At 38.2% G+C, this 72,089-nt stretch overlaps 1 protein-coding gene and 1 pseudogene across 7 annotated transcripts; both read left to right on the top strand.

Moving 5' to 3' along the window:
• The first annotated feature begins 18,087 nt into the window (after nucleotides 1-18,087).
• Nucleotides 18,088-43,270, top strand: SLC35B3 (solute carrier family 35 member B3). 7 transcript variants are annotated; one of them, XM_088024119.1, is made up of 12 exons: nucleotides 18,132-18,176; nucleotides 19,916-20,041; nucleotides 21,782-21,917; nucleotides 23,395-23,688; nucleotides 25,949-26,070; nucleotides 29,611-29,765; nucleotides 31,258-31,365; nucleotides 35,697-35,794; nucleotides 37,993-38,085; nucleotides 38,494-38,605; nucleotides 41,297-41,366; nucleotides 42,383-43,270. In XM_088024119.1, the coding sequence occupies exons 4-12, from the start codon at nucleotides 23,488-23,490 to the stop codon at nucleotides 42,531-42,533; spliced, it is 1,110 nt and encodes a 369-aa protein (XP_087880245.1). In that variant the 5' UTR covers nucleotides 18,132-18,176; nucleotides 19,916-20,041; nucleotides 21,782-21,917; nucleotides 23,395-23,487; the 3' UTR covers nucleotides 42,534-43,270. The 7 variants fall into 7 exon arrangements, with proteins under 7 accessions (XP_027978687.1, XP_087880243.1, XP_027978690.1 ...); XM_088024118.1 differs by lacking the exon at nucleotides 18,132-18,176 and adding an exon at nucleotides 18,188-18,557; XM_028122889.2 differs by lacking the exon at nucleotides 19,916-20,041 and having other exon boundaries at nucleotides 18,089-18,176.
• LOC114223881 (protein arginine N-methyltransferase 1 pseudogene) lies at nucleotides 32,057-33,459 on the top strand (annotated as a pseudogene).
• Nucleotides 43,271-72,089: the final 28,819 nt, after the last annotated feature.

Genomic DNA, 72,089 nt, shown 5'->3' with positions numbered 1-72,089 from the left:
CACATCTATAGTTCAGGGATTCCTTGCATAAAAACATCCCAGAAAAAGACCTTTCCAGTCTTTGTTGTGCATTGCATGAGACGTCCCATTTCATTTTGGAAAAGCAACTATGCTTCAAGTCAGGGGAATGAGAAATGATGTATTGTAGATCTCAGTTTAGGTCCGGTACTGCCTTCCAGAGCCACATGAGCCTAACTCCTTTTTATATAACAGACTTTTAATGATTTGAGGATAATAATTAAGGGCCCATTTCTTTCTTCCTTTTTTTTTTAAGATTTTATTTATTTGACAGAGAGAGACACAGCGAGAGAGGGAACACAAGCAGGGGCAGTGGGAGAGGGAGAAGCAGGCTCCCTGCAGAGCAGGGAGGGACTCAATCCCAGAACCCTGGGATCATGACCTGAGCAGAAGGCAGATGCTTAATGACTGAGCCAGTCAAGCGCCCCAGGGCCCATTTATTTCGATGATTCTGCTTTATGTCTCAGTCTCCTCACCTCTGTCCACACAGTAGTCCCTCTCTTCTGCCTAAAAATTTTTGTTTGAAGCCCAAAGTTTAAACTTATGCCCTCAAATGCTTGTCCTTTCCTCCCTTCCCCCACAACCAGTTTGAAAGGAACAGTTAGTTGGTTCTACCAAAAACTTGTCATGATTGAATGAATGAAAATTGTGCATAATATAAATATACATGAAAAAATATAAACATAAGAATGACAGATATGAAAAATAAGTAAATAACTCTTTACCATGTGAGGATACCACAACAAGTCTGTGACCTCAAAGGACCCTTACCCCACCACGCTAACACCCTGATCTTGGGCTTCTGGCCTCCCGAACTGTGAGAAATAAATTTCCATTGTTTATAAGTGAAAAAAATATATAAAACTAAAAAATAAATAAATAAATAAATAAACATGAATAGACCAAAAAAATAAGTTACATGTTTCATATAGCCTGAGCCCGTTTTGGCTGAACCTAATTTTTCAACTAAGAACCTGTAAGGTACCATTAGATGAAAAAAGCCAGAAACTTGTCTGTTTCTGAAAAGCCAAAAAGGTAGAAAATTATGGATTATCCTACCACCTTAAGTTTCATAAAGGAAAAAAATATAAGTGTGTGTTTATACTTCTCATGCATAATATTGCTGGAAACGTATTAAGATACTGGTAACACTGGTTGCCCCAGGAGAGGGAACTAAGTGAATGAGACATGTGGTGTGTGATCAACTATTCATTACGTATGCTTTTGCTACTTTTGAATTTTTAACTATGTGGATATTTTATATAGTCATAAGTAACATTCAAACTTTAAGAAGACAATAAAAATTAAAAATACATAAATATTTAAATAAACAATCGCATGAATGTCAGCATAAAACATGTCTGGGACCTTTTCTCTGACAAGTAGTCTCAAGCTTAGCCTAGTAATTAAGCACGAGAGAAAATGAAATAATCCCAGAGTTGAGTTTAATCCCCAAATTGCTGACTCTCTTTCAAGATTCCCTACAGACACATGAAAAGGAAGGAGTAAAGGAATCCTTTTAGGGGTGCCTGAGTGGCTCAGTCGGATAAGCATCTGCCTTTGGCTCAGGTCATGATCCCAGGGTCCTGGGATCGAGCCCCACATCGGGCTCCCTGCTCGGCAGGAAGCCTGCTTCTCCCTCTCCCACTCCCCCTGCTTGTGTTCCTGCTCTCACTGTCTCTCTCTCTCTCTCTGTCAATTAGATAAATAAATAAAATCTTAAATATATATATATAAAATAAATAAATAAGTAATCCTTTTATTCAACTCTCAAAATCACATTTGTATATTAAATATCATTACCTTGAAATTTTCATGCCTTTATATATGTCAACCATCCAGAATTACATTGTGCATGTATGTCCCGGAGGTTTCAAGAAAATGTAAAACTATGGCATTGCTGCCCATTTCAGCAACATCAGTAACAAATGTGTTCATTAATCTAATAAGATTAAGAATCAGAAATATATTTTTAAAGGTATGGCAAAATAACCTTCAGATTGTACCCTTTCATGAACAGTCATAAAAATAATTTCTTCCATCGTTGAGGTTCAGAATGTGACTGAATGACTATAAAATATTCCAATTATTCTTAATAAGTCACAAACCAATGAATAATGCACTTCAGATGTCCATGACAAACCCAGTCAATTCAGGAATTTGTAATCTGAAATAATTCAATAACAGGTTTGGTAATCATTCACTCAACTACATGTGTTACAGACCAATTGTATCAAAAACTGTGCCAACTACATATCAAGTTATAAACAGAAGCATTAGAGCCATTAAAGATACCTACCCCGTTCCAACCTCCTTACATACAAATCTGTTCATTTAGCACATACTCGTTGAACGCCACTATAAAGCAAGCACTGTATTAAGCAGGGAGAATAAATACACGATATGGTCACTGCCTTCTAAGAAGCTCCCAGCTAAGTAAGGAATAGAGAGAGAAAGCACAAAAACTATAAAACACTGTGATTTCTGCTCTAGTAGAAGCCAACAGATGTGATTCATAAGAATTGCAGGGGCCCAAGACAGGGAATTAATTGTTCATCTATTTGGCAAAGAGAGGAACGGTGAGGGATTTTGAGAGGACGCTACTGCTCACAGGTAGAGAGCATGCCAATGGCAGAGACGTCATTCAAATTCAAATCTCTGGATTTCCAGTAGTATTCATTTCGCTACACCGTCCCTAACAACTTGATCAAAGATCATCAGTACTTATAGCTTTAGGACACAGACACAGCAGTGAGATTTAATTTAAGCAATGTTTTCAAGATGTGTCACGCTAACAATTACTTAGCTCACAGAATAAAAAAATACATATATTTTTAAACAACTCAAAGCTTGTACCAAAAGCATTTAACACTTATACATGTGCACTGTACGATACACATATGTGTGTATGTAGTTTCGCATAAAAGTTAACAGATATGCATAGCTAATGATAAGCGTTATTTCAAAACCACAAGTCCAATTCAGCTTATTTTTAATGACTTTGGTGCCGAAAGCTTATTAACTAACCAGCTGTCAGACTGTGTTGCTACAAAACTCTTATCCCAGCAGGATGCTTAGATTGGAAACAAGGATGAATCTTTTCATTATTGCTGTGTCTCTTATTTAACCGAATGTGTTTCAGAGGGATTATCTGGTTTAATGCAGCTAATTCAATATAAAACTGAAATGGCTACTTAGAATGTCCAAATACCCTATCCTCTTCATATGTGTGCAAAGCAATGAAAACCTCTGATGTTATGTTTGATAAGAAGTGGAGTATCGGAGCATGCCACATGTCAATTCCCAACAGGTAGTAAAAGACCAAGTTTCGCAATGTAATGGGTCACTTTTACACTTTCCAATAACTGGCAGTACGGCAGCAGTGCACTGGCTACAAAGGAGTACTAACGCCATACTGATGTGTCAGAGCCAATAGTACTAATAATGGATAAGGATTGGTGGATATTGCTCCCCATTTTAACGAGAAGAGGCAGCTCGTGTACAACTCGTGGTATTCTCGAAGCTCCTATCAAGAATGCCTTTCATGTAAGACAGAGATGCCACTAACAACAACAACAACAACAACAACAACAACAACAAAATGGGCTTTGAGAACATTTAAGTAGGGTGCCTGGGTGGTTCAGTTGGTTGAGCTTCTGCCTTCGGCTCAGGTCATGATTTCAGAGTCCTGGAATCGAGGCTCACACTGGGTTCCCTGTTTAGTGGGGAGTCTACTTCTCCTTCTCCGCCCTGCTGCTCCCCCTGCTTGTTCTCTCTCTCTTTCTCAAATAAATGAATAAAAATCTTAAAAAAAAAAGAACATTTAAGTATTATCTGTTAAAGAGATGTGCACTAGATCTCTCCAGAATCAGATATTCCTCAGGAGGTTATGTTCAGCAGCATGCCCTTGGAAATAGAGCTTCTGTGTAATGTTTGAGTACATCCTGATGCCAGGAATGGTCATTCCCCAGTCCCTCAGCTTTATATGTTGTCATATATTCAAATGAAACTTCTCCTGTTTTCTCATTTTTTATTCCATTATTTTTAGGAAACTTAAGACAAAAATTGGGGGAACAAAAGTAAGGAAGAACAAATCTTCAATATCATAGCATGCCAAAATGAATTAAACCAAAATGCTACAATTTCTCTCCAAGTTATGTCGGTCCCCAGCCTTTGTGCATGTGTGTGTGGTGAATCCAATTGGCTGTTGTTACAAGAAACTGTCTAACTAAATTTCTCTTTCCATATTAGTTCTATTGCAGATAATACTGAATGTCTAAATGAATGAAAGCTAGCGGTTTTATTTCTAAAAGAATTTATATTGCTAAGACCTAGATGACATTAAAATAATCATATATGGTGTAAGCAGGAAAACAGAAATATATACATAGAAATAGATGTGAAATAAAAATTTATTTCATGAAAAATTGCGATGAAATAAAACTAAAGGCAGCAGAATCATGGTCACATTTGGTTGTGATGAAAATTGATTAAAAGAACTTCAGAAGGAGGGGAGGAGTTGCTAAAAGGATTACTAAAAAAAGAGACTTCAAATAGTTGCTTTAAATTCAATAGTCATGTTAGCAATTTATGGACTTGATTATACCTTCAAAATGAACAATAACCCAGTAACAACTCCCATCGAAGGATACTAAATTTTTATGATATGGTATAATCAGATTGGCAACCATACGTATAATAGACTTGATTCAAAGGAGAAACAATTCATGGTAACAAATTTCTGATAAGAAAAGACAAACTCGCATTTTTAAGACTAATTCAAGTAACTGAGAAAAGCCATCATCACATTAAACCTCACTGTGGTGTTTCACTCTTGTTCTATATAACAAGAATGCATATGAATATCTTAAGCAGATACCTTTGGAGAAATGCATCATAGTGCTTTCAGTACAATAAAGGAAAATAATGAGGCCTCAGTCATTATTAACACAAGTGACGTTAAAAAAGGGAGCTAATACTTTTCTAAGGTTTTAAATTTATCATTATATTTTTGGACTGCTTTATTGATTATTTATCATTATATTTTTTGGACTGCTTTATTGATTATAAAATTTCATTTTAAGGGCTTTAGCTTTTAAGTTGAAAGAAGTTTTTTTGGTTTTTTTTGTTTTTTTGTTTTTAACTGTAAGAAGTACCTGTCCCTCCTCCACCATTTATTCTTTTATTCAGTTAATTAATTATATCAGGATAGGCTCATGGGTATTACTTTTTTTATTTTTTATTATTATTATTTTTAATTTAAACTCTATAAATTAATATATAACGTATTATTTGTTTCAGGGGTAGAGGTCTGTGATTCATCAGTCTTATATAATACACAGTGCTCATTACAACTACCCTCCCCAATGTCTATCACCCATTCCCGCATCCCCCCACCCTTCTCCCCTCCAGCAACCCTCAGTTTATTTCCTAAGATTAAGTCTCTTAAGTGGAAAGAAGTAAATCATTTCTTTAAACCTTATATACAATACCTTAAAAAAATTAAAGAAAATAGCCATGTCACATACCTCTTCAGACTCGTTTAATTATATTTATTTAACTGTAGAAACTTCTTCTCTAGAGTACAGAGAAAATAAAAGTAGGCAGAAACATATCTGTCATGAATTGGTCCAATATTAGTTATAAACTGAAATAGCATAGAATAGAACAAAGATCCCCTAGTTCTTTGATTCTTTGTTTCTTTGAAATGCAAAAGTATTTATGTCAATTAAATATTGTTATTATTTTATATATTATAATATTAAATATACATATATATTATACTATTAGTTTCTTGGCCGACCTTCAGAATGCATTTTGCATGCTGATTTGAGATTTTTACCTACTTTCTAGTATTAAATAGAGCAAATTGCCTCTAACCACAATTACAATTAGCTAAATATTAGTGTGAGTTCCACAAATCAGTCTAGCCTAATAAAACCTTTCAACTTATTTATTACAGAAGGCAGTAAAAAAAATGTAAAATAACAAACTATAATAGATTTTATAGACAAATCAAAGCTTTGATACTACCTATAAACTGTTACTTATTCAATTCTATCAGTGAATCGAAACTTACCATTTCCATGAAGCATCTTGAGAGAAATTTGTTTATAAAGACTTCCTTTGAATAGTTCTCCCCTTGAAATAAGTACAAGACTGATTTGTCCGGCACTAGGTTTTGCTAAGTAACAACTGTTTTATTCCAAAAATGCAGAGCAGCCTTCTACTCCCTGCTGCAATATTGTTTCCTAAAACAGCAACGTGGGAGGCCCTGGAGTTATACAATGGAGTGCCCTGGCTCAAGGCATATTCAAAATTCAAAGTTCTTTATATCTATGAGGACCATTTCTACGGAATCCATTTGAAAATAGAAAGCAATTGCTTTTAGACGGGAATGTAAGTTCAACTTGTTTTAAAATAATGTACTTTCTGTTGTTGGATGATCAAAATCTGCGCCCAGAAAATACAGAGGCAATAAGAGCAAAACTTCACAAGAATAATGTTTACCTTTGGTGTGTGGAATTACAAATTAGATACTTTGTTTGTAACTAATTCATTCCAGCAAGATATCTATGTTGTTCCCACAGTCCCTTCTCAGCCAGACCACCCTGAGGATCCTGTTTTCTCTCTCCTTCCTCCAGGCAGCTTTGATCTGTGCTCATGGATTTTCTCTAGCACTTTCAACTCCGTTTGCCTCCAAATGTACCAACTGGAATTAATTAAAATGTTCTAAAACTGCTGTAATACAATAGCCATGTGCTACCTGCAATGTGGCTAATTGGAATTGAGATGCAATGGAAGTGTAAAAAGTCACACCGGATTTTCAAGACTTTATGTAAAAATAATAACAAAATATCTCATTAATAATTTTTATTTTATTAAAAAAGAAAGCAAAAAAAAAAGGCAAAGCAAAGCAAGCACAGGCCCAAGATGGAGTCACTCACTATGCCAGGCCAAGTCAACAAACTGGGGCTTAATACCTGACCTAATTGCAGTTTCAACCTCCCCAAGAAATATAGTCTTAACTTGTTGGTCAGGAATTTTCTGGTCAGCACCAATGAATGAATCTGGCCAATGGGTTCTCTCCATCCCTCAAAGAAAAAGGAAGTAGTCCACCTAATAAGACTCCCTGCTCTTCCCGCTACGGGAAGGTGACTTTGAACAGATCCTTTCTTTTCTTTTGCTAATAATTTCCTTGCCCCACCCTGCTTCCTATAAAAACCTTTCATTTTTGTATTAACTCCCTTCTAGTTGCTAGATGGTATGCTGCCTGATTCATGAATGTCTTAATAAAGCCAATTAGATCTTCAAATTTGCTAAGTTGAATTTTTGTTCTTTAACAATATTGATTACATGTTGAAATGATAATCTTTCATCTATATTGCGTTAAATGAAACCTTATTAAAATTAATTTCACCTTTTCCATTTTACCTTTTTAACGTAACGAGCAGGAAATTTAAAATTGCAAATGTCATGTACATTATATTTCTATTAGCACTGTTCTAAGAAGTAAAAGGAACCAAATGGTAAAAAGACCAACCCTCCACAGAAAGCTTTTTACAAATAATCTTTTAAGAGGCTTAACAAATTACTTATTACAAAAAAAAAAAAAAAAAAAAATTTGTCCCAAAAGGGATTCTCAAACTAGGTGCTAAACAAGTAAAATTGTCCATCTTTCTTATTACACAAGCGAATTCTTCATGTAGAATTTTGTGTCACACAAATTATTCATGTGGAGAAAGAAGCGGAGTGAGGGCTAGTGTCTGCAGTGGCCCAGGCTCCTTGAACCTCCCTCCGTTTGGGAGAGAGCAGAGCAAAATCTGTAGCCTTGGGAGTCAGTCATCCTCCAGGGGAACTGAATCTATAACCATAGTCTCATTAGCATAGCCCAGAGCTCCCACCACATCCTAGAGCTAATCCTCTTATCTTTAACACTAATCACCTTGTAATTACCTGTGTAGGTAACTCCACCCCACGACTGTGAGCTTTGTGAGGGCAAGAATCCGTGCCCATCTTCCTCGGGGACATGTCTACAATGACCAGCATCATGTATAATTCATAAGTGCTCAATCACTATTTACTAAATGAATGTTCAATAAAAATTGAATTAACTCATTTTTCTATTCAGTGCACCTGGAGCCACACATCTACCAATGAACTGCCTAGCTTGGAAATGTTATTGAAGTTATTCTTTATGACAGAGTTAGAAAGAGTTGACCGATGATAATAATAATATGTAAATGATGATATAGAGTATGCAGTCAGCTAGATATGAGTAGGGACTGGGATTCTGACCATGAGAAAGACAGAAACCGCCAACAACCTCAGATCGCAGCCAAGAAGAACCCCGGGAGAACTTGTGAGCGCTTTTCCCTATAATGGCTGCCCTAAAATAACCCATAGCTTTCTTTATAATACATTTACAATGTGGTTTTGACCCCTACCCCCTTGCAGGGGGTGTGTGCCATGACCATTCCCACAAGGACCATATATAGCCAAAATCAACCCCTCTCCATCTGTACAAAGAGTCCCTTAGATGATTGGAGGCAACCTCAGTCAGAGACTGCCCTGGCTTGGACCCATAACCCCTGAGCTGTTGCCACCTCTGGGTCTGCCTGCTCCCCCAGCTTGAGAGTGTACTTTCGCTCTGACCACTATTAAATGCTTGCTTGCGGAACAGCTTCGTTCTGAATTCTTTCTCAGCCAAACTCAAGAACAAAGGCCAGGGAACAAGATGCCCAGCTAACAATGTATAATGATAGTACGTGATATTAAAAAAAAATCGGTTAAGCCTATGGGACTCTTGGTTTTGGCTCAGGTCATGATCTTAGGGTCTTGAGATCCCACTTGGCACTGGGCGTGGAGCCTGCTTAAGACTCTCTCTTTCTCCCTTTCCCTTTGCCCCTCCCCGCTAAAAATAAAAATAGTGATAATAATAATAGCTAACATTTACTGAGGGCTTACCAGATAATACCCGTTGCGCTAACTATTTAACCACATTTAACCCTTTTTCACTTAGTATTACAACTAACCAGATTAAGTACTGTTATCATCCCCATTTTACACATTGGAGGACAGGAACTTAGAAGATAAGTAATTTACTCAAAGACACCCAACAAGCAAATACTAATGCAAGGATATAAATTTAGTCTGATCCTAGAACCTAAATCTTAACACTATGCCAGATGATTCGTAGGGACATTTGAGAACCTGAGAAGCATAAAGAACACTCCCATAAAGAATTGTCCTGAGTGATAGAATGCAGGAGCATTTATCTGCAGGTGCCCACCCTCCACTAGGGGACCGTTTCCTGGGGATATTAACTTCTCTAAACTTTTTAAGGGAGAGTTGTGTGTGTGTGTGTGTGTGTGTGTGTGTGTGTGTGTGTGTGTGTGTTCATGCACGGGTGCACAGATGCTTGCATGCATATAAAGAAGATTTAATTCTCAAGGGTTAGCAGAATCAACTAGAGAGACTGCTATTTAAACAGATGCTCAGGCTATATTTGATAGCCATCTTCTTCCTCTTCCAACATCCATCCTAGATTTCACCCTTAGCCAGCACCACAGCTGATTGCTTGCCTGGTGGGGTGGCTGAGACATTTGAGCCATAGTTGCTTTGCCCTTATCAGGCCATTGTTGCTGCCATTGCCTTCAGCAATTTTACTGGCCATGGAAACGCGAAGAGACACCCCAGTGAATGCCCTAGCTTTGTAGACGTAGATCCTTCTTGTCCCCACTAAATAGAGCAGCATTCATAACAAACAGGTCCTGCCTGACCAGAAGTAGACACTAATTAAGAGGGAAGAAGCCATTTCCCCCTCCCTACTAGGTGGACAATCAAGTGCTCACAGCTCTGTCCAATGGGGACATTTCACCTAAATGTCTTTCTTTTTTTTTTAAGATTTAATTTATTTATTTCAGAGAGAGAGAGAGAGCACGAGTGGGGAGAGGGGCAAAAGGAGAGGGAGAAGCAGGCTTCCCGCTGAGCAGGGAGCCCGATGTGGGGCTCGATCCCAGGACCCCCCAACCATGACCTGAGCCAAAGGCAGACGCTTAACCAACTGAGCCACCCAGGTGCCCCGACACCCAAATGTCTTCTTAGAGTCATCCCTGTTGAGGACTGCTGTTGAGCAATAATGCATTTTGAGCTCCCATCAAGCTATTCAACCAACCAATCCTTGAAAAAGGTCCGTGTTGTTGCTGAGCCTGTCCTGAGGCCATAGGTGTGAGCTGAGGGAGAGTTACTGGTGTGCCAGAGGTAGGTGATATCTAACTTACTATCTATCTTACTTATCTAACTTACTTCGCCCTTTGGACTTGCTCAGGCCTGAACCTTAATGTATCATTTTCCTCTTACAGAAGATTGCGGCCGTACCTGTCCAACCTTATGGGGACAGGTCTGAATTTGACCACAGCCAGGTCATGATGGGCATCAGCCCTTTCGTGGCCACTTCATGTCCCATGGTTACAACCCAGCCTCTAATGGGCCCCAGGGAGCATCACAGTAGCTTGTCAAAATCAAGCAGTTCTCTGCTACAAAAGGCATGTGCTGCCCTACTAATCTGCCAGTCTGCACTGTGATTCTTCTCTTGTGTTTTCCAGAGTTTCCACCTAACCCTGTTCTCTACAGTTGACGCCTCCAGCCCCAATGAATCTACTGGGTCACACATCTCAAGTGGCAGAGCGGTTGATCCTCCAGTACAGCCTGGATCCGCTACAGAGCAGATCTGGGCCACACTCAGAGCTGAAAGTTTTTTGAGTCACCTCATGAATGGACTGAAACAGTATTCCTAAATGTGGTATATGTGGTCTCCAAAATCAAAGGGCCATCAAGTGCTTCCTCTCTCTTTCTCTCTCTCTTCAATAAGCACTGCAATAGATGTTCTTTCACTTGAAAGGATGTAGCCAATGCTTCTGTGTCCCACATGACTTTCCTTCAGGAAATCTCTGATTTAAGCCACAGCTCTGGGGAACATTTTTGTGGGAGCTCAGATTCACTTTGTACTTGCAGTGTTTCAGCTCAAGCAGACACTGTGAGTCTCTCTGCTTCCTGCCCCAGGATCTCCTAGATACTACAGGTGTCTTTTAGACAACGCTCATGTATGTTCTGGAAAGTTGCAGGGACAGGAGCTGTGGATAAATGATCCAAACTCCAGTCCTGTAGGCTTACGGAGCAAGCACCGCTACGTGAACCCTGGTATTGCCTTTGCTCATACTCCCTCCTCTTCTTCTTGTTTACCTTCTACTTCCTGAGATGATTTTCCAAACAAATTACCTGCACATCAGTTCTTGTCTCAAGGTCTCGTGTCAGGTGAAACCAAATTAAGAGAGGATGCTGCCAACTCATAAATCATTAGATGCCCCTAAATGAGGCAGATTCTGAACCCTCATACGTTTTATCTCCCACTCTGTGGCACTCTTCCTAGACTATCCTCCCAGAATATCCAGCACTTGCCTCTTGTCCCCTTGGTCCAATGAGCATGATGTCAATGACATAGAGGACTTCATGACAATCAAGTTTCCTGCAGGGTTCAATGTTGACAGTGAGTGGGAAGGTCATCTAGCCCTAGAGAAAGACAGTGAATGTGTACTGAGGTCATTTTCACAAAGGAGCAAAGGGCTTTTGTTGTGCTTTATGGATGGGACATTTGCCAGCTCAATAACCTTACGACAAGTATGAGAAGCTGTTTTATCTATTTTAATAAAAATTGGAGCTACCACTTGTTTAAATTTACAAAATCTACCAAAATACACCATGATACTCCTAATTTTTTCAAAGACTAGAAAGATGAATTAAATAGGTTATGATGGAGGTCATCATCTGTACATTTTTTAAGTGTTTGTTGGCGCAATCTCTGCAATCCTCTTGGGTACAATAAGCTTCTGATTTTTTTATTCTGGTCCAGGGAGGCGAGATGATTCCGGGAGCTTTCACTTGGCCCTTCCTAGCACAAGAACTCGTAACGATAGGTCAGAGAGGGATCTATCAGCTGCTAAGCATGTCAGTACCAATTACACCCGGGGGAGTCCATAGGCGCACTGGACACACGATGACACAGATTTCGGTGTCAGTTTCATCCCTGTGTAATTCACTTTCCACAACGCACTCCTCCTTGGGTAAATGGCTTTCGGTCCCTTGGGGAATGTTTTGAGAACATTTATTGTAGGTAATTTGCAGAGGCATTGCAGGGTGCTTCCTCAAGGGACCTGGCTTCCCCCTCAGCTGATGAGTCTGGGCATGAGGTTACTTGTATTAAGGCAGTTAATGTCAGCCTTTTGCTCACTACTTTTTCTGTTTGTTTTTATGGCTGTTCAAGGCAAACACCACGCTTAGGGTACACATCTGCCTCATTGTTAGGAACACTTTGATTGTGAGCCTGCAGGCCAAGGCAACCTGGTTGCCACTCTGGCTTTGCTACTAGTTTTAGTAATTACATCCACCTTGCTTCTGTTAACAAAATGCTGCCACAGGGTTTCTGCTCTTCTGGAATCCAATCACCCCTGTTGTCCCCACTGTTTACTAGGGGTCTTAGTTCCATGGAAGTATCTCCTACTTCAGCCTTGGCTTACAGAGGAAAACAAGCTTCTCAAAGATACCAATGCCCTTCTCCACCAGTGTATTCCTTATTGCTTTTTGGAAGGAAGTGCCCACCCAGCCTTCCCAGGAAAAAACAGTCAGGTGTTGGGTTCTTCGATCTCACATAATAAATTCATTCCAAAAATACTCATCTCCCTGATTCCTTCCCCGATATTCTGTCAAGGCCATTTTGCCAAGCCTATTTCATTTACTGTGGGCTTTCAATGCATTTAAGTTTCAACAAACCATCTGGGCAGGGCATTGGGACTGCCTCTCGGTGACCTTGCCTAGCTACTAAATTGTCATGGACATGGCTCCTGTCATCAAATCTTCCATTATCCAGCCTGATATTTTGTGCCCCCTCCCCCCCCCGAGTCCAATACCTGCAATACCTACTCCCGGATTCTGACATGTGTCCTCCCAGTTGCTGCCAGTTCTTATTAGCTAAATCTAGTGATTCTTTGGATGACACAACTATTTCCTCCCAGAGAAGGGACTGTACCTCCCCACTTAGGCTATACCAAGAGCTCATTCTAATTTTTAGTCTGGAGACAATGAGGGGAGGTTGGAGCAGATCTTGAGGACAAGCATGACCTTGTCAGGTACCTGTCTCTGATGAGGTCTTTTCATTCTTCAGGTGGGAGTAGGAGTGGGTCTCCCTGCACAAAGGGGGATGGGGTATTTCTACAAGCCCAAAGGGCCCAAGGGAATTTCGAGGTGTAAGTTTCCTCAGATCATCAACACAATTTCCCCCCTTCCTAAGTCCTTCTCCTCCCCTATCAAGGCCCTGACTCTAGCATCAGAGATCCGCCAAGGGTACATTCTATTACCAATCAGCTCGCCACCCGTATAACTAAATCTTGAATGGGAGTTTTAGCACTCTGTCCTGTGGCTGCAAGAGATGAGGATCTCTTTAGATGCTGATGTGAAGATTTCCTACCTCTCATGATGAGCCCTGAGGCAATAGCTGGCTGACCATGAAAGTTAAAAAAAAAAAACAAAAACAAAAGCAAAACAGCAAATTCTGCCATCCTTCTAAGTGCCCTTGTTTCTTCCCATTCAAGTGCTAGAGCTACCATGCAGACGAGTTTCATCTTCATCTTCTATCCAGCACCTAAGAAGAGCTTTAGTGATTGTGATATCCCAGTGCACCAGGAGGTATTCCTCTTGACATCTGACTAGTGAATGACCCAGACACTTGAGGGGCTACATTTGACGCTTTCTTCCTACACCAATTTCTTAGGTTGATTTCCCTCAAAAGCATAACCTAAGACAGGTATTTGTGTGTGGCCAGGTCATTTGGAAGGTGATCCTACTGAGAAGCGGTGAGGGGATGAAGAGAAAGTTATTCAAGATGATACAAGAAGGCAGTTTTGAAATTGCTGCAGCAGACAACTCAATTTCCCCAGGACCTCTTGAGAAGCACACAGAATGGCTCTACAGAACTGCCTCACTAAAAGGTAAGAGGCAAGAGGCTTTGTCCATCGGATACTGTCACCTGTTGGTTAAAGGCTGACCCCGGACTGTTAACTGACCATCACTTCAAAGGTGTGCAAGGTGTGAGCTACTGTTGCCATCAGAGTCAGCAAAGTCAGAGGAGTCTCAGGGTAGAAAGCATAGAATGGTAGAGAAAGGAAGATGTCAGGGAAAGGTGACAAGTTTGCATAAACTGTCCCCACAACCAAGTCTGAAATCGGAGGCAATGCTCAGAATATGAGTCAGGACCCTGTAGGCTTTTGATGCAACAGGACTATGAATTTCTTAGGAGTTGATAATCAGTTCATAGCTGCACCTCTTTAGTCTCCACTGGGGTCTCACCGTGATGTAATGGAGTCAGTATCTATAAACACCTACTCTGTAATAAGTACTACTCAGTCCATCATATACCTCACATTTGACACGTAAAAATATGGCACTGATTGTATTACTTTGCTAGGGTTGTCATAACAAAATCCCACAGACTGGTGGCTTAAGCCACAGAAATTTATTTTCTCACAGTTCTGGAGACTGGAAGTCCGAGATCAAAGTGTTGGTAGGGCTGGTGTCTTCTGAGGCCCCTCTCCCTGACTGTCTCCATGTGGCCTTCCTCCTGTACATGTCTGTCTCCAAATTCCCTCTTTTTTTCTTTTTCTTTTTCTTTTTTTTTTTTTTTTGACAACTGCTACACCTCACCTTTTTCTCCTCTTTTCTGCTTTCTGTTAAATGATTACTGTTCTTTGTTTGAGTGTGTTTAAATAATTCCCTAGAGAGACATCCAGGTAGATGATGTGCAAACCCCAGCTTGTCCTGGAAAAAAAGCTCAGACATTTCCAGCTGCTTCCATAGCCCCTTGGATGCAGACATTTCCCAATTCCTTTTTTTTTTTTTTGAGGATGCTCATCAGATTGGATTAGGGCCCACCCTCATCACCTCATTCTACCTTAGTTGCCTCTTGAAAGATCCTGTCTCCAGGTACAATCATACCCTTGAGGTACTAGCTGCTAAGATGTCAACATATGAATTTTGGGTGAAAACAATTTAGCGTATAATATTGACCTTTACATTAAAAAATATTTATAATATTAGGTTAAAGTATTGCTTATTTGAATTAATATAAAAGTTACTCTGAATTCCTAAAGATCCTTTCCTATTTACAGCTGATTTTTTAATGTTTTATTATTTTATTTGTGTTTCAGACACATGAGAAATCTTTATGTGTGTAACTTCATGCTTTATTTAAACATTAAATTCTGTGTTATTTTCAGTATTTTCTTTTTCATAGTTTAAAACAAATTCCAACTATTCTCTAAATATATTTGCCAGTCAGTCTGAATTAGTAATAGCTAAAAGATACAATGTAGGAAGAATGGGATTTGCTAGGAAAGGGGGACATGGTAAGTTAGCCCTCTGTGAGGCAAGGCTGAATTTTCACAGATGAGCTATTAGGAGTTTTCCTGTAGTTTTGTTTTTGGAGATCAGCATATTAGCATTACTGTAGCCCTGATTACTGCCTTGTCTAATGTCTCCATTTATTTTGGATGACTCTGCTTGGAACTGCCCTTCCTCCCCTCTTTCCCCCATTCCAAAACCAATGGAATCCTCATCATAATCTAGGTTCTGCCTTTTAGAGGAAGCTTTCATAAACCATGCCAGCCAATATTTTACTTTTTCCAGATTCCCATGCTACTGTCCTAACACTCATTTGGCAGTTCATCTTAGTCATTCATTTACCAAATATTTACTGAGCGCAGACTGTGTACCAAGCACTCTGTTCTAGATGATGGCACTACAGCTGTGAACGAGACAAAAATCTCTGGCCTCATAAAACAAACGTTCAAGTAGGGAAAAATAGGTGGGGAGGCACAAATAACATATGGGAGTCTATCATAACTGTTATGAAGACAAGAAATGCAGGGTAAGGACGGTGTCTGGGTGTAGAGGGGTTGGCGCTCCTAGATAGGATAGTGAGGAAAAAACTGCCTGACCAGGTTACATTTGAGCAGTGACCTGAAGTAAGTTAAGAAGCACATCCTGTGGATATCTGAGAGAGTAATGGTCTGTGCAGATGGAACGGTAAGTCCAGAGCACTAGCACTTGGTGTTCTTGGAGAGGGGTAGATGGGCTCTGAAGAGTAGCCATAGAAAGCTGTAGCCTTTGGGGCACCTGGGTGGCTCAGTCGTTAAGCATCTGCCTTTGGCTCAGGTCATGATCCCAGGGTCTTGGGATCAAGCCCTGCATTGGGCTCCCTGCTCCATGGGAAGCCTGCTTCTCCCTCTCCCACTCCCCCTGCTTGTGTTCCCTCTCTCACTGTGTCTCTGTCAAATAAATAAATAAAATCTTAAAAAAAAAAGAAGCTGTAGCCTTTCAGATCAAGTTCTTACTTAGAAGCCATGGCAAGGGTTTTGAACTTTAATCAGAGTAAAACAGTAAGCCATTAAAAGCATTCTGAGCAGAGGAATGGTATATTCTGTCACAAGCTCTAAAAGGATCATTCTGGCTGCTGAATAGAAATTGGAAGCAGAGAAATAAAGGGGAGATAGAAAGACGTGTCAGAAGCCAAACTGTGGCACATTTACATTATGGAATATAGCTTCGTAATAAAAAAAAAAGAAGAAGAAGAAGACAAAGCCTACCGTAATTGTCCAGGCAAGAGTAGATGGTTCCTTATGACACCTCTTGTATAGTAAGTTGTTTTATATTGACATTTACCTTTACTTGTGTATCCCTAATTCCTTGAGGGCAAGGAGCCCATACTTGTAATTTATGGATTACGTATATGACCCATGCGTATGCCTATTTGATAGGTGCTCAATTAATGTTGCCTAAATGCTTTTAAATCCACGTTATTCAGGTAACAGCATGGCATCATTAAAGGCTTTGTCCTTTACTGTTTCTTTAGGAAATTAAAATTCTAAGTCTTAATTAAAATGCTGGTAACACTGACCTTGTACAAGGTTGGTAAGGATTAAATAAAAAAGCCTAGCCAGACTCACCACTATTAATAGGCGTTAAGTGCTCCTCTTTTATATAAACCCTCACACCCAATACAAAATACAAGTGCTGCCCTTTCTGCACAATGCCTGTGAAATTTTAAAAGCTATACATAACTTACTGGATTCTAACATCTATATTAATCCAGTTCATCCCTTTCTGGGTTATCTAAAACATGCACTCAAAAATGTCCCGGCTTCCATACAGAAATCTTTGCCTTACATGTCATTTTATAGTTACCTAAAAATATCGCAGCTATCCCATCTTGGTGTTTACGTCAATACATCTCAGCGAGTGTAGATGCAGCCCTAAATGCAGGATTAAGTGTTTAGTTTTGATAGCTGGTAGAGCTATGGGATTTACATTCTGAGCAGTAAGTAGCACTGTCAAAACAATGCGGGCAACATTCGTGTCACGTTGCAAGGCTTGGGATTGCTGAGCTACAAGGTGAATTATAACGTCAGAAGCAACCCAAGTGAGCCTTCAGTCCACCTTCACCAAAAAGCAGGCACGAGTCAGTCAGAAGCATAAAACCGGAGACAGGTAGGGTGACTATGCCCAACTCATTTGGATCAAGAAGAGGGAAGAGGGAACCCTAGGGTTTCTTAAATCCAGGTTCAACATTCTCCACTAGGCTTCCTTCTCAAATTTCAGCGCAGGCCCATTGCAGTGTAAGTGGTCTCCTGCGTGGGGGCCCAAGGGGTGCAGGGGCCCGGGGAGTACCAGGCCACAGCAACCCTGGAGGTTGCAGAGGCCCGGATACCAGCAACAAGCGAACATGGATCGGTGGGTGAAAACTCTCGACCGGGTGGGCGCTCGCCACTCCTACGCCATTTGTAGTGGGTGCAGAAAGGCAGCCCTCGCACCGCCAAGCTCACTTTGCGCTCTTCCAGCGTTCGGGAGAGGAGAGAGCATGCGCGAGAGGTAACCGCGCCCTCGCTGCCTGATGGCCCCGGGCCGGCGAGGGGCCGGGACCGCGCAACTGCGCCCGCGCGCGGAGACACGTAGGCGGAAGTGGCGCGCGGGCGCCGGCGATGCGAGCACCTTGCGAGGAGGCGGCGACCGCTGTGGAAAGTGCAGGAGTAGGCGGAGAGGAGAAGAAGGAGGTGATGGCGACGGACCTGGGGAGGGGGAGACGCTCTGTCTGGCTGGCGCCACTCGGGCTGGGGTCACCCCTTCAGGTGGCATACCGGCTCTGAAGTGGACGTGTCCCCCCGGCCCTTCGCCGTGCTTGGGACCCAGACCTCCCTCTCCCCGGAGAATCTTGACAGTTTATTTTCATCCATAACGAGCGAGCAGGGTCGGGATGGAGGGCACGGGTGACTTCCTTGTTTCAAGAACGGAAACCTGCTGGCACGGTTTCTAGGGAGGAGTATCTGCTCCCCCTCGCCCCCTTTCCGCCCTGCGGCTGGCTAGAACTCCCTCACGTCCCCGTCTGTGGACTCTGAGACATGAGGCCACTTCCAGGAGGGCCTTTTAGGCTTATGGTAAGGGGCCTCCGGAGAACTGTCAGTCGCCTGGCTTCCCAAGACTGCGTCTTAGTTAAGAGCTATTTCCGGGTTCTGTGTTGGGGTACTTAAGGTACTCTGCTGTCCATTTAATTTGTAGTGCAAAGTGATTGTTCTTGCCAGGTTATTAAATTTATGTGATAAACTTCCACTAGAAGTTATGCAGATTCTCCAGTCTTTGCAGCTTAATTTTCTCCACCTTATTTCTCTTTTAAAGAATTACTGAAAGAAGGTGGAATGCTTTGGTGTGCTAACGGAGAGTTTTTTAGCGTTGGGTTTATGCGTTTCTTCTATGGTAGGACCTCAGATGTTGAGAATTGGTTTTTGGATTAACGCTTTCCTGAGTGAATTGGGATAGTGTGGGACGTGGAAGAGAGAGATACAGCAGCATTTGAGAATAATTTAGATAAGTGTTATTTGTACTTAATTTCTAAATATATATCAAATCCTAAGTTTAGATTTATCCCTTGGAAAAAATAGAGTAACCATCAAAAATTAGCGCACTGTTTCTTGAACTTTGTGTAATGAAGTGTGTACAAAGAAATGAGACAGAATATTTTTTTTTGGTTTTATAATCATAACCCAGAGGTCACTTAGAGTCCACTTAATTTATATATAGTGGCAAGATTATTTTATTTGTCACATTGAGTGTGACAAAACCAGAATCAAGTTTGTACTGATTATTTACACTGTAATGACATAATTTCCTCATATTCTACCCTTTTCTATGGGAGACGTTTCTTCTAAGGGTTGGAAAAAACTAGATTAAGACATTAACTGAAATAATTTTGACTTAAGTAGGTCATTGTAAATCAGTGTTATCACCAGTTATTTGTAATTTTTAAATATCAGTATGCTCAAGAAATGCTACCTTTTTATTCCGCTTTAACAGTTTTTTGTACCCCCAAGTAATATCACATATCTGTGTTGACTTCAGGAAGAGGCCTTAGGCAGTTATTCACACCTGTGGGTTTTTTGTTCTTAGTTTCAAGGGTTACTGTGAATTTCTAAAGCAAAGCAAAATGTTGATCATTTAATTTCAAAACAGTTTTTATGCTTGATTTTATTTTTCCTGCACCAAAAGGACATTGACCTAGTTTCTTTAGATGATGATTAATATCCATCATTAATGTCTGAAATGGAAGGCGTATGGCAAACATTAAGGATCACAGTTACTGGGTATCAGAGTTTACAGTACCTTCATGAGTCACATGATCTGACCAGTGATGTTATGATTAATGAAAGTGCATTCTAAATGCAAGGCTTTGAGGGCAGATTTTTGGGTGCTGTACCTCAAGTAAGCAAAGGAAGTGAATTTATTTCCATGTTCATTTCAGATGCTTTGTGGGAAATTTCAGTGGAGATGTCAATATTTTGGCACAGATGTCCAAGAAGTGACAGTGCTGGAGGGATTTAACTCTACTTGTCTGGCACAGATCTGCGGCTCCTAAGATTGCCAATAGGTGTGTTAAAAGCAGCAAATTGTCGGAAAGGAGCAGATTCTATTGACTAAATGGTGCTTACTAAAGTACAATGGAGTCCTTCATTTTAAGGAAAAGTCCACTTTTGCTATGTGCGAAAATATAATGAAGATGGTATTGTCTCTTCCCTTAAAGGGTATCATAAGCTTGTGAGAGAAGGAGACACAAGAACAAAAAGTTAGGCCGTTATGATTTAGGTATTTGTAAAAATATAAAGTGCTATGAGAGTCCAGAGAATCAACCAGCTCGTAATTTATAGGACCCTAATCAGAGGTGCAGCATAATGAGCATTCATATTGAGTAGTGTGAAAAAGGGATCAGAAAGGGAAGAAGAGATTATTAAACAGGCTAATCTAGTAATCTAGGCAAGAGAAAACAGCTGCTAATGGTAGGGTCAGAAACAGATTCTTGGTGCATTTATGGATGTAGAGTCAACAGGAACCTTGGCAAAATATGGAATGTGAGGAAAAGGAAAGAGTGTAATAAATACCAGATTTTTTGCTTCATACCAGTAAGTGAGATTGGGAATATAGGAAGAGCAGGTTTGTTTGGAGGGGAACATAATGAGTTCAGCTCTGGACGCTTAAAATGAGGTACCAGTGGAACTCATGAGTAGAAATGCTTACAAAAAAGCATTTGGAAATAGAGATCTGGATTCCAGAAGAGAAGTCTGGGTTGGAAATCCAGATTCATATTTCTAGCTGCACGTCAGAAGGGTGAGCAGACCGTATCATACTAGCAGTAGTTTTAAAGAGTTGAATGACAGCCAACATTTGTGATCTGTTTTACTATATGCTAGGCACTTTTACATTTATTTCATTTAGTCCTAACAAAAATTCTACCACAGGCAGATTTTGTTTACCCCCCTTTTAAAGGTGTACAACCTAAAGTTCAGAAAGATTAAGTAATTTGCTCAAGGCTTTTCAGCTAATCAGTATCAAAGCTGGATCTTGAACTCAGATCTGTCAAAATCCAAAGCCTGGGGAAAGGCTTCTCATAATGGTAGCTATAATTTTATTGATTCGGTACAGTATGCCAGCCATTTTGCTAAGTTACAAACACCTCCAGCAGAAGGTGGGTGGGGGAGAAATTTTTGATACTAATAAAAGCAGGAGAGAGGTCTTCTAGAAGTTTTATTTATTCTCTCTGTGTAAATATATAAACATTATTTGCACATTTCCCCTAACCTCTGTTTTCTATACATTTTTAGTTTTGCTCACAAAGTTTGCCAACACCACAGCACATTTGAAAAATTGTGTTCAGGTAGACAGTAAGTGATTGCAAGATGGGGTTTTGAGGGCATCCAGGGGAAGGGCCCGTTTATTTGGTTCATCTGAGTATTTGGGTGCAGAGTATGCCAGATATCAAGGATGCAGAGACAAGATTTGAGTCTTGCCTTTCCAGTTCTCTTCTCTCCCAACTGAGGGAATTAGGGAGGGTATCCCAAAGGAAGGAACACTAAAGCTTATTTCAAATCCTGACCTAGAGAAAAAAGACATTGGGCTGAAAGGACATCATGAACATAAGGCAAAGGTGTTTGAAAGTCCATGGTATATTTCAGGAATGAAATAATAGTTCCTTGTGGGCAGTTCAGGGCTTGATTAAAAGAGGTGAAGGGAGGAGAAGCTTACGTGGGGCCAGATATATTTGAATGGTACTCTGTATCCATGCCGACACACATGGAAAGTAGTTACTCAGGTTTTTGTTTCTTCTACATTCAAGATCATTTAAAGCATGGTTTATAAAGAAAGTCAAATCTCAAGGGTATCCTGCAAGATGACTTAAAAAGTCTTACCTCAGAGATGACTGATTGAAACAGTGTGGGAAGGAAGAACAATATATAAAGAAGAAGAAACAGGTAAAGGAAGAGAAATACAGTAAAACTTTTCAAAATTATGCTTTTTCTATTTAGAAATTTGGCAGGTTCCCTGTAAAAGTTATTTGATGCCTGAGTATTGTTAGTTACAAGTTGTATTCCAAACCTTGATCCCAATTTAAATTACTGAAGATGACCTCCTATCTCTGTAATTAGCAGAAGAGAAGTGATCATGAAGAAGTGACTCTAATTCTTGCCATTTTAAACCATCATGACAGTTTCTTTTAAAGAGATTTCCAGATCTGTCAGAGTTATCCTTATCTATCCTCTTTCCTCAGCTATTCTAAATTTTAGTTCCCATTGGATTGTGACAGTGAGTTTTTTCTAGGAAGATAATTTTTTCATCATCAGGTTGTTCTTTAATTGTCATAATTCTTCACTCTCTCTTCAACCTCTACATGGAACTCATTCTTTAGTTTATATAAATCCAAAGGGAAATTGACAGTCATCTATAGAGCCCTCATGATTTTTTTTCACAGACTAACAAAAAATTATGTTTTCCAACTTTTTATAGTCCCAGAAGCATCTTTATTTCTTTTTTATAAAACAGCTATGTTGAGGTATAATTGTTACACACAAAAAAAACTGCACATTTAACATACACAATTTAATGAGTCTGGACACATGCATATACCTGTAATACCATCAGCATAACGATCGAGGTAATACACATTTGTCACCTCCAGAAGCTTCCATGTTTGCCCCTTTGTGTGTATGTATGTGTGGTGAAGAATGTTTACCATGGCATCTACCCTCTTAACAGATTTTTAAGTGCACACCACTGTGTTGTTAACTGTAGGCACTATGTCCTATAGCAGATCTCTAGAACTTACTCATCTTATATAACTGTAACTTAATATTCATTGAATGACAACTCCCCAAAGACTTTGTAAATTAAAATGATTTTCTCCAAAGGAAGAAAACATTTTCTTTTAACCTAACCTAAGAAATGCTTTTGCTAAGGCATATTATCCTTTCTGTTGTCTCTGATAAATCTAGCTTTTTTAAATAACGTAAAGTTATTTGAGTTTACTTTTAAAACATCATTAACAAATACATTTTACAGTTGACTTAGTACTTAAAGGAGCATCAGCTCTTTTCTGCAATCAAAGACTAACTTTAATGTTAAGATGTCACTCATAAACTATCGTGGGCTTTACAAATTATTTCCTTAATACATACAAAACCATAATAAAAGCATATTTTCTTCTTTGATGAAATAAACACTTAAGTTAAAAAAAGAAAATTTAGCAATGTATGGTCTTTATCAGAAGAAGATAAATTGGAGAGTAGACATTGTTTCTGGTTGCTTGGAAGCTTGTATAGAGGAATTAATATATTAATACCCAGAGAGAATGAGATTTACCTGTATAATTTTTAAAGCGTGATGTGAAATATTTGGAGCATTGTATCTTATGATCCAAATGTTTTTGCTTTAATTGCTTATTTCCTTCTTTAGGACTTGCCTCAGCAAGCAAAAGAAACACTGAACAAGGGAGAGGAAACCAACAAAGATAATTTTAGAAGCACTGAATGCAGCAAAACAAGAACAATGGATCTCAAATGCAACCACTCCAGGAAATATATATCTATCACTGTCCCTCCCAAAACGCAGACAATGTCACCACACATTAAGTCAATAGATGACATCGTAGTACTTGGCATAAATCTCAGCAGATTTAACAAACTTACTCAGTTTTTCATATGTGTTGCTGGAGTTTTTGTATTTTACCTAATTTATGGATATTTACAGGTAAAAAATAGTTACTTATTTACAAGATGCTAATTATAACAGTTGAGGTCAATATGGGCATTTCTAATAGTTTTGTCCAAGATATTTTTCTTTATAGAATACCACTTTATTCACATTTTTGAGTTTTTTAATATAGAAAAGGGTTCTTAAAAGTTAGTCTGCTACTTTTAGCAGGGATCAAAATTTCACAGTTAAATATTTCAGATGGGGGGAAGGGAGCAAGACAAACTTAAAAAATTAAAATTATGAAAAAATTTGAAATATGTTAAAGTAATTGCACCCAGGTGTTTTCTAAAAGAGAGTGATTCAAATATTCAGTGGTATTTTGGAACATAATTCTCCAATAAAATTGAATGATAATGCAAAGGCCATAATCTAGTCCATTGTTGATTCTTGGAGCTCAATAATAAAAGGTCATTTTTGCAAAGTATATGAGGATGCTTTATAGTTTTTCCAGGAGTTTCTCTTTAATCCTGTACTATCTGAATTGTTCTTTTTATGAAGCATCTGTTGTGTTCTCATTCTTTTTGGCTTCCTCTTCAAATCTAATTTTGTCAGAACCTTATTTTTCTGTGATTTTTGCTGGTGCAAAACATTTCTGACATTGCCACAAATTGCCTTGTGTTTGTATTATGTTCTGGGATTGTTGTATTACCTTTGACTAGCAGCAGATTCCTGACCTTCTGGGGACATGGGCTTGATGGGTGAGGAGCCAGGCTAGTGTAAACAATGTTTGAATGGGGACTACTATTCTTAATTGTCAGTTCCTTAGTATTTTCAGCCATTATCAACTTTCCTTTTTTATGCAGCTTTCTAATGTGAGAAAACCTTTTATAATTCAAGAAATGGAAATGGATGTGTTTTGTTGAAACAGTTAATATTTCTGGTATTTAGTATTAATCAATTAGAATGATCTTAAAAATTATTGTAGTCTTTCCCATTGTCCTATAGAGATGAAATATAAAAGGAAGTATAAGTGAAGAAAATGGTAGAATTGGCTATTCCTTAGCTTGTAAAAATGCTATGAGGAGTATTAGTGTAAAACAAAAACATGAATTAAAAATCTTAATATTTATAAAAACTAATTTCCCCACTAGAGGATGATACAGAAACTCAAATATCACAATGAAGAATGATGAAAACAGTAAATTTTATCAAATACAGGTTTCAGTTTCTTGTTGAGAAACATTTTTTTTTTCTTTTTCAAAACACCACTGTTAAATAATTTGGGAGCAGAGTTAGCCATTGCAAAAAAGGAAAATGAGTTAGAAATTTACAGATTTTATTTATCTTTTTCTGTTTGATTAATCATCAGAGATTTTAATTTATAACATATGCAAAGCTTTTAAAATTAATAAACATTACTTTCACTTTGTGAAAACTGACATTGCTACTAACTCTTACATATAATAGCTATTAAAATAGTTTAAAGAAAATGGGGTTTTGTAATGACGTTAGCTGTATAGATACAGTATAGTGAAATCTATCTGAATGCTAACATACTTAATAAAGCTATTTTCGTATTTTATAATTCATATGCCAGGAAAATACTAAATATCTTTCAGACTTACTTGAACATGAAACCTAAATTTGGGGAATTAACACAGTATCCTAAATGTACTAAATCTAGTTCAGAGTCCATGGTTGAGGGAGGGGAGTGATTAATCAATTAAGCCAGGTATTGGAATACCTCTTCCTGACTTGTTAATGGCTTATTAACAATTAATGTAGATATTACTTCATAAGATAACATTATGTTTCTACAAAGTAACCATTTCCTTTACAAGGAGAAATTTTATATAATCTGTGGCACAAATATTCCAAAAAATCACATTACTGGTTTGAACTGATTAAATTCCTATAGAAAAACAAGCCTGAGATAATAGACTTCTAATGAAATATATTTGTTATACGGTAAATGAGTCCTTGACCCAACTATCTTGCTCATTGTTGGGGCAGTTCTTAATTTTGGCAGTCTTTTTTATAAAAAAAGAAAAGCCTAGGATAACATTGCTTCATAGTTATCCCTCCCTCCCTTTGCTTTTCTCACCTGAATGTCTAGAGTCCTTTGGAATGGCCTTCTGAACTTCTCTAATTTGACCTCTGTGAAGCCTTGTGATTTGGGTGTTTATTTTGCTTTTTATTTTTTGTTGCTGGGGGTGAGGCTTGGGTTCTTTTTAAAATGTTGTGTTTATAGGAATTTATTATGAGGAAATTGGTCTGCCCCAGAAGTTAACAGTATTCATGTATCTTTTGACAGGAATTAATATTTTCAATGGAGGGTTTTAAGTCCTATGGCTGGTACCTTACTTTAGTACAGTTTGCATTTTACTCCATATTTGGCCTAATAGAACTTCAGCTTATTCAGGACAAAAGGAGAAGGTATGTGGTTTGTTTTTATTTTTTTGACAGTTAAGTTCATTAGTAGTAGTTAAATTTGTTTTGTTCTTTGGGAATATGGAGTATATTATACATGAAATATATACATTTGCAATTACTAAAGCATATCTAATACCCAAGAACTTTTATCAGTATAACCAACTTACAAAAAAATATTAAATTTAGTTCAGTTGTACACTGAAGAAAGTGGTCTCTCTTTTAGTGTAATGTTATCAGAAAAATGTAGTTTGGGCTCAATTTACAGTAAATGTATCTTGAAACAGGAGAAAGTATTCAGATGTACATATGTGTTTTTATAAATCGAACTGAAATGGGTATGATTACTGGAAGATTTACAGTGCTAAGAAAGAGCAAAGTGGTGAACAGTCAATGCCACTTTTTTAGTGGTTTTTAAAATGTACAGTTAATGGTTTGTGGGATATATTCTATTTAACATTGTCTTTCTAACATGCAGTCACTGAGACTGCATGTTTAAAAATTAGAGAAATTTCGTAGCATGCCTTTTCATCAGAATCAGAGGCGTTTGTTTGACATAACATTTTTCATTGACCATCTAGATTTGAGAAATATCTCAAAATATTTTTAATGGTATACAGAACAGTATGCAGTAAAAACCTGATTATAAACAGGAGAAGGTTAGGAAATTGTAACTTCTTGGTAAATGTAAGTGTGGTTATCCTGTCATATCAGACTCTAAGATGTGAATATTTCATGTATACACTGGGCAGTTTAAATGCAGAAAGGAACTATAATACTGATAGCCTGTCTTCAATGATAGAAATGTTTAGTCTTTCAGTAAAAATAAATATTCACAGCTACTATTTTTCTTACAAAAAATGTTTTTGATATTTGTCTGAAGGTAACTATAAAATTTTAAATATTTAAGTCTATCATACCAGTATTCCTTCATAGTTCCAATTTTGCTTCTCAACCTCTCTTTATTGCCAATAAATTATTATAGCAGTGATAGTAAAAAAACGTTTGAATCTGAGGTTAGCGTCTGTATTATTTTCATATAGGTGCAGTACTCAGCCATATAGGTGATAAAATAGAAAGTAAATATATCTCTGAAGACTAATGTATAAGAAAGCATGATGATTCATTACCAGTTGCAAACTGCTGGATGTCTATTTCCAAAGTAAAAGAATCTAATGCTATCTTTATAAAATGGAAAGTGACACAAAGATACACCTCCTTTAAAAAAGATACACCTCCGGGGTGCCTTGGTGCCTGAGTCAGTTAAGCGTCTGACTCTTGATCTCGGCTCAGGTCTTGATCTCAGGGTCCTGAGTTCAAGCTCCGCATTGGGTTCCACACTGGGCATGGAACCTATTTAAAAAAAAAAAAGATATACCTCTCTCTCATCTACCCAAATGAAATAGGGAATGAGCCTCCAGCCATGTTTATCCCAACCCTTAAACCAAATGACTGTAACACTTTTAAAGATAAAATAATTTGTGTTTGATTTAAACATTAATGAAGGCATATAGAAGAATTTACAGATGTATAGTAAATATAGTTATGAATTAAAACCTTTTCACTTCCAAGGCACATTAAAAACATTTTTAGAAGAAGCCTTTAAAGGTATGTTACAATGAAAATATGCTCAATCACATATTTCTGATTTATTTAAGTGGTGCTGCTCTTCAGACCTTTAGGTAGCCAAACTCTTTGCTTAGTTGGTTTTTTTTTTTTCTTTCTTCCTGTGTTTATATGAATACTACGTACCTGAAAGAGTAAAGGATTTGGAGTCAGAAAACATGTATTTGAGTCTTGGCATGGCCTCTAATTAGCTCTCTTAAGACCTCAAGGGAGTTGCTTAAATTCTCTGACATTTGAAGATCAAATGTGGTAATGTGCGGGGAGCATATTGTAAGCTGTAACACCCTAAATACACTACTTGTTATTTTTCATCAAAGTTACCTTGTAACTTTATTATTACTTTGCATGAGGTTTTAATAAAGGAGATCTGTCAGATTGGTTTCGAAGGGACCATTGAAAGTTACAGTGCACCCCCCACCCCTCCACCCCCGCCTAAAGAAGTAAGAAATTGGGATATTAAATAAAACAGCCACAGCGGCACCCAGGAGAAAGATGATGAATCTAACCTCCTGGTCTCACCAGTGGGCAAACACACCTCGAGGAGGGCTGGGGTTTTTGTTGGTCTGTACAGCAAGTAGCTCTCAGAGTTGTGACCCTCTGAATACAGGCCTCCTGAGTTTTAGGCTGCTATCTACCTATGTTATGTTACTTCTGTAATCACCATCCTTGTGATTTTTTTCTGACTCGAGGCAGAAAAATTATTTTCTGGCCACTAATTGCAATTTATGTCTGAGGAAATTTGACCACTGTGACTTCTGTCGTTACTTGGAGGAGTAGTGCTGTCCTTCCCTGATGATAACTCACTGAGGATTAAACCCCACAGACAGCATACAAATCAGTGTCTGCGTGCACTGATGCATACATACATGCCGAGTTATTTCCACATGGACTTTAAATGTTGACTGCTGTATTAGTAGTTAAGTAGGAAAGGCCTTGAAATTGAAATATAAGTGGAAAAGATAGATTTTAATTGAATTTTCCAGTAAATTATTTTGCCTTATATCTAGCCAAATAAAAAATGTGGAGGAATTTTGTTGTCTTGATTTAAACGGAACATAAAACCCAAAATGGAAGCTACTTCTAAGTATGCAGCATAATCTGATTATGTGAATAGTACTTCATGTGTTAGTCACACCAGTGTACAAGATTATTTTAGACCATTAAATATCTAGTCAAAGCGAGCATATGCTCGCAATAATAGTGCAAAATTCTAAAGATGCCAAATTAAAAACCCCTTTAGGAAATTCAGATAGAACCCACAGTAGTGATTTGGGATCCCAAGGAGAGAATCAGGTTCTTCATCTTGAAGTTGATTATTGTAACATCTTATGGAATACAGAGTTAGAGTGGACATTGTGGAAATAAAAATCATGTTTAGAGTTTTAAGCCACCACTCCAGAATATCTGGAGATATTCTACTCAGGTTATTTTAGCAGAAGGGCTGAATGTATTTTTCCTAATGCTAGATGGGAACATTAGGAAACAGAACAACAATTTAGAAGTTGAAAATTAGGGGCCGTTTACCGTTGTGGAGGTCAATATTGTTTAAAACTCAACTCTTTTTTTCTAAATTTAGTCGAGATAGTTTATATATATATATATATATATATATATAGAACAGCTGTTAAACCTCTTACCAACATTTTTTTTTAATACCATCAGGACGAATCTGTGTAACTCTGGTACACCATTTTTTCACACAGAGTTCTCACTTGTGATTGATTAAATAAGGGTAAATTGTTGTTTTTACCAACATTGTTTTATACAAGTAAAGTGTGATAACTTTTAAAATACTGCTATTTCACCAATATTGCTAGAAATATTCAACAGAAATTAGACATTTACACATTGTAAACACATTATCTTACAGTAGTATGAATTGGGTCCCGAAATGAAGATTTTAAAAATTGTCTTTTACAGAATACCAGGAAAAACCTACATGATAATAGCTTTTCTAACTGTGGGTACTATGGGGTTATCAAATACTTCCTTGGGCTACCTGAATTATCCTACCCAAGTCATCTTCAAGTGCTGCAAATTGATTCCTGTTATGCTAGGAGGAGTTTTTATTCAAGGTATAGTAATGATATATTTTCATACTGTTTGAAACTAATAGGATATGTTATGGCATCTAGCATTAGGAAAAACATTAAACTCCAATTAATATTTTCAATGAACATTCTCAATATTGGAACAATTCTGAGTGACATCTTATAAAAATAAGGTATTATAGGGGCGCCTGGGTGGCTCAGTCGTTAGGCATCTGCCTTCAGCTTGGGTCGTGGTCCCAGGGTCCTGGGATCGAGCCCCACATGGGGTTCCCTGCTCCGTGGGAAGCCTGCTTCTCCCTCTCCCACTCCCCCTGCTTGTGTTCCCTCTCGCTGTCTCTCTGTCAAAAAATAAATAAAATCTTTAAAAAAAAAATAAGGTGTTATAAAAACACTGATACTTCTGTGATATCCCCTAGTATTCGAAATCAGTAATTCGGACTCAAGAAAAATAAAAATAGTATTTTGTTTTATTATTTTTTTCTTTTAATCTGGAATCTACCACGTTTCCGGAAATACTGCATTCAAGTATTGAAGGCATAGCTCAGAAATACCTGGAAACTCCCTTTTTCAATTCTTTCATTCTTCTGCTCCTCAGGGCTCCTCCCTCTACCTCCATTATACAAATGGACAATTCTCTCAACGAAGTAAGCTTAACCTGAGCAGAACTGCTTTTTTACCAACTCTGCTGGCTTATTGGCTTCCTAGAGCCCCAACTAAGTTACAAGCTATGTGGAAGTAGGAGTAAAGAGGAAACTAATAGCAAGTAGACCAAGTTTTTGTTGTTCATGTCACTGTCATGAGAAATATTTGTTTTGATAATCAAGGGCCCTGTATCACTAAAGTTCTTAAACAGCCTAACTTCATTTTTTTACATTGGATGCCTTCCCACAGAGGCCCTCTGTAATGAAAGTGTCTGTTGGCTATATCACATATAATACCAGTGGTAGCTGTTCATGCAGGAAAAAGCATTGACACCAATCCTTATTAAAAACCACATGCATGTATAATATTTCCTTAGTGATCCTTATGAAAAAGTTACACTACATAATTTTTAAATAAAATTTAAATAATGTGGATATACTATAACAGGTTAATTCTCACCAACCTAGAAGTTATCTGATTATGGTAGTTGTAAAGTTAAACAGTTATATAACCTGAATAATTGCTCTGGTTACTTTTAAATGTATAAGCTATAAGAAAATTCATACCTTCTATTATATATGAAGTAAAGGAGGCACTCGTGTCCACAAACTTTAAATGTTCATATTTACTCACTACCATAACATATAAAGTAGGATCTCATATCTGACTTATGAGGACATGTTGGTGCTCATGGTCATTTAATTCTCAGAAGTCCTTCTGTGACTATATCAGGCATTGATCTAAACATTCTTCATATATTTTTGACTTTGGATATAAAAAGCAGATCCTGCTCTACTTGGTTAGACACATAGATCTAAAACGGTGCCAAGTGGGCATTTGCATAATGAGGTTGGCTTACATTTATTTTACACAGGGAAGCGTTATAACATTGCAGATGTGTCAGCTGCAGTATGTATGAGCCTTGGTCTGATATGGTTCACCCTAGCTGACAGCACGATTGCACCAAATTTCAACCTGACAGGTAAGGAAATTATTTGTACTCCTGGATTTTGCAGGCATTTTGGTTTAAGAGTAAGAACTTTTACAATTTCATAAGGATTTCAAATGATGGTGTGACATCTGTGATTTTCATATCTAACATAAAGCTTTCAGACTTTCCATGTAAGATATAGTAAAAATATTACAGTCCTGGAAATGTAACAGTTATTTTTTAGTGCTCTTGTATTTTGACCTAACGGGGCTGTTTGGCCAGTCAAAATCTTCTGTGATCGAGTACATGATATAGCAATTTCTCATGGGCTGAGTTGGAAGTTTACACATGAGTTATAGAAGAATCACATTAGTAACTGTTTTTATTCTTTTTTTTAAATTGAAATTGTACATTTACTTGTCATTGTTTTAGCTAAAGAGGGAAAGTTACACTGTATGTTAATATTGAACTGTGTGCTCTAAGTATGGTTAGAACCTTAAAGTGCTTGAACTTTCCACCATGAAGTTACTTCATAGTGTGCCAGGTGGAATTTTATAAAATTTAGATTTTTCACAGGCAGAATAGGTATTATAGTATATTTAGAACTAAATAGCATAAAGGTGTTAGAATATTGTTTTTATTCTAAAGACCTTGAAGAAAAATTATTATATATACAGTATTACCATTCTTATACTACTGAGTTTTATTCATAAGCTTATTATCATCCCATCTCCTAGCCTGACAGAAATGGTATTTAAAATACTTAGGTATTAAAAACAATAATAATAAAAAATTAAAAAATAAAATACTTAGGTATTGGGAGGGACCTCTTTGTGGCAAGAGGAGGGGTAGGTACAGATGAAGATGGTGGCACCCAAGGCCGCAGACTGCATCATGGAGGTCTCCTGTAGCCAGGCAGAAAGCAGCGAGGAACCCAATGCTGAGGACATGACGTCCAGAGATTACAACTTTGATTCCTGTGCTCACTTCGGCATTCAGGGAGAGATATTGAAAGATGAGGGACACACCCTCATGTACCAAAACTCTGTTTCACAACTGGCACCTCTTTAAAGACAAAGTGGTGCTGGATGTAGGCTCAGGCACAGGGATCCTCTAAGCTTGCTCCCAAGGCTGGAGCCCACAAGGTCATTGGGATCAAGTGTTCCAGTATCTCTGATTATGTGGTGAAGATTGTCAAAGCCAACAAGTTAGACCACATGGTGACCGTCATCAAGGGGAAGGTGGAGGAAATAGCGCTTCGGTGGAGAAGGTGGACGTTGTTATCAGTGTGGATGGGCCATTGCCTCTTCTATGGATCAGTGCTCAATGTGGTGCTCTATGCCCCAGACAAGTGGCTGGCACCTGATGGCCTAATCTTCCCAGATTGAGCCACACTACACGTGACAGCCATTGAAGACCAGCAATACAAAGACAAGAGCCACTGGTGGGAGAATGTATATGGCTCTGACATGTCTTGCATCAAAGATGTGGCCATCAAGGAGCCCCTGGTAGATGTGGTGGACCCCACGCAGCTGGTCACCAAGGCCTCAAAAAGAGGTGGACATCTACACTGTCAAGCTAGAAGACCTGACTTTCACCTCTCCCTTCTGCCTGCAAGTGAAGTGGAATGCCCTGTGGCTTACGTCAACATCGAGTTCTCTCGCCGCTGCAAGAGGTTGGGCTTCACCAGCCCCGAGTCCTCATATGTACGCTGCAAGCAGGTAGTGTTCTATGTGGAAGACTACCTGACAGTGAAGACTGGTGAGGAGATCTTTGGCACCATTGGCATGCGGCCCAGTGCCAAGAGTAATCGTGACCTGGACTTCACCATTGACCTGGACTCCACGGGCCAGCTGTGTGAGCTTTCCACTGACTACTATTGGCACCCAATTTCTCCCACCCCAGCCAGACCAGCCCTGCATGGTTCCAGGGGCTGTAGCATTCTTAGGCAGTTTTGGGGCTCTCCCTTCCTCCCTTTCCTCTCTCAGAGGGGGTTTTAAGGGTCTGGGCTGGGGAGGTCGCACCATGACTGTTTTTCATAACTTATGCTTTTATATGGTTGCATTTATACCAGTAAATCCTCAGCGGGGGAAAATAAATAAAAAGGTGTTCAGAGGAACTCTGAAAAATGGGAAAAAAATTTAATTATTCATGAGAAAAAAAGTGTTGCATAAAGAAGAAAATCATATATATCAGCTTTGTTCTAAGAATCAAAATTTTTCTTACTGGCAATGAGTCAACCTTCTTTACTAACTTTGTTAAACAGGCTAAGTTAATGGATTTAAATGTAACCAGTACAGCCTCTTGGAGCAACCCTTTTAACAACCAAAAGATTCTGGTGGAACCTATTATATCTCTTTCAATTTTGATTGTTCAGAGTACAAGTGATCATTACTTCAATGAGTTTTACTCTGAGAAAGCTTATAGTTATAGATGTGTCTAACATGGCTTAGATTTTTCAGGAACACTTCATGTCAGCAACACTAAAAGGAAAACTATATATGAAAACTGAGATAATTGACTCTTTTACTTATGAAAAAGCAGTTGTAGAGAAGGCACAGAATTGGCAGTCAAAGAGATGGCTTCCAGTTCTGTTCAGATCACTTAATATTATAACCATGGATAAATTGTCAGACCCCTTTATGCTTCCCTTTTAAAACAGATAATGATGATAGCTCGCCTCATACAAGGGCAGTGGGAGGGTTGACTGAGGTGATGGAATAATGGGTATGAAAGCGCATGAGAGTGCTGGGGCGGGGGGGCGATAATGATGGAATGAGGTGGTGTCAGTAGTCCTGCAACTTCTCGTGGTGCTGTAGTGTCAACCTATTCTGACTCCCGTGGAAATATTTGGTAAGAGAATTAGAACCTAATAATACTTCATCGTTAAGAAAACTGATGAGCAGTTATCACAGTCCCTGATCTGTAACAGTTTATTATCTAAAGGAGATTAGATTCACTATTAAGATAGTTACTTAACGTAGACATAAATAAAACTTTGAACGTATAAAGCGAATACATCAGAATTTACTTATTCAAATAAATGTCTGCCTTTAAATATTCCCCTCAGCGTACAATTCAGGTATTTTCATGCCGTTGCCATTGTTCAGAACATTTTTGGAATGTCTTCGAATAGCCTGTTAGGAGCTAGGATATTGTATTCAGGGTCTTCAACAGCAGCTTGTCTTTTGTTTTAAGGACAGATTTGGCATTTGAAATAAGTAAAAGAGCATTCAGAATCAAGTTTGGTGGATAAAAATGTATGATTAGGTAATAAATACCACAAAGCTAGATGATCAGAAGGCAAATTGAAGAATAAGCATGAAAACTTGAAAGTTCTCAAGTGCACACACATGTACATATATTTTTCTGCTCCCTGCGATTGCTAATACATTGTTAAAAAATAATGCAAAAGGGAAACTTCCTTAAATCCCAGCAGACTCACAGACTAACCAAGGCTGCCTTTTGTTCTTTCTGTAAAGCACCATGGCTAGTGACCAGTGTCCCAAACACTTGGCAGTTAACAGCCTGCTTCTCAGGTAGATATGCTCATTTGCATGAGTGTTGATTTCCAGGTTCGTTTATGCCAATTGTACCTGTTACTATAACCATGTAATAATATTACTTAAATTGTTCAAAAATAATTTGAAGAGAGACAGAATTGTTTCTGTTAAGTTAATTGAAACAATTTGGTTGACTAGTCAATAAAATCACCATTGAATTAAGTATGAAGGAAACAACTGTAAAAAGAGCAGGATATCATACAACTGTGAAAGGGTTCTGCACCCCAACTATTTGAGAAGTTCCTGCGTTTCCCATGTGCTTTTTAACAAAACAACTGGGAAAGCATTAACAATGTGTGTTACGAGTATGGTTTATATAGAAGAGAAGGTGCAGAATTTTAGTTAGGACACATACTCAGAGAAAATACCTTGGCAATTGCATGCATGTTTATGTGTTCTAAATGAAGTGTTTTAATAATGTAGGTAACATCTTTTATGATTTCTCTTCTCGTCTGTTTTTTTCAATTAACCGACTAACCACCAGTCCTGACAGAGCTCCTAAGAATTTCTTCTGTATTTGCTTAATACAGTGTTCCTTTCTAACATTTCATCTAATTTAAAAGCAGAACTATTATTTGATCTAATAGGGAAACACAATAAGCTTGAATGTAGTTTATTAGTGTCAGTTACTTGTGTTTTTAACGTTATCACATATGTGCCTATTACAGCTGGTAGTTGATAAAAATCATCAATTTTTATTGAAACAGTGTGATTTAAGATCTGCTTTTGTTTTTTAACCCAATTAAATCTCTGATAAATCTTGATTATTGTTCACCTATTTAAATAAGGAGGTTGTGTTTCTCTTATGCTTTCTTGAAGGTGTGATCCTTATTTCCCTGGCATTGTGTGCAGATGCTGTCATTGGAAATGTTCAAGAGAAAGCTATGAAACTGCATAATGCTTCTAATTCAGAAATGGTAAGGACTCCAGTGCTGCTTCTTCACAGCAGACAGACTCAAAAGTGGTGATGTGCTTAACTTTATGAAATAGTTACGATATTAAAGACTCGCATGGCATTTTTAAACTAGTTTGTCATCATCATTTTCGTAAAAGTAGTACATTCAAACATTATGGGAACTAAAAAAGATACCATGACCCCTGTTAAGAGCTTATTGTATAATATTTGATAAATTTTTTCCTTATTGATAGGGTTTTTTTACATATTAAAAAGATCCTGTGTTACATCCCTTTTCTCCCCCTTTGTATTTGGTATTATTTTCCATTTAGAAGTTTGTAATTTTGATGTGGTTTATCTTTTCCTTCATGGGTTCTGGCTACCTATTATGATTGAAAAGGACTTTCCCAACTTTTAAGAATTTTACCCATGCTGCCTACTCGTTTTATGATTGCCTTTTTAATTAAATCTTTTTTTTTTTTTAAGAGCAAGATGGAGGGTGGCAAAGGGAGAGAGGGAGAGAGAATTTTAAGCAGGCTCCACTCCCAGCACAGAACCCGACTTGGGGCTCAGTCTCACAGTCCTGACATCATGACCTGAGCCAAAATCAAGAGGCAGACATTTAATCGACTGAGCCACCCAGACAACCCTAATTAAATCTTTGATCCAACCAAAACTTTAAAAAAATTTCTTCTTCATCTCTCCACTTGTCCCAGTATCATTTGTTGAAAAATCCACTTTTCCAGCTTAAGTGCCTTCTTTATCATATAATATTCTAATGTAGGATTCAGAATTGTGTTCTTTTGAATTTACTTCTGCACCAAAACCATATGATGACAGCAGCTTTATCATACATTTACCATCTGTTAGAACTAGCCAGCAATATTCCTTTTGTTTTTCAGAATATTACTACCATTAGTTATTCTTGGATGTTCATATCTCCAAATAAACTAAGAAATTCCATTGTTAATTGTGATTGGTATGGAATTGAATTATAAGTTAATTTAGAGAGAATGGCATCTATATACTTGAGTCTTTCAGTCATGATTTTCCTTTTATTCAAGTGGCTTTTTTTAAATGTCCCTTAGATTTTTTTCAGTTTTTTTCATATAAATCCAACATGTTTCTTATTGAAGTTATTGTTAGGGGTTTCATCTTTTTGCTGCTGTTACTGCAAATAATGTCCTTTCTTTCCTTATATCTTCTCCCTGGTTGGTATTTGTATATAGGAAAGTTACCGTGTGTATGTTTACATTAATTTCATAGCTAACCCCTTGCTAGACAAAGAGAGCATACCACATTAAGGGTATACAGGAATGGTCTTTCCTGTTACTTTGTCGGCAGAGTGGGCATCTTTAAGGAGTCTTTAATCTTGGTCAGAAGTTTTCTTGATCATTATCACCACTCTTCCTAGATAAGGTAAAGAGCAGAGAATTAAGGAAATGTAAGTAGCTAGAAAGTTACTATAATACAGTGGTTAAGAGCTTAGACTCTGGGCTAAGATCTCTTTTATATCCTAGCTTTACAAGTTCTCTTATTGGGGCAAAATGACTTACTATCTCTAAGTTTTAGTTTCTTTATCTGCAGATTGAGGAGTGATCATTAAGAGTGTCTAACTCATAGGCTGGTTGTGAGAAGTGGAATAATCCATGTAGAGCATTATTAGCACATGATTAGCCTTATTAGTACCCGACATATCACAGGTGCACAAGTGTGATGATGCCCCTGCTGATTGTGCTTATAAGGAACTGGGATAGAAAGATTGGTAGGAAAACTGGGAAATCAAGCAATAGATATGCCCCTGTTTATTTTCATTATCTGTTAATATATTTACAAACTTAACATTTGGGTTTTCTGATGTTGAATAAGTAGCTTTAAAGGGTTTTTTTGTTTTGTTTATGTGTGGTTTTGGAACCCCAAAATTCAAATGTGGTTTGAATCAGTAATCAAGCCAGGCAAAAAAATGAATATTATGTAACTGTATACATGGAAGAATCAGTACTGCTATGTTACGATGTCTGTAAAATAAGCCATAAACTTATAAAGAGGATCAATCATCATCTCCAGAAAGCTAGGCCATATTGAAACAATGATGTCACTTAAAAATAGTGGTTCTTCAGGTTTAATTGAGTAGATTAATTGAGCCATATATTGAAAATCCTTCATTTTCTGCTTTTGGTTTGATAGCATTTTTTTCCACTTTATTTTTATCTACCATAGGTTTTATATTCGTATTCAATCGGTTTTGTGTACATTTTATTGGGATTGACATGCACTAGTGGATTAGGCCCTGCAGTAACATTTTGTTCAAAGGTAAACACTAATCACATTTTTAAAAATAAACATCTTCCATTAAATAGTTCCCTCTGTATTTCTTGTTCAAAAAGATTGTTTTTTTATGTAATTTGATAACTCCTTTAGTATAATATATGCAGATCAGAAATTATTTCAGAAATGAAATGATTTATATTTAAATTTATTGTATCCTTGCTCTATCCTATAAGTTAATTTTTAAGCAATTCATAATGTGAAAGTTGGGGATTTTTAATTTCGTCATTGTTTTTCCATTAAATCGGAACTAAATAAGAATCTTTGCTTGACTGCGTTGTTGAATGGCTTATTATTGCTCAGGAAGTTGATTAAAATCTGTAGTTTTATTTCATTTGTAATACCTCAGGGTTTGTTTTGCATTTTCCTAACAGGCTTTTTTATATGTTGCAGAATCCAATCCAGACTTACGGTTATGCTTTCCTTTTTTCCCTCACTGGGTATTTTGGAATCTCCTTTGTTCTGGCTCTGATTAAAATTTTCGGTGCACTTCTTGCTGTAACAGGTAGGAATGATACACCTGCTTAGATTATGAAGTAAGCATTTAAATTTTCTCTGATGCTGCTTTTCAAAAGATACAGGCAGCATCTACTCTGCATTAAAAAGAAAATTGTTGTAGTTCATCAATTTATTTTTTGGCTTATGGTATTTCTTTAAAATTCTAAAGAAAATGATGTTTGCTCATAATTTTTTATTTGAAGGGTTTATTTTAAAATCAAATATATACATTTATCTAAATAGTAACTTTTAAATACATTAAAAGGACTTTTTATTAGAAAGTATGACACGCTGAATACCCTTAGAGAAAAATCCAGCTTTTATATGCACTTTTAATTTATAACCGAAAACTCCCATTTTGATGCACTTAAAGTATGGCAGGTATATTTTAAACAAAGCTTTTTGGAGCTTTCATTTGTACACTTTCTAGGGTATTAACCAGATTATCCTTTCTTGTCCCTAATAATTATCATGTATCTGCTTTATGCAGGAACTTTGCTTGGCACTTTAGAGGAATGGAAGTTGTATTGGTTTTGCTTTGAGGGAGTCAGGAAAACAGATGAGGGGCAACAAGTGAGACCCAGTGAGGAGGACAGATGACTTCATGTGCTAACCTTGTATCATTTGCCCAATGAATGGTCCAGATGACAAATGCTCTGAGCCTCTCCTGTGTGGAGAGAGCCCTGAGTGAAGCCCAGGATTGGAAACAGTGTGGCATTGTCATGAAGGGCGCTGGATTGAGATGTCGGAGAAGGAGAGCCCAATCACAGCTCTGATGTCTAATGACATCACCTGGAGAGTAACTCTCTCCTCCTCCCTGGGCTTCATTTCTCTCTTGTGAAGAGACTGGGTTGGACTTGACCATTTCTATCAGAGATACATAGGATTTACATCATAATGCAAACATGCATTAGTTATTTACCTGATTTTAATATTTCATAGTTTTAGGGGAATACTCACTCTAATACTAGAATCAATTAAGCAAAGGAATAAATACCTCTCTCTTTGTAAAAGTTTATTTGCTTCGTAACATTTCTCTTTATTTGCTCACATAGGACTCCCCTTTTTACTTATTTTATAACTTCCCTTTTTCAAGTTTACATTGCTAATGGTAAACAGAGGGCATGTAATTGTAGATCAGGCCATAGCCGTAATCTGTCAAGTCATCTCACGCTACCAAGAAAGATTGCAAATTCATATATTTGCTCAGGTTCAGTTTTGCTCGGAAGATAATAACTGTTCAAAAAGGGTTTGATATTAATCAATATGTATTGATTAAACCCTGTGGTTGGTATAAAAAATGTGAGATGCTGTCCTTGTCTTAAAGGTGCAGACAGGTTTATTTCTGTCTTGTGTAAAAGAAATTCAGTAATAGTAGCCAGCATGCATATCCGTTATTATGTACCAGGAGCCATTTTACATACATTATTCATTTTGACCTTGCAATAATCCCATAAAAAAGTGAGCACTGTTATTGTTCCATTTTACAAAGGGTAAACTAAGGCACAGGGAGGTGAAGTGACTTGCCCCGTGGTCAACCAGCTAGTAAGTTGCAGAATCAGGATTCCAAGTGAGGCAGTCTGGGTCCCGACCTGTGCTCTTAGCCCACATGTTACACTCCTCCTGAGCTGTTGTGGTAGCATCACACTCATTAGGAAACCAGGCTCCTTCTGTCTTCTCTGCCATCTTCTTCCTCATTCCAGGCAGTGGGATGGGAGAAGATGAAGGACACATCTTTCTCTTTATGGAATCTTCCTAGAAAGTACACTTCCTAGAAACAGCGCTTCTGCTCACTTTTCTTTGGCCCAAACCTCATCACATGACAACACCTAACCGTAGGAAAGGCTGGAAGGTATGCCCATAATAGGGGTCCGTTTACTAACACAGACAGAAGTAGGGGTTAAAACAGGGGTCTGTTTAGTAACACAGAAGGAAAAATAGATTTGGGGAATCAGGCTCTGACACATTTCCAAAACAGAGTCTTCATTTGGCGTTCATTTATATATACCTTGGATAGTAAGTGCCAGGAGCTGTCGAGTCCGGGGATATAGGATGAATAAGACAAGAAACTAAGTAAAGCTCACCATCTAGAGGAGGACAGCAACTGAAAATGCAAAGTTGGACGGAAGGCTATGATGGAGACATATGCCAAGGTCCTACCTCTACGTGGGTGGGACAGGGAGGAGGGTTTCAAACCTGACAACAGACTTCAAGGTCGTACTTGAAAGACAGGTAAAAGTTAATACAGACATGTAAAGAAGACTGTAAAGATTATTCATTGTCTTACTCAGAGATGACCACAATAGGATATTAGTGTGTGCTTTAGCTTACTTCTTTTAAAGACTAACCCCTGCTCTACCTAATCCTACCTTCCTTGGGAAAGCCTATTTTTCCTGCCAGACTGAGTGTTTCTAAGGGATGACCTGCCTCCCTAGTGTCATGGCCTTTATCAAGTACTTATTACAGTTATACTTTAACATTTAACTATATGGTTTAATGTCTGTACCCCTCCTAGACTGTAAACGCCATAGCAGCGGCAACAGTGACTTTCTGTTTGGTTTTTGCTTTCCATCGTTTTCTTGGCATGTCACGTAGATCTTGGCACATAGTAGGCTCTGTAAATATTTGTTGAAAATGACCTCCAAAATATTACCAAGATTGTAGGTACATTATAAACCAACCTTTTTTCTCCCTACAGTGACAACAGGAAGAAAAGCCATGACCATCGTACTTTCATTTATGTTCTTTGCTAAACCATTCACGTTTCAGTAAGTACTTTTTAATTCAACAGGTTTCTCTACTTGTACATGCCTGGTTTCACATTTCCTCCTAAGCAGCCTTAATTTATTTATAAAAAATCAGTTTCATCTGGAGCCCTAGTTTATTGATATGTCTTCTGCTATTTAATTATTTTGAAGAAATCATATTGTACACTTAAATTGCCTAACCAGAGTCCCAATGCAATTTTGATCCCATTTCCAATATAAATGAACATGAGTGATGTCTTGAGATTAAGGGATTCCACCTGCCTTGATATATACACACATACATATGAAACCATATATATGGTTTTTAAAGTTGTTATTTGTCCCCCTCTCCCACAAAGGATTTGAGGTAGAAAATTAATGCTGTTAAGTTTATTTAGTTTATGGCTTCTTGTAAAGCATTTACTGTTTTCTCGACCGTCTAGTATGCATTTGAAATCATTATCATTTAAATTTATGCTACTTAGTGATTGAGAAGATTCAAACTTAGAAATTATCAATGTGTAAGCTTAAAGATAACCACAAGATAGATTTCAGTCGGTGTCTTGTTTTCTATAAATTAGTTTCTCTTTCCCCGTATGCTAGGTATATATTACAGCAATCTATGCCAGTTCCCCAGCTTTCTCAGGCTGTGCTTCTTTTTATCTCATTATGTGCTACCCAACTGGGATAAACGTCGGACTGCCAAACTGAATTCCCAGGATGGCCATTGGCAGAATGTACTCCGTGCTTTAAGTACATTCTTAGACTGTTGATTAGGACGTGGACTTGAATTTGCTGTTATCTTCAAATGAACTACAGTTAGTATTTTATAAAGTCTCTCTGAATATACTTAATGTAAATGAGATGGAATTCTATCTAAATTGATCTAAAAATACTGTTTTTTATTTTAATGCTATTGTAGGCCTCCAATAGCAAAATTTTATTGCGGAATTATTGTGAACTTATCACCAAGTTCTGTGATTAACAATAAATTGTTACCTTGATATTAATATTTTTTTCCTTCTTTCTCTTCTTAGGTACGTGTGGTCTGGTTTGTTAGTTGTCCTTGGTATATTTCTCAATGTTTACAGCAAAAATATGGATAAAATAAGACTACCATCACTATATGATCTGATAAACAAAACAGTGGAAATGAGAAAGTCAACGACGTTGGCACAAACTGTATAGGCAGTGATTCATCCTGCTTAAAATAGAATTCTAAGGGAACAATCATCAAATAATTAATTTTCCAAAGGGATTACTATAAAAACCAAAGGATCTGAAAGGCATGCTATCCATTTGTGGATGGGTCACCTATGAAGTCAGCCTCTTCCGCAGATCACTTGTTTAACTGTTTGACTTCTGAAGCAATTAAGAGAGCCACATCTGCCACACCTTAGAATACACTGTCAGTAAAGGACTAATTCTTAGCAGTCTGTTGAGAATTTCACTGGAAAATGGACCATGTTGCAAAACTAATTGGATATCATTACGATTTTTCAAAGAAATTGATATAATAATATCAATCGATTGTTTGGTCTTCATTCATTTTGGTGGTGTTATTTAAATGATTCTCTGTTATAAGAGTGAACATATGATTTAAAGTCTAGAAAGAATAACTTCATTATAAATAAAAATTATTCTGTGATTTTTTTAATAAATGCGTTGTTAGAATTTTGTTACGAAGAGGGAAGTGAAGGTTACAGTAAGGCTTTACATAAACTTCAAACCTTGGGCTTTTCTCTGATCATTTAAAAGTATTCTTTAGAGAAAACACGCCTTAAGTTTTCTGTGGACTATAGACAGTATAACAGAAGGAGTCATCACCCTGCGTCCTATAAGTATGTATCACAAGAAAAACTTGCTACTATCCATCAAAGAAGTGCTACAAGATTTAATGATTTGGATTTTTTAAATAAAGAGAAAATAATTCATGTCTTAAATTAATAAAATTATCATAGTTTTTCTCATAAAAAATTTTAATTTGACAGCTTGAAGATTAAATAGGGTAAATGTAAGAAACACAGTGGATTTATACAGTATGTTGTTTGCACAGTTTTGAGTCGAAACTCAAAACTTTTAGCCCTTAACGTTTTTAGCCGTGAGTTTTGGAATTGCTTCCAGTGTATTAAAAAAATTCTATCTGCATTTTCAGTATAAGTAATGCTAGTTAAAACAGCTTAGTTTCTGCGTTGTTGGTGATATCACTTATATTTTGTGAGTATAATATACTTGGAATATTTAATCTCATTCTTAAAATTCCATTGTTTTCTGATGGTGACCTTAATTAGTAGGTGCATATGTGGGTACAACAGAGCCTATAATAATTTAAGGGTCTAGCATAAGGAATTCTGACTGATTTTCATTTGTCATGTATTAAAATACTGTGGGGGTATTTTTCCCCAAGTGGTGATCATTTTTAAGTTTTCGTATTTTAAAATGAAAGGGATCTTAGTTGGTACTTCATTATGCCTTCTTAAACTCTTAAGACGGCAAGGATTTGTGCTTTGAAAACAATTTTCCCAAGTTCTTGATAAAAGATTGTAATTTTAACTTTTCAAGGCATCCTTTTATGCCCACACTTTTCTAATTTTTTGCCTTTGCCTGTTAAGATTTCTTCCTCCCACCCCCCACTTTTAAACAGTTTTGCATTGCTCAAAAATTGGTTTGCCCACGTAACCCTTTATACTCCCATTTCCTTTTTTTTTTTTTAACCTGCCATCAAATGAGGGCAAACCTCATCTCACTTATTTGTGTCCATGGAGTACTCTTCTTAATGAATAGTGTGAAACCCAGTAATTTCTATGGTAAAGGAAATCAACATTTGATTGTGTGCTTTGTGTCACATTTTATAATAGCATTCATAAATACTATCGTGATCGCAACAAGAGAAATATAAGTAATAAATAAAATTAATAAGGTAATTAAAAATAGTAATCACTAAAAATCACTAAAATTTAAGTGCTTATCAGGTGCCAGGCACTATTATAAGTGAAATATTTAATAATTTATTTAATCCTCACAACATCTCTATGAGGGCAAGGATTGTCCTCATTTTACAGATGAGGAAGCTGTGGCCAGTGAGATTAGGTGACATGGCTAACCTTACATGGCTAGAAAGAACCAGAGCTGTCTGTCAAGCAGCCTAGTCCCAGAGTCAGGCTCTTAACCAACTCTTTTGCCTCTCTAAGTTGATGTGATTATGTTCACGGTTTTGCAGATACAGAGGTTGAGGACCAGAGTAAATACTTACTAGCTCATGATCAACTGGATTTCAAACCCAGTTCCATCATACCCCAAAGTGTATTTTCTGTCTACCATACCCCACTATGAGCACAGAAGTAACCCAAAGTAACATAATAAATGATGAAATATTTTTTGTAAAGTGTTTGTGAGACATACTTTAATGAATAGGCAAGGATCACTTGATTGGAACATTGGTGAAATGCAGATACATGTATTTGTTTAAGCCGTATGTAGATATAAATTGTTTCTTCAGCGGTGTTCATATTAGGTGCCTATCACATAGTATGCACTCAGTATAATATCTGTCATACAAGACTAGAGATCAAAGAATACCATTAGGCCAAAAACTACACTGGATGATATATGTTCTGAATTCTGTCTTCTGTCCCTTTTTTTTGGTATAATTAGTGCAACAACAAAATAACAGCAGAAGAACCTGACCGTCTCCGGTGGATCACTGTATTAGATTTGACCTGGAAGTAAGCCAGCCTAGCCAGAATCCTCAGGAAGGCTAACTTGTATAATAAAGAATTTAGCTGGCCTTTTTCCTTGGTTCCTGAGAAGGAGCTTTCGCAAGTGATGGGCATGTCTTTGATATTCATGGTGGGTCCTAGATTGTGCCAAAGTAGGGGCTGGCCATGCGGGAATGACTAACCCTGTGACCAACTATGGAGTTGGGGTTTTGAGCCTCAGGATATCAGTCCAACCTCCAGAGAAGAAACAGGGATTTGTGTAGTCAGTGATTCAGCAATCATGGCTCTGTAGTGAGGGTTAGTAAAAACGACACAGGAAGGCTCAGGAGAGCTTCTCGGGTTGGAGATGCACACTGCTGTGCCTGGAGGGTGATGTGTCCTGAGGATGTGGAAGCTTAGTGTTAGTAACCCACCCAGACCCTGCCCCATGGGGTTCTTCCCGTGTCTGGTCCTGATACCGAAACTTTATAACAAAAGGAGGGGAAAGTACAGCACTTCCCTGAGTTCTGTGAATTCTTCTGGCACCCTAGAACCTGAACTTGGGGTAGTGGGGACTGCCCAATTTGTACCCCATTGGTAACAAGTACAAGTGGCCTGGGATCCTCAGAGGTTGCAGCCGGTGTTGAAAGTGAGGGGGCAGTTTCTCGGAGACTCTGCCTGCGAAACTGGACCGAATCTGGGTTGTCAGAATTGCACTGCCGGCTTTATGCTGAACAAATGTTTTAAAATAACTGAGTATTCTCTGGGATATCCTCTTAGTCTCTTAATTTTCTCAACTGATTTTTATCTTAAATCCACTTTACATTCTAGATTCTTCCTTGCTCAAAGAGCACAGAATTCTAGCAAAATTTGACCAGGATAATGGGCCAATAATAGGGCTTACCATAATGAAAATATTTTTTCATTCCAATATCACATTTGCCCTTTAAAGTTATCAAATTATCAAGTTATGCATATGATGCCCAGTAACTTTGTGTGCTTTCTTCCTAATTTAAGCACATGACAGTCTTTTTTTTCCATTATGTGTTTGAGCGAAATTTTTTTCCTATTTTCACTTAACCCTGCTTTTCATGGGTCCCTATTAAATGTCCTTGTACTTGCCCATTAAGCCAACAATCTTAATGTTTCTAACAAATAGTGTAGCATCACTGACGACTGCTCCATTTTTACTTTAACATAATTTACTCATCCATTCTCACTCTCCATCTATGAGCTAGGCATTATACTAGATGCTGAAGATGCAAAAGAAAAACAAAAAAAAAACAACAAAAAAACAACAAAATACAACCCTCACTCTTTAAGGAACACCCATTCTGAAGATTTATTGTGATTGCTATATAAAAATACATAGAACTATGTTGTTTCCTTCCAGTCACGGGGTATCTTATTAGCCTTAAGTTTCCAAAATAATTCCCCATAGTGGTAGTGTTTCCAAAACTTATATATGCACGAGTCACCTGAGGATCTTCTTTAAAAAGATTTTAATTTAATAAGATTGTATTGGAGCTGAGACTTCGCTCTAAGGAAATACCCCCACTGCTGGTCTGTGGACCACACTTGAGTATCAGTCTTGGAGTACCAGATCGGTGTCCTGTTTCCAGTGTCAGGACATCTTAAACTATCTGAATAACTTCCACCTGATTCCCTTCCATCTGCTTTTCTTTCTATTTTTTTTTTAATTTTATTTTATTTGCTTTTCAAATTCCCCATTCTGTACAACCTGACACTAATTAACATCTGAGTCTCTTTGTTCAAACAGGTCAAAAATCTCACCATGTTGCAGAGTTGCTAGCATGAAAAGAGTTCTTTAATCATTGTAGGTGTATGAAAGATTTAATATTCATTACTTTCTCCATAAATGTTACTTTTTTTTAAATCTTCACGAAACTAAGATAAACCCATAATTTCCTACCAGTCATGGTCTGTTGTTTTAATTTCATGGCATGTAGTTAGAATACTTTTTATGCTATTTTGTAGTGACATTATGAAGAAAATGTTCACTTCAGTGATTTACTCCTGCTTCAGAATGAACTGTATATTACAAGGGGTTCAGGAAATAGGACTTAACACTTAAGGGATTCTTCTGAGACTTTAATCACAAAAATGTGTTTTATTAAATATCTTAATCCTATGATACCCCCCAAATTTCTAAAACATAATTAATTAGTCCATTTGAATCAGTTTAACACAATTGATAAGATTTAAATAGATGAAATAAGTAAAATGTGGATAATTATTCACAATAGATAATGATAGAAATGAGACCTTGGAGTCTGATTATTATAGATTTCCTTGCAGGACTCATCTCCCATTTTTTTTCTCCTAATGCCAGTCACAATGAAAGGAATAAAAAGCAGATCAGTTCAAGTGTATATTGTGCTTTATTTCCGACTCAAGAGAATATAAACATTTGGGAATTAATTTTTTTGTGTGTTCTGAGAAAAACCCATTTATATATCTTAATTGCGTAGGATTTTTTTGTGTATATATATATATATATACCCAGAGATGACTCATAAAGGCAGGTAATCAAAAAAATAAAATAAAAATAAAGGCAGGTAATCATCTTTTCTCTAGTTTCTAACCACATTTTAATTGATATAATGTTAGTCTGCAATATACGTGCCAATCTTAGTGATGTAGGAAAGATGTTAGTGTCGAAGCCAAGGGCCAAGAAAGAATTCTTGAGACATCTTTGGTGCGAAAATGTGGTTTTATTAAAACACGGGGACAGGCCCCGTGGGCAGAAAGAGCTGCATGGGGTCATGAGGAGGGACCCATTATATACTTTCAAGTTGGAGGGGGTTAGGGAGAGCTTAAGTCTCTAAGGAATTTTGGAAGCAAGGTTTCCAGGACCTTGAGGGGGCTAGCTATCCTTTATTACTGTCCGATAAAACCTTAGTCATGAGACCTTCAGATGTATATTGGTGAGTCATATGCTTGGGGGTGATGGCCAACATATTTCTTGGGGGATAGAGATAAAGGAAGTTTCCAAAGGAATTTTTATATGTTAAAGTAGACTTACAGGATCATGGAGATCGGGCTAAGATTGCCTTTTGCCCTTAGCAAAATATTAACATTGAAGCAGCTGAGTTCCTAGAGGAATGTCACTCTGCCTGTTTCAAGGACTTGTAAATGGGCTTCAAGTAGTAAGGAAATTTAATTTTTCTTTTGCCTTTGTTTTCCACATCAGGACTGTTTTGATATTTGAAGACCTCTCATGAAATCAAAGAAATTGATTGAAATGTCTGCTCTTAAGGTTTGATCTAATAGGATGGGGTGGGGCTGGGGGTAATTTATTGTAAAATGCCTACAAACATCCACAGCCAGTTCAAGCCTATCTTTATTTTTTTTTAAGATTTTATTTATTTATTTGAAAGAGGGAGAAAGGGATAGAGGCAGAGAGAGAAGCAGACTCCTCGCTGAGCAAGGAGCCTGATGCGGGGCTCTATCCCAGGACCCTGGGACCTTGACCTGAGCTGAAGGCAGGCACTTAAGTGACTGAGCCACCCAGGCAGCCATCAAGCCTATCTTTAAACCACTAGGAATTGTTTCAGGATTCAGGAGACACTTGCACCAGAGGAGTGCGGTGTCACTGTGGACACGGGGTGGCTCATGGAGCTAGTGCACAGTTATGGGACTAGTTCAAGTGGTGCCATACACAAGCTGACAGTCATATGCTGAATAAAAAAACTCATTCTTTAGTGTCCCTGCTAGCTCATGAATTCTCAAAGTTAATCTTACTGGCATATATTTAATTATTCACTCCATTCTTAGCAGTTTGCCATTCTCATAAAATGGAGGCATGGGCAGTTTTTTGGGTTTTTGTTTTGTTTTTGTTTAATTTTATTTTATTATGTTACATTAATCACCATACATTACATCATTAGTTTTTGATGTAGTGTTCCATGATTCATTGTTTGTGCATAACACCCAGTGCTCCACGCAGAATGTGCCCTCTTTAATACCCATCACCAGGCTAACCCATCCCCCCACCCCCTCCCCTCTAGAACCTTCAGTTTGTTTCTCAGAGTCCATCGTCTCTCATGGTTCGTCTCCCCCTCTGATATCCCACCCTTCATTTTTCCCTTCCTACTATCTTCTTTTTTTTCTTTTTAACATATAATGTATTATTTGTTTCAGAGGAACAGGTCTGTGATTCAACATTCCTCTGGCTATTCAGGGTCTTTTCTGATTCCATAAAAATTTTAGGATTATTTGTTCCATTTCTTTGAAAAAAAGTGGGTGGTATTTTGATGGGGATTGCATTGAATGTGTAGACTGCTCTAGGTAGCATTGACATCTTCACAATATTTGTTCTTCCAATCCATGAGCATGGAACGTTTTTCCATTTCTTTGTGTCTTCCTCAATTTATTTCATGAGTATTTTATAGTTTTCTGAGTACAGATCCTTTGCCTCTTTCGTTAGATTTATTCCTAGGTATCTTATGGTTTTGGGTGCAATTGTAAATGGGATCGACTCAATATTTCTCTTTCTTCTGTCTTGTTGTTGGTGTACAGGAATGCCACTGATTTCTGTGCATTGATTTTATATCCTGCCACTTTACTGAATTCCTGTATGAGTTCTAGCAGTTTTGGGGTGGAGTCTTTGGGTTTTCCACATAAAGTGTCATATCATCTGCAAAGAGTGAGAGTTTGACTCTTCGACAAAGCAGGAAAGAATGTCCAGTGGAAAGAAGACAGTCTCTTCAACAAATGGTGTTGGGAAATTGGACAGCCACATGCAGAAGAATGAAACTGGGTTTTTGTTTTGTTTTGTTTTTTTCCCCTTAATTCTGAGGGCCTGTCTATTTACAAAGTTTCTAAGAAAGTCGAATTGTTTATTTTTTCCTTCCCTCTAGGACTCTTTAAAGTGATGTCGACTCTATTTGCTTCATAAATCCCTGAGCTGTTCTTTCATGGTTTCCATCTCTTTACTGTATTCCTTCTTGCTGGCTCGGAAATTTTCTCAATCTGATCTTTCTACTTGTTCTTCATCTATTCAACCTACAATTTACCCCATGCAGTATAGTGTGTTTTATATATATATATACATATATATATATATATACACATTCCAACTATTACATTTTCATACCTAATATTTCCACTTGGATTTTTCTAATGATTTCTTATTTTTGCTTGATGTTAGCAGTATTTTCCCTTATTATATTTATCATGCTTATTTTATTTTTTTTAATTTTTCTCCTAACCTTTTTTTATTTTTTTATTGTTATGTTAATCACCATACATTACATCATTAGTTCTTGATGTAGTGTTCCATGATTCATTGTTTGCGTATAACACCCAGTGCTCCATTCAGTACATGCCCTCTTTAATACCCATCACCAGGCTAACCCATCCACCCACCCTCCTCCCCTCCAGAACCCTCAGTTTGTTTTTCAGAGTCCATCGTCTCTCATGGTTCGTCTCCCCCTCCAACTTACTCCCCTTCATTCTTCCCCTCCTGCTATCTTCTTCTTTTTCTTTTTTCTTAAAATATATTGCATTATTTGTTTCAGAAGTACAGATCTGTGATTCAACAGTCTTGCACAATTCACAGCGCTCACCATAGCACATACCCTCCCCAATGTCTATCACCCAGCCACCCCATCCCTCCCACCCCCCACCACTCAGCAACACTCAGTTTGTTTCCTGAGATTAAGAATTCCTCATATCAGTGAGGTCATATGATACATGTCTTTCTCTGATTGACTTATTTCACTCAGCATAACACTCTCCAGTTCTATCCACGTCGTTGCAAATGGCAAGATCTCATTCCTTTTGATGGCTGCATAATATTCCATTGTGTGTATATACCACATCTTCTTTATCCATTCATCTGTTGATGGACATCTTGGCTCTTTCCACAGTTTGGCTATTGTGGACATTGTTGCTATAAACATTGGGGTGCATGTACCCCTTCGGATCCCTACATTTGTATCTTTGGGGTAAATAACCAGTAGTGCAATTGCTGGATCGTATGGTAGCTCTATTTTCAACTGTTTGAGGAATTTCCATACTGTTTTCCAGAGGGGTTGCACCAGCTTGCATTCCCACCAACAGTGTAGGAGGGTTCCCCTTTCTCCACATCCCCGTCAACATCTGTCATTTCCTGACTTGTTAATTTTAGCCATTCTGACGGGTGTGAGGTGGTATCTCACTGAGGTTTTGATTTGGATTTCCCTGATGCCGAGCGATGTTGAGCACTTTTTCATGTGTCTGTTGGCCATTTGGATGTCTTCTTTGGAAAAATGTCTGTTCATGTCTTCTGCCCATTTCTTGATTGGATTATTTGTTCTTTCGGTGTTGAGTTTGATAAGTTCTTTATAGATTTTGGATACTAGCCGTTTATCTGATATGTCCTTTGCAAATATTTTCTCCCATTCTGTTGGTTGTCTTTTGGTTTTGTGGACTGTTTCTTTTGTTGTGCAAAAGCTTTTTATCTTGAGGAAATCCCAATAGTTCATTTTTGCCCTTGCTTCCCTTGCTTTTGGCGATGTTTCTAGGAAGAAGTTGCTGCGGCTGAGGTCAAAGAGGTTGCTACCTGTGTTCTCCTTTAGGATGTTGATGGACTCCTGTCTCACATTTAGGTCTTTCAACCATTTGGAGTCTATTTTTGTGTGTGGTGTAAGGAAATGGTCCAGTTTCATTCTTCTGCATGTGGCTGTCCAATTTTCCCAACACCATTTGTTGAAGAGACTGTCTTTTTTACATTGGACATTCTTTCCTGCTTTGTCAAAGATGAGTTGACCATAGAGTTGAGGGTGCATTTCTGGGCTCTCGATTCTGTTCCTATCATGGTTATTTTAAATTCCTGTGTTCTCTGTTCGAATCATCACTTCTGATGTTTCTTTTACAGTTATTACACACCTTTCTATAGGCATTAACCTGCAGCTTCCTGTTTCCCCCCCACCCCGGCCTTCTCACTGCCTGCTACACCGCACTTGCCACCATACTGTGCTCCCCCACACACTGCACCCCACCCTCCCTCCCACACCGTGCTGCACATACCCCCACCCCTTTTCTACTTCTTCATATTGAAAGATTTAAGACAGTCTTAGTGACCCCAGGACATCTCACTTTTTGTTTCTGTTTTTTCCTAGAATCCATATGTTTATCTATCTGCCTTTCTGTCTCTTCTATAATTCCTCCAGGGTTGTTTTAGCCGCCTATGCTATAGCGTTCACCATCTTGATAGGAGCCAAAATTAATTAAAAAGAAAGTTCTCTCTCTTGCCATTTGCAACAACGTGGATGGAACTGGAGGGTGTTATGCTGAGCGAAATAAGTCAATCAGAGAAAGACATGTATCATATGAACTCACTGATATGAGGAATTCTTAATCTCAGGAAACAAACTGAGGGTTGCTGGAGTGTGGGGGGAGGGATGGGGTGGCTGGATGATAGACATTGGGGAGGGTATGTGCTATGGTGAGCACTGTGAATTGTGCAAAACTGTTGAATCACAGATCTGTGCCTCTGAAACAAATAATGCAATATATGTTAAGAAAAAAAAAAGATAGCAGGAGGGGAAGAATGAAGCGGGGAAATCGGAGGGGGAGACAAACCATGAGAGACGATGGACTCTGAAAAACAAACTGAGGTTTCTAGAAGGGAGGGAGTGGGAGAATGGGTTAGCCTGGTGATGGGTATTGGGGAGGGCACGTTCTGCATGGAGCACTGGGTGTTATGCACAAACAATGAATCATGGAACACTACATCAAAAACTAATGATGTAATGTATGGTGATTAACATAACAATAAAAATTTTTTTAAGAAGTTCTCTCATTCTTACTTGTCTTACTGATTCTCTCATTTGCCATTGCAACCCATATGAATAACAGTGTGTTGGCAGCTATTTTGACTCAATTTATTTTAGAAATACTGGTTCATTTACCAATTTAAATTGGTAAAAATTCAAATGTAGACAGTAAGATTTGTAATGTTTAAGAATTTAATGATTTTAAATATTTTGGAAGGAAAACTAAGTAGTGGAAATACAAAATAGAAATCAGGTGTTAACAATAATCTTAAATTTTATATTATGGTTAATTAGATAAGATAGTTTTAATACACATGGATAATTGTTTGAAATTGGAAAATTTTACTACACCTAAAGCCTTGATTATTTGAGATGATACTGATTCATATTCCTTATAAAATTCTCCAATTGTGCTGTTGTCTAATGCATAGGGAAGGACTCATCACTTGTACAAAATCCTGGGAAACAGGAAAGGCAGAGATTATTTGTGTTATACAGACATGGAAATAGGCCTCCTCAAGATAAAGGTACCTAAAGTTCACATGTAGTAAGAAACAGAATAGACCTGAATCCAAGTGTCTTTCACTCTGGATCCTCATGCCTGTCTGATAACCCATTCCTGAGCCTCCACTCTTTCTAGCCACCGCACCACCAGATGAGGCTTGGTATCCTCTCCATTGTTTTTCTGTCCTCCCAAAGGACTTAATGCTACCTTCTTTCTCTGGCCCACTTTCACTGAGCAAGACTTTTTCCAAGGAGGGATTTTATGGACAATTCTGCTGGTTTACGTATTAACCCATCTCAGGAGCCTGGCCACCTCAACCAGACTTCAGAGGGATGCCCAGACAGTGGTGGAAAAAGGGATTTTCTTCCTGATGTCCCTGGTTAGGTAAATCTACCTACCCATCAGTGAGAATGGCTGATGTTACATGTAGGCACTTCGAGTAGGCTACCAGCAGATAATGGGACTCAACCACAGGGAGAAGTTTTAGGGACAAGAGGAGGTGGGGGACAGACTCAAAGGACTAGTCAGAATGTGAGTTTCATTAGAAATGCTGAGCACACCAAAGGAAGTATGGTCAGGGTTGAGAAGACATCACTGGGATAGAACACATGACAGAAGCTGAATCACAAGGGAAAGAAATAGAGAATGTAGTTGCCAGGATCAGAGGAAAATTGAAATGGAATCTGACTTGCTGTGAACTCCAAGTCCATTTGTCTCCCCTCAGTAGGAGATCCTGAAGGGACTAAACCTAAAGCTTGGTTTAGTAGGGATTAAAAGTCATCAACAGTGGGAATTTCAAAATATGACATGTAAGAGCCAGATCAGAAGTTATGCTTAATGATTTTATGTGACTCTTCTATGTTAGCTTGAGACAATGTCACCACCATAAGAAAGGGAAGAATCTAGAATTCAGAATTAATATTCCTGAATTATTGTCAGGAATGTTATGAGATTTAACATCAATTGCTTGATTCTACTATATTTCATCTGCCACATTGAAAAAGGGATAATTCAAAACCTGTTCATCACAGAATTTAAATTTCTTTCTTATGATAGTTTTGTTAGTAAGTAGTATATAATTTAAAATTATAATATTCAAAATTCAAATTACATTATCTAAGCTTTTCTAAGCATACAACTTCAATAGTATTATGATTTGACTATTATCTTCCAAATAGACATGAATATTCAAATGAGGTGCCTATAATGTCAGAAGGCTTCATTAGAACCACATGAACAGACTTTTGCTGGAGAGCAGAGATGGTCATGAATGGTTCATGTTCTACTTTAAAGTGACTTTGACTCATATTAATAGTGCCATCTGAACTAACTGACTTTTAAGAAAGGTTAATAAATAACAATCCATGGACCCACATGTCCCCTCCACTGAAAAGTATGAATTATCAGCAATTGTAATAAGCAATGAGAAAATAGTAAACTTTTTTCTTTTTTTTTATGAGATCTATTGACCCAAATGTCACATTGCTTCATCCATTTAACAAATGTGTATTGAGCAATTTGAAAGACTCCTAGAATATATATTAGGATATATATAAATGCCATAGCTCCTCCACTCAGTTATCCCACAGGAGAGAGGCAGGCCTAGAGTTATGGTATAATAATTTCTATAATGTGACAATAATTTCTATGATGTAAATACATGTGAAATATTCAGAAAGACTTTCTAAGAGGTAGTATTTAGGCAAGTCCAAGTACGAAATTATGAGGACTAAATAAGCACTCGGAAATTGGTGCTGGAGAGAAAGGAACCAATATCAGAAATATTTAGGAGGTGATTAATATGGGGTTGGAAAGGAAAGGAAGAATTCTAGGATAATTTTTGGAGTTCACTCCACAAAATAACTGACCAGTCCTCTTTAGAAGTGCAAAAGTCATGAGGAACAATGAAAGAGAGAAATTGCCACAGACTGGGGGAAGGCAAGGAGACGGGACATGCATGATGGTATCCTGGCTTGGATCCCTGAACAGAAAAAGGACAATAAGGGGAAAAACTCATGAAATCTGAAAGAACTCTGTAGTTTAGTCAATAATGTCATACCAGTGCTAATTTCTGAGTTTGTTAAGTGTTTCGTCTGATAAATATGTTTATACTAGAAGCTGGATGGAGCACATATGAGATTTGCCTGTACTCTAACTCATCCAGTAAATCTGAAATTAATTCAAAATAAAATTGAAAAATAGAAAGTTCTTATCAAAAGATACCACTAAGCGAGGAAAAATACAGGCCATGGAGTGGGAGAATAAATTTACCACACACACATATGACCAAAAATAACTTGTATCTAGAATATGAATACAGTCTTTTTTAAGATTTATTTATTTATTTGAGAGGGGGCGGAGCAAGATGGCGGAGGAGTAGGAGACCCGGATTTTGTCTGGTCTCAGGAATTCAGCTGGATAGGGATCAAACCATTCTGAACACCTACGAACTCAACAGGAGACTGAAGAAGAGAGTAGCAACAACTCTCTGAACAGAGAAGCGACCACTTACTGGAAGGTAGGACGTGCGGAGAAGTGAATCCGAGGCGATATTCCGGGGGGATAGATGGCGGGGGAGGGGGCCTCCGCTGGCCGCTTCTGGCAAGTGATAGAGCCGCGGAGCACAAAATCGGAACTTTTAGAAGTCGGCTCCGCGGAGGGACGTCGCTCCAGTGGCTAAGCGGGAGGTGGAACCCTCGCGGGACAGTGTGGTCTCAGGACCCTCGGGGTCACAGAAAGACCGGGGGTGCCTGAGTGCGCCAGAGCTCCCAGGTATCGGAGCGGGGAAGCCGGCTGCACAGACGGAGCCGAGGCGCGGGCTCTCAGCTTGGGGCGGCCATAAACTGTGATCCGCGGCCCAGTCGGGCCACTGCTCCTCCAGCAGGGACACAACAGGCGGCAGATCTGGGGAGACTCCCCTTCCTCCCCCGAGAGGAGCGGCGCGGGAGCACACTGCAGGGATCTGCTGGGTTTGGAGGCTCCACACGGGGTCGGGAGCCAGAGATAGAAATGCTCGGTCACAGGCCGGGTGAGCACGGAGTGCGGCCGGAGACCGGGGACAAGGGAGTGACTGCTTTTCTCTGGGGGCGCGCTGAGGAGCAGGGCCCCGAGTTCTCGGCTCCTCCAGGGCAGAGATTAGGAGGCCACCATTTTCATTCTGGTCCTCCAAAGCTGTACCGAGAGCTTGCAGGGAACAAAAGCTCCTGAGACCAAACCTGAGCAGAGTGCTTAGCCTGGACCGACAAGGGCGGGGGAATTCCGCCTCTGGCAAAGACATTTGGGAACCACGGCAACAGCCCCTCCCCCAGAAGATCAGCACGAACAGCCAGCAAGCCAAGACCAAGTTTATCCATCAAGGAGAACAGGAGAATTCCGGCGCTAGGGGAATACTAAACATAGAATTCATGGCTTTTTTACCATGATTCATTAGTTTTTCAAAGTTAATTTTTTTAACTTTTTTTTTAATTTTTCTTTTTCCCTTATTCAACCAACATCTTATCAATCCCTTTTTTGAAAAAACATTTTTTATTTTTCATTTTTAGAGTCATATTTTATCCCTTCATAGTAGTTACCCTTATTTTAGGCATATATATATAAGTTGTTCTCTCTTTAAAATTATGAGATACAGTTTCTTCTAACAGATCAAAATATACCCTAAATCACTAGTGTATGGCTTTGTTCTAGTCTCCTGCCTGCTCACATTCTCTCCCCTTTTTTTCCTTTCTCTTTTTTTTTAATCTTCTTTCTTTGTTCAAACAACTTCTTATCAATTCCTTTTATAAAATCTTTTATACTTTTCATCTTTACAGTCATCTTCCATCCCTTCATTGTATCAGCCCTTATTTTTACATATATAAATCTTTCTTCCTTTAAAATTTTAGAAGGTACTTTCTTCTAACAGACCAAAATACGCCCAAATCTAGTGTGTGGCACTGATCTATGCACTAGCCTAATCATATTTGATCATATTCTGGTTTTTATTCTTTTGTTCTGTTTCTGTTTGTTTTTATCTTTTTCTTTTTTTTTTCTCTTTCTTTTTTCCTTCTTTCCCTTTCTTTTCCCCTGCTTTCAGGTCTTTTCTGATTTGTATAGAGTATATTTGCTGGGGACATTGTTAACCTATTAGCATTTTGTTCTCTCATTCATCTATTCTCCTCTGGATAAAATGACAAGACGAAAAAAATCACGTCAGCAAAAAGAACAAGAGGTAGTACCGTCTGCCAGAGATTTTCTCAATACGGACATTAGTACGATGTCGGACCTAGAGTTCAGAATCATGACTTTAAAAATACTAGCTGGGCTTGAAAAAAGCGTGGAAGTTATTAGAGAAACCCTTTCTGGAGAAATAAAAAATCTAAAATCTAACCAAGTCGAAATCAAAATAGCTATTAATGAGGTGCAATAAAAAATGGGGGCACTAACTGCTAGGATAAATGAGGCAGAACAGAATCAGCGATATAGAAGACCAAATGATGGAAAATAAAGAGGCTGAGAAAAAGAGAGAGAAACAACTACAGGGTCACGAGGGCAGAATTCGAAAGATAAGCGATACAATAAGATGAAACAAAATTAGAATAATTGGGATCCCAGAAGAAGAAGAAAGAGAGAGAGGGGCAGAAGGTATATTGGAGCAAATAATAGCAGAGAACTTCCCTAATGTGGGGAAGGAAACAGGCATCAAAATCCAGGAGGCACAGAGAACCCCTCTCAAAATCAACAAAAATAGGTCAACACCCTGACATCTAATAGTAAAACTTACGAGTCTCAGAGACAAAGAGAAAATCCTGAAAGCAGCTCAGGAGAAGAGATATGTAACCTACAATGGTAGAAATATTAGATTGGCAACAGACCTATCCACAGAGACCTGGCAGGCCAGAAAGGACTGGCATGATATCTTCAGAGCACTAAAGGAGAAAAATATGCAGCCAAGAATACTCTATCCAGCTAGGCTGTCATTGAAAATAGAAGGAGAGATAAAAAGCTTCCAGGACAAACAAAAACTAAAGGAATTTGCAAACACGAAACCAGCCCTACAAGAAATATTGAAAGGGCTCCTCTAAGCAAAAAGAGAGCCTAAAAGCAGCATAGACCAGAAAGGAACACAGACAATATGCACTAGCAGTCACCTTACAAGCAATACAATGGCACTAAATTCATATCTTTCACTAGCTACCCTGAATGTAAATGGGCTAAATGCCCCAATCAAAAGACACAAGCTATCAGATTGGATTAAAAAAAAAGACCCATCAATATGCTGTCTGCAAGAGACTCATTTTAGACCCAAAGACACCCCGACATTGAAAGTGAGGGGGTGGAAAACCATTTACCATGCTAATGGACACCAAAAGAAAGCTGGGGTGGCAATCCTAATATCAGACAAACTAGATTTTAAAACAAAGACTGGAATAAGAGATGAAGAAGGACACTATATCCTACTTAAAGGGTCTATCCACCAAGAAGATCTCACAATTGTAAATATCTATGCCCTGAACATGGGAGCAGCCAATTTTACAAGGAAATTAATAACAAAAGCAAAGAAACACATTGACAACAATACAATAAGGTGGGGGACTTTAACACCCCCCTGACTGAAATGGACAGATCATCAAAGCAAAAGATCAACAAGGAAATAAAGACTTTAAATGAAACATGGGACCAAATGGACTTTACAGGCATATTCAGAACATTCCATCCCAAAGCAACGGAATACACATTCTTCTCTAGTGCCCATGGAACATTCTCCAGAATTGATCACATCCTAGGTCAAAAAAAAGGTCTCAACTGATACCAAAAGATTGGGATATTCCCCGCATATTTTCAGACCACAATGCTTTGAAACTAGAACTCAATCACAAGAGGAAAGTTGGAAAGAACTCAAATACATGGAGGCTAAAGAGCATCCTACTAAAGAATGAATGGGTCAACCAGGAAATTAAGGAAGAATTAAAAAAATTCATGGAAACCAATGAAAATGAAAACACAACTGTTCAAAATCTTGGGGATACAGCAAGGCAGTCCTGAGAGGAAAGTATATAGCAATACAAGACTATCTCAAGAAACAAGAAAGGTCTCAAATACACAACCTAACCCTACACCTAAAGGAGCTAGAGAAAAAACAGCAAATAAAGCCTAAACCCAGCAGGAGAAGAGAAATAAGAAAGATCAGAGCAGAAATCAATAAAATAGAAAACAAAAGAACAGTAGAACAGATCAACAAAACTAGGAGCTGGTTCTTTGAAAGAATTAACAAGATTGATAAACCCCTCACCAGACTTATCAAAAAGACAAGAGAAATGACCCAAATCAACAAAATCATGAATGAAAGAGAGATCACAACAAACACCAAAGAAATACAAACAATTATAAGAACATATTATGAGCAACTCTATGCCAGCAAATTAGATAACCTGGAAGAAATGGGTGCATTCCTAGAGATGTATCAAGTACCAAAATTGAACCAGGAAGAAACAGAAAACCTGAACAGACCTATTACCACTAAGGAAATTGAAGCAGTTATCAAAAATCTCCCAACACACAAAAGCCCAGGGCCAGATGGCTTCCCAGGGGACTTCTACCAAACATGTAAGAAGAATTAATACCTATTCTCCTGAAACTGTTCCAAAAAATAGAAATGGAAGGAAAACTTCCAAACTCATTTTATGAGGCCACCATTACCTTGATCCCCAAACCAGACAAAGACCCCATCCAAAAGGAGAATTACAGACCAATATCCTTGATGAACATGGATGCAAAAATTCTCACCAAAATACTAGCCAATAGGATCCAACAGTACATTAAAAGGATTATTCACCATGCCCAAGTGGGATTTATCCCTGGGCTGCAAGGCTGGTTCAAATTCCGCAAATCAATCAACGTGATACAATACATTAACAAAAGAAAGAACAAGAATCATAGGATCCTCTCAATAGATGCAGAAAAAGCATTTGACACAGGACAGCATCCTTTCTTGATCAAAACTCTTCAGAGTATAGGGATAGAGGGTACATACCTCAATACCATAAAAGCCATCTATGAAAAACCTACAGTGAATATCATTCTCAATGGGGAAAAGCTGAGAGCTTTTCCCCTAAGGTCAGGAACGCGGCAGGGATGTCCACTCTCACCACTGCTATTCAACATAGTATTAGAAGTCCTAGCCACAGCAATCAGACAACAAAAAGAAATCAAAGGCATCCAAATCGGCAAAGAGGAAGTCAAACTCTCACTCTTTGCAGATGATATGATACTGTATGTGGAAAACCCAAAAGACTCCACCCCAAAACTGCTAGAACTCATACAGGAATTCAGTCAAGTAGCAGGCTATAAAATCAATGCACAGAAATCAGTGGCATCCCTATACACCAACAACAAGACAGAAGAGAGACAAATCAAGGAGTCGATCCCATTTACAATTGCACCCAAAACCATAAGATACCTAGGAATAAATTTAACCAAAGAGGCAAAGGATCTGTACTCAGAAAACTATAAAATACTCAGGAAAGAAATTGAAGAAGACACAAAGAAATGGAAAAACGTTCCATGCTCATGGATTAGAAGAATAAACCCTGTGAAGATGTCAAAGCTACCTAGAGCAATCTACACATTCAATGCAATCCCCATCAAAATACCATCCACTTTTTTCAAAGAAATGGAACAAATAATCCTAAATTTGTATGGAACCAGAAGAGACCCCGAATAGCCAGAGGAATATTGAAAAAGAAAAGCAAAGCTGGTGGCATCACAATTCTGGACCTCCAGCTCTATTACAAAGCTGTCATCATCAAGACAGTATGGTACTGGCACAAAAACAGACACATGGGGCGCCTGGGTGGCTCAGTTGGTTAAGCGACTGCCTTCGGCTCAGGTCATGATCCTGGAGTCCCGGGATCGAGTCCCACATCGGGCTTCCTGCTCAGCGAGGAGCCTGCTTCTCCCTCTAACCCTCCCCCCTGTTATGTACTCTTTCTCTCTCTCATTCTCAAGTCTCTCAAAATAAATAAATAAATCTTTAAAAAAAAAAAAAAAAACAGACACATGGATCAATGGAACAGAATCGAGAGCCCAGAAATGGACCCTCAACTCTATGGTCAACTCATCTTTGACAAAGCAGGAAAGAATGTCCAGTGTAAAAAAGACAGTCTCTTCAACAAATGGTGTTGGGAATATTGGACCGCCACATGCAGAAGAATGAAACTGGACCATTTCCTTACACCACACACAAAAATAGACTCCAAATGGTTGAAAGACCTAAATGTGAGACAGGAGTCCATCAAAATCCTAAAGGAGAACACAGGTAGCAACCTCTTCGACCTCAGCTGCGGCAACTTCTTCCTAGAAACATCACCAAAGGAAAGGGAAGCAAGGGCAAAAATGAACTATTGGGACTTCATCAAGATAAAAAGCTTTTGCACAGCAAAAGAAACAGTCCACAAAACCAAAAGACAACCGACAGAATGGGAGAAAATATTTGCAAAGGACATATCAGATAAAGGGCTAGTATCCAAAATCTATAAAGAACTTATCAAACTCAACACCGAAAGAACAAATAATCCAATCAAGAAATGGGCAGAAGACATGAACAGACATTTTTCCATAGAAGACATCCAAATGGCCAATAGACACATGAAAAAGTGCTCAACATCGCTCGGCATCAGGGAAATCCAAATCAAAACCTCAATGAGATACCACCTCACACCTGTCAGAATGGCTAAAATTAACAAGTCAGGAAACGACAGATGTTGGCGGGGATGTGGAGAAAGGGGAACCCTCCTACACTGTTGGTGGGAATGCAAGTTGGTGCATCCACTCTGGAAAACAGTATGGAGGATCCTCAAACAGTTGAAAATAGAGCTACCATACGATCCAGCAATTGCACTACTGGTTATTTACCCCAAAGAGACAAATGTAGGGATCCGAAGGGGTACGTGCACCCCAATGTTTATAGCAACAATGTCCACAATAGCCAAACTGTGGAAAGAACCAAGACGTCCATTGACAGATGAATGGATAAAGATGTGGTATATTTACACAATGGAATATTATGCAGCCATCAAAAGGAATGAGATCTTGCCATTTGCAACGACGTGGATGGAACTGGAGGGTGTTATGCTGAGTGAAATAAGTCAATCAGAGAAAGACATGTATCATATGACCTCATTGATATGAGGAATTCTTAATCTCAGGAAACAAAATGAGGGTTGCTGGAGTGGTAGGGAGTGGGAGGGATGGGGTGTCTGGGTGATAGACAGTGGGGAGGGTATGTGCTATGGTGAGCACTGTGAATTGTGCAAGACTGTTGAATCACAGATCTGTACCTCTGAAACAAATAATGCAATATATGCTAAGAAAAAAAAAAGAAGAAGATAGCAGGAGGGGAAGAATGAAGGGGAGTAAGTCAGAGGGGAGACGAACCATGAGAGAGAATGGACTCTGAATAACAAACTGAGGGTTCTAGAGGGGAGGGTGGTGGGTGGATGGGTTAGCCTGGTGATGGGTATTAAAGAGGGCACATTCTGCGTGGAGCACTGGGTGTTATGCACAAACAATGAATCATGGAACACTACATCAAGAACTAATGATGTAATGTATGGTGATTAACATAACAATGAAAATTTTTTTTAAAAGGTTTATTTATTTATTTGAGAGACAGCATGGAGCGGGGAGGGAAGAAGAAGAGGGAGAGAGAGAGAAGCAGACTCCCCACTGAGCAGGGAGCCCCATGTGGGGCTCTTTCTCACAACCCTGGGATCATGACCCGAGCCAAAATCAAGAGTTGAATGCTTAACGTATTGAGCCACCCAGGTGCCCCTGAATAGAATTTCTATAATAAGAACAAAGGACAGCCCTTTAAGCTAACTGGAATTTAAATTAAAACTTGGACAAAAAAAAGGATAGCCCAACACAAAATTTGGGAAAAGACTTGAGGCATTTTACTAAAGAGGATAGCCAAATGGCCATTCAACAAAGGAAAAGGACTCAACCTCAGTTGTCACCAGGGAAATATAAATTTACCCTGAAGTGAAAATCTACAAATTTACCAGAAAGGCAAAAATTAAAGAAATCACAACTACCTCATTTTGACAACCATGCAGAGGAAGAGGAATTCTCATATACTGTTGGTAGAAATGTAAATTGATACAGCCAGTTCAGAAAGTTACTTGATATTAGCTGCCGAATTTGAATATATGCCTATCCAGTGACCCAGAAATTCCACTCATATGCACATACAACAGAAACGTGTGCACATGTATATTAAAAGACAAAAGAATATTCAGAGCAACATCATTCATAAAATCAGAAGCTGAAAGCCACCCACATAGAGCAGCCACCCACAGTAGAATGGGAAGGAAAAAAAAAAGTAGTATATACATATAAATGGAATGAAAATAAAGGATAAGAATAAATTTCAAATTAATAACGTTGCATGAGAAAACACAGTACAAAAGAATATAAACTGTATGAGTCCATTTATACAAAGGTCCCCAGAAAAGGCAAAACAAAACTAATGTTTAGAGATGCATGTTTTGGTTGTAAAATTATCTAGGAAAGCAAAGAAGTGATAAAAGACTTGTATTTAGGGGGTAAGGACGGGAGAAGGGGTGGCAGAAGGGGACACGTATGGTGTCTGGCAATGTCCTGTTGCCCTGTGTGGTGATTTCACAGTTGTGCCCTTTCAGATAAAGCATTGAGCTGTCTATTTTTATTTGGTATGGTTTTCTGTATGAGTCTTACATTCCACAATGAAACAGTTTTCTAAAAGAGGAAATGGGGGGAAAACAAAAAACTTATTCTTTCGAAGATGACTCAACAGCTCTCTAAAAAATGGGGCATCCTAGACCAACCCATGCTTATTTCTTTGTCTTAAGTCTCATTTTCCTCTTTCAGTGAAAAATCCATTCCTTCATTTTAGACTGTGTCAGATATTTTTAATAAAATGTAAGATTTTCTTTTAATGGTGTCGTCTCTTTATCGGCGTATCTTTAGCATGGTGCACATGAAAAGAGCTGTTCCTTGCTTAAGGACAGCAGCTGATTAAATGGGTGTAACTTACACAGACACGCCTACCTTTAAATACGTATTTATTTTTTAAACCCGCCTTCAAAGACAGTATATTAGACTTGAAGGGAAGTATTCAGTCATTAAGATACTTTTTCATCACATACTGCATTAAAAGTTTTCCATTTAGAAGACACATCTAAAACACCAGTCTTATCATTCTTCAGTTTGCAATTTAAGTATAAAATCCTGCCAGTGTTGCATTCATTAGAATAAAACAGTCTTGGAAATTAAGCACTAATTTCCCCCTCAAATGGCCATTTCTGGGTTTTTTTCTTTCTAATTACCACTGTAATGAGGTGGCCAGTATTATGGTAGGAAGTGATTTCAAAGGCAGCAATTTCTTATTATGAATCATATACTTTATTTCTCCCCTAATGTGAGTCAGCCCCAGTTATAGAAAATGCGTGTGCAAACTCCCAACTCTGCTGAGACTAAAATCGTTTTGGAATAGCAAATCATACTTGCAGCTCAAAGAGTAGGCTTTCAAGCATTTCACTAAAGCGAAGAGGAAGAAGAAAGCCATTATATTTTCACTATGGGATCATTTCTGATCACTCTAATCTGTTGCTCTCAGAAGCAGATTTTCAATATCTTAAAACACTGCTATGTTAATAACACATCTGGCAAGGATAACGTATCAAAGCAGATGTGAGAAAAGGCACTTAGAAAACTATAAAGCACTATAAAAGGATTAATTTCTGTTACGCTGTTAGTATGAGCACGTTCTTCTCCACCATTGGTCATGCCATTCACTCTGTTTCTAACACAGGTTCCCTTTTTCACTTTCCCTAAAAGCAAGGATTCCCCAAACTATCTTGCTTTCACAGTTAAAAAAAGAATTTCTCTTTTAACTTTGATTGTATCCCATGAAGACTTTTGATCGTTCCATGTCCCCTTAAAGTTATTAAAGTCCCCTTAATCATCCATCAAATGATTAAAATGTGGTCCAGCAGTGGCACCTATGTGACTCAGTCAGTTAAGCGTCAGACTCTTGCTTTTGGCTCAGGTCATGATCTCAGAGTCATGGGATGGAGTCGGCATCAGGATCCGTGTCAGTGGGGAGTCTGCTTGAGATTCTCTCTCTCCCTCTCACTTTGCCCCTCCCCCATCTCTCTCTCTCCCTCTCTAAAAAAAAAAAAATGTGGTTAAGCAAAGGTCATGGCTTCTAGCCTATGAATTACATGTGGTAACACTCAGATTCATGCACTGAGCCTTCCTATTAAACTGGTGTTGAGCTCATTTACTCCAAAACAAAGAGTTGTAAGTATGCACTCCATTCTCCAGTATCTATGCTATCAAATTTAAATGGGAGTAGCGGCATCTAGAAATAGGTTGTGTCTCTTTGAAATTGAGCATTGCTGAGGTTTGCAATGAACTCTCACAACTGAGATTTTTCTGATGAAATAATACAGAAAATAATAATACTGACCATGGCAATCGCCTAGATTGTATATTAGATTATCTTATAATTGCCATATGTGAGAAATTGATGAACTCTTACCAAGCCGTCGGCACTACTGCTGGTTGCAATTTGGTAACAGATAAGAGAAATCGGTGTCCTTCACGGTCATTTCTGGGTCTGTCTGGACCCTCATTTCTCCCCCAGTGTCTTCTTTCTTCTTCTTACAGCTTTCATAGACCAACAATGTATTAACTGAAGATTCATGGGAATAGAAAATGCAACCCGGTTCGTCCTTGAAAAATCTCTGCCAGTAACTAAAAATATTCAATCTGTGACTATTTACTATTTTTACAAAATAATTTAAATTTCATGAAAACATTTTTTCTTCATTTTAAGAAAACAGATCTGCTTAAAAAGGTGGCCCAATCTTTGGCTCAAAACATAATATTGGAGGACAGCTACGGTGGCAGTGAAAAGATCCCTGGTTGAGAAGAAGGGGAGGGAAGGGAAAGATGAATAAAGCACAAATGAAGCTATTCTGTGTGAAACTCTCATCGAATACATGTCATTACAAATTTGTCAAAACCCATAGAACTAGACATCCCAAAGAGTGAGCCTTAATGTAAACTATGGACTATAGTTAATAGTAGTGTATCAATTAGATATTGATACATTAATTTTAACAAATATAACACTATGGAAAGTTGTTAATAATAGGAAAACCATGTGTGGGGTGGTGGGGGTGGGGGCATGGGAGGAGGAATGGGGTGCATATTTGGGACACTGCATATTACCTGCTCAATTATTCTGTAAATCTAAAATTATACTAAAAATAAAGCCTATTAATTATTTTTTTGAACAAAAGAAAGAAGGGACTGAAGAAGCCAACCATTGTAGACAAGGAATGCCCCAATCTCTTACTGGAGATCTGGGAGTAAATCCACAGCCACCCGCCCCCCTCCCCCCGCCAAGCTTTTTGCTTTGAGATGGTGTGAGTTACTCATAAAATTAAAAGGTTGGCAATATGAGTAGATTTAAAGAATAATAACTTGTTTGATTTTTTACAATGCCTATATTCACCTGAACCATATCAGAAAAATAAAAAGAAAGCCATTACCTATTCATTAAGGTATTTTTTATTAAGATATTTTAGTAAAGTTTAGACATTTTAATTAAAAAAGATTTGCTTGCTCGTTGTGAAAAATTGAGGGGGGAGAAAGTGGAAATAAAAAACAATTTTAAAATATATATACACAACATTTGCTGAATGAATCCATAATGACAAGGACAGTAAAGGCAAAGAAAGACTCACCAACCCAGGACTGAGAGGTTGGGCGGAGAAGCAGTGTATACAGATAATGGAAGATGATTAACAACAAAGAGAGCTCGGACAGCTGCAGGTGGTTCACCGCAGCTGAAACTCGGATCTCAATTAGGGTTAAGCTGCAGAGGGAGATGGGGAAGGCTTGGAGTTTTTGATGGTCATTTGGGTTATTTCCAATTTTGGTGGTTGTGAATAAAGCCACTACAAACATTTATGTATGGGTTTTTATGTAAACAGAAGTTTCATTAGAGTACATGAAGCCCTAGGAAGAGAATCTTTATGCTATCTGGTAAGCTATGTTTAAGCTTCCGAACTATTTTCCAAAATGGCGTTCCTATCAGCAACGTCTGACAGTTACAGATGCTCTGCATCCGCACCAACACTGAGTATTGTAAGGTGTTATAGTTCAGCCATCCTAATAGGTGTATAAATGCATCTCATTGTGATTTCAAGCCGTATTTCCCTAATGGTTTTGACGTTGAGTATCTTCCATGTGCTCGTCATTTATATACCTATTTTGATAAAGTATCTGTTCAAATCTTTTGCCTATTTTTTATTGACTGTCTTTTTTATTATTACTTTTAGGACTCCTTTTATATTCTAGATACACATTCTTTATCAGATACGTATTTTGCAAGTATTTTCTCCCAGTTTGTGGCTTGTCTTCATTTTCTCAACAATATCCTTCAAAGAGCAGAAGCTTTTAGTTTTGATGATGTTATTTTCCCCATTGTTTTCTTTTGTAGATTATGCTTTTGACCATTTCCAATAAATCTTTGCCTTACCTGAGATCACAAACATTTTCTTCTATGCTTTCTTCTAGAAGTTTTATAATTTCAGATTTTACATGTAGGTCTAGTTATTCTTTTTGAGTTAGTACTTGCTTAAAATATGAGGTATGGGGTCAGGAGTTCACTGTTTTGCATGTGGATATTCAATTATTCCAGCACCATTTATTGGAAAGATGTTGCCTTCTCCACTAACCTGTCCTTGTACTTTTGCACAAAATCTGTGTGCATGAGTCTAATTCTGGACTCTATTCTATTCCATCAATTTCTGTGTCGGTTTTTTTTTCCAATATTGAACTATCTTGGTTATTGTAACTTTAAAATAAGTCTTAAAATCAAGCAATATGAGTCCTACAACTTTGTTCTGCTTTTTCAAAACTCTCTAGTCTAATCTAGTTTCTCTGTCCTTCAATTTTGGTATAGGCTTGTCAATTTTTTTAAAAAAATGGGTGCCTGGATGGCTCAGTCAGTTAAGCTTCTGACTCTAGGTTTTGGCTCAGGTTGTGAGATGGAGCCTGGCCTTGGGCTCCACACTCAGCAGGGATTATGCTTGGGGATTCTCTCCCCCAGCCCCCCTCCCTGACTTGTGCTCATGCGCACATCTCCCTCTCTCTCTCAAATAAATAAATAAATCTTTAAAAAAAAATCCTCTGCTAGGATTTTGATTGGGATTGAGTTGAAACTACAGATCAACTTGAGAGAATTGACATTCTAGCAATATAAAATTTTCTAATCCATGAATATTGTATATATCTCTATTTAGATCTTCTTTGATTTCTTTTATTGGTCTTTTATAGCTTCGGCATGTGTATCTTGTACATGTTGCTAGATTTATACCTAAATATTTTGTATTTTTTTTTAATTTTTTATTGTTATGTTAATCACCATATATTACATCATTAGTTTTTGGTGCAGTGTTCCATGATTCATTGTTTGTTCATAACACCCAGTGCTCCATGCAGAACGTGCCCTCCTCAATACCCATCACCAGGCTAACCCATCCCCCCACCCCCCTCCCCTCTAGAATGCTCAGTTTGTTTTTCAGAGTCCATCATCTCTCATGGTTCGTCTCCCCCTCTGACATACTCCCCTTTTCTTCCTCTCCTGTTATCTTCTTCTTTTTCTTTTTTCTTAAAATATGTTGCGTTATTTGTTTCAGAAGTACAGATCTGTGATTCAACAGTCTTGCACAATTCACAGCGCTCACTGTAGCACATACCCTCCCCAATATCTATCACCCAGCCACCCCATCCCTCCCACCCCCAACCACTCCAGTAACACTCAGTTTCTTTCCTGAGATTAAGAATTCCTCATATCAGTGAGGTCATGTGATACATGCCTTTCTCTGATTGACTTATTTCACTCAGCATAACACCCTCCAGTTCCATCCATGTCGTTGCAAATGGCAAGATCTCATTCCTTTTGATGGCTGCATAATATTCCATTGTGTGTATATACCACATCTTCTTTATCCATTCATCTGTCGATGGGCATCTTGGCTCTTTCCACAGTTTGGCTATGGTGGACATGGCTGCTATAAACATTGGGGTACACGTACCCCTTCGGGTCCCTACATTTGTATCTTTGTGGTAAATACCCAGTAGTGCAATTGCTGGATCGAACGGTAGCTCTAATTTCAACTGTTTGAGGAACCTCCATACTGTTTTCCAGAGGGGTTGCACCAACTTGCATTCCCACCAACAGTGTAGGAGGGTTCCCCTTTCTCCACATCCCCGCCAACATCTGTCGTTCCCTGACTTGTTAATTTTAGCCATTCTGACAGGTGTGAGGTGGTATCTCATTGAGGTTTTGATTTGGATTTCCCTGATGCCAAGCGATGTTGAGCACTTTTTCATGTGCCTGTTGGCCATTTGGATGTCTTCTTTGGAGAAATGTCAGTTCATGTCTTCTGCCCATTTCTTGATTGGATTATTTGTTCTTTGGGTGTTCAGTTTGATAAGTTCTTTATAGATTTTGGATATTAGCCCTTTATCTGATATGTCATTTGCAAATATTTTCTCCCATTCTGTCGGTTGTCTTTTGGTTTTGTGGACTGTTTCTTTTGCTGTGCAGAAGCTTTTTATCTTGATGAAATCCCAATAGTTCATTTTTGCCCTGGCTTCCCATGCCTTTGGCGATGTTTCTAGGAAGAAGTTGCTGCGGCTAAGGTCGAAAAGGTTGCTACCTGTGTTCTCCTTTAGGATTTGGATGGACTCCTGTCTCACGTTTAGGTCTTTCAACCATTTGGAGTCTATTTCTGTGTGTGGTGTAAGGAAATGGTCCAGTTTCATTCTTCTGCATGTGGCTGTCCAATTTTCCCAACACCATTTGTTGAAGAGACTGTCTTTTTGCCATTGGACATTCTTTCCTGCTTTGTCAAAAATAAGTTGACCATAGAGTTGAGGGTCCATTTCTGGGCTCTCGATTCTGTTCCATTGATCTATGTGTCTGTTTTTGTGCCAGTACCATACTGTCTTGATGATGACAGCTTTGTAATAGAGCTAGAAGTCCGGAATTGTGATGCCGCCACCTTTGCTTTTCTTTTTCAGTATTCCTCTGGCTATTCTGGGTCTCTTCTGGTTCCATACAAATTTTAGGATTATTTGTTCCATTTCTTTGAAAAAAGTGGATGGTATTTTGATGGGGATTGCATTGAATGTGTAGATTGCTCTAGGTAGCATTGACATCTTCACAATGTTGATTCTCCCAATCCATGAGCATGGAACGTTTTTCCATTTCTTTGTGTCGTCTTCAATTTCTTTCATGAGTATTTTATAGTTTTCTGTGTACAGATCCTTTGCCTCTTTGGTTAGATTTATTCCTAGGTATCTAATGGTTTTGGGTGCAATTGTAAATGGGATAGACTCCTTGATTTGTCTCTCTTCTGTCTTGTTGTTGGTGTATAGGAATGCCACTGATTTCTGTGCATTGATTTTATAGCCTGCTACTTGACTGAATTCCTGTATGAGTTCTAGCAGTTTTGGGGTGGAGTCTTTTGGGTTTTCCACATACAGTATCATATCATCTGCAAAGAGTGAGAGTTTGACTTCGTCTTTGCCGATTTGGATGCCTTTGATTTCTTTTTGTTGTCTGATTGCTGTGGCTAGGACTTCTAATACTATGTTGAATAGCAGTGGTGAGAGTGGACATCCCTGCCGCGTTCCTGACCTTAGGGGAAAAGCTCTCAGCCTTTCCCCATTGAGAATGATATTCGCTGTAGGTTTTTCATAGATGGCTTTTATGATATTGAGGTATGTACCCTCTATCCCTATACTCTGAAGAGTTTTGATCAAGAAAGGATGCTGTCCTGTGTCAAATGCTTTTTCTGCATCTATTGAGAGGATCATATGATTCTTGTTCTTTCTTTTGTTAATGTATTGTATCACGTTGATTGATTTGCGAATGTTGAACCAGCCTTGCAGCCCAGGAATAAATCCCACTTGGTCGTGGTGAATAATCCTTTTAATGGACTGTTGGATCCTATTGGCTAGTATTTTGGTGAGAATTTTTGCATCCATGTTCATCAAGGATATTGGTCTGTAATTCTCTTTTTTGATGGGGTCTTTGTCTGGTTTTGGGATCAAGGTAATGCTGGCCTCATAAAATGAGTTTGGAAGTTTCCCTTCCATTTCTATTTTTTGGAACAGTTTCAGGAGAATAGGTATTAATTCTTCTTGAAATGTCTGATAGAATTCCCCTGGGAAGCCATCTGGCCCTGGGCTTTTGTTTCTTGGGAGATTTTTGATGACTGCTTCAATTTCCTTAGTGGTTATAGGTCTGTTCAGGTTTTCTATTTCTTCCTGGTTCAATTTTGGTAGTTGATACATCTCTAGAAAGCACCCATTTCTTCCAGGTTATCTAATTTGCTGGCATAGAGTTGCTCATAATATGTTCTTATAATTGTTTGTATTTCTTTGGTGTTGCTTGTGATCTCTCCTCTTGCATTCATGATTTTGTTGATTTGGGTCATTTCTCTTTTCTTTTTGATCAGTCTGGCCAGGGGTTTATCAATCTTGTTAATTCTTTCAAAGAACCAGCTCCTAGTTTCGTTGATCTGTTCTACTGTTCTTTTGGTTTCTAGTTCATTGATTTCTGCTCTGATCTTTAGTATTTCTCTTCTCCTGCTGGGTTTAGGCTTTCTTTGCTGTTCTTTCTCCAGCTCCTTTAGGTGTGGGGTTAGGTTGT

The sequence above is a fragment of the Eumetopias jubatus genome, unplaced genomic scaffold (assembly GCF_037043125.1).
Source record: "Eumetopias jubatus isolate StellerSeaLion01/CBP00866 unplaced genomic scaffold, mEumJub1_p1.0 scaffold_6, whole genome shotgun sequence".
Taxonomy (NCBI): Eukaryota; Metazoa; Chordata; class Mammalia; order Carnivora; family Otariidae; genus Eumetopias; species Eumetopias jubatus.
This window is presented reverse-complemented; position numbering and strand designations above follow the sequence as displayed.

Excerpts from the sequence above, each read along its gene's own strand:
- SLC35B3 (XM_028122886.2), top strand. The coding sequence starts at position 18,105 with ATGCGAGCACCTTGCGAGGAGGCGGCGACCGCTGTGGAAAGTGCAGGA. Across the intron at positions 23,689-25,948 it reads TAATTTATGGATATTTACAG|GAATTAATATTTTCAATGGA; the intron begins GTAAAAAATAGT and ends ATCTTTTGACAG. Across the intron at positions 38,606-41,296 it reads TGCACTTCTTGCTGTAACAG|TGACAACAGGAAGAAAAGCC; the intron begins GTAGGAATGATA and ends TTCTCCCTACAG.